At 55.6% G+C, this 60948-nt stretch overlaps 2 protein-coding genes across 6 annotated transcripts in view; one reads left to right on the top strand and one right to left on the bottom strand.

Moving 5' to 3' along the window:
- Window positions 1–304, bottom strand: part of GSE1 (Gse1 coiled-coil protein) — a 400890-nt gene extending 400586 nt beyond the window's left edge. For 2 of the 5 annotated variants that reach the window (XM_036104893.2, XM_036104889.2), the window contains exon 1: window positions 1–300. This exon is cut by the window's left edge and continues 1814 nt beyond it. In XM_036104893.2, coding sequence (XP_035960786.2) covers window positions 1–49 — 49 coding nt within the window. In that variant the 5' untranslated portion in view covers window positions 50–300. The other 3 variants (XM_036104892.2, XM_036104891.2, XM_036104894.2) reach the window with 3 other exon arrangements.
- Window positions 305–48998: 48694 nt separating this feature from the next.
- Window positions 48999–58919, top strand: CIBAR2 (CBY1 interacting BAR domain containing 2). Its single transcript, XM_078063523.1, has 8 exons — window positions 48999–49089; window positions 50053–50287; window positions 51986–52054; window positions 52128–52223; window positions 53175–53291; window positions 56000–56113; window positions 57898–57999; window positions 58800–58919. The coding sequence occupies exons 1-8, from the start codon at window positions 49070–49072 to the stop codon at window positions 58917–58919; spliced, it is 873 nt and encodes a 290-aa protein (XP_077919649.1). The 5' UTR covers window positions 48999–49069.
- The last annotated feature ends 2029 nt before the right edge of the window (window positions 58920–60948 follow it).

The following is a 60948-nucleotide window of genomic DNA, read 5'->3' on the forward strand; positions in this document are numbered from 1 at the left end:
GCCCGCCCGCGCCCGCGTCGCACTGGTGCGGCCGCTTGAGCCAGTACATGCGCTTGTCCACCGGCGTGCGGGCGCGCTCGAACGCGGCCCACTGCTCGCCCAGGAAGCAGCGGCACACGGCGCACACCAGCACGCAGCCGTCGGCCGGGCACAGCTCGCGCGCGCCGGGCGCCGGCTCCTGCTGCTGCAGGAACGGGAAGAAGGGCTGCGCCGCCGTCCCCGCGCCCGCCGCCGCCGCCGCCGGCTGCTTCACCTGCAGCTTCAGCTCCTTGCCGCGTCCGATGCCGCCGCCGCAGATGAAGCAGGAGAGCGGCGCGCCGCCCCCGCCGCCGCCCCCGCCGCCGCCGCCGCCCGCCGCTGCCGCCCGCTCGCCCACGGCTGCCATGAGCCGCTGCTTGCGGGAGAGCGGCGCGGGCCGCCCGCTCATGGCCGCGCCGCGTCCGCCCGGCCCCGCGCCCCGGGGCCCGGGGCCGCCCTCAGCGCCCGCCGCCGCCGCCGCCGCCGCGCCCAACTTGGGGCATGAGCGCGCCGCGAAGTTTGGCGGCGGGCGGCCGGCGCGGGCGCGGGCGCACGGCCGCTCGCAGGGGCGCCCCCCCGGCCTGCCGAGGCCCCGGCGGCGCCGCGGCGAGCGCGCCCGGAACGCAGCGGCGGCGGCGGCGGGCCCCGGGCGGCTGGAGCGGCGGCCGCATGTGCGAGCTCCGGCGCCTGCCAAAGCGTGGGGTCATTTAATTGGGGAGGAGGGGGGCGGGGCGGCGGGCGGCGCGGAGGGAGGCGGGGGAGGGGGCGGAGGGCGGGCGCGCGGCGGGCGGGGAATCCCTCCCTCGCGCTCCCGCCCGGCGCCCGGCGCCCCGCCCCCTCGGCCCTCCCTCCCCCGCGGCCCGAACTGCGCACAATGGCTCGTCGGCTCCTATCTATTTTGTGTCCAGCCGGGAGCCGCGCGCGGTGATTCATGGCCCCAATTAGGGGCTCTCGCCAGCGCGCCGGGCTCGGGCCGTCCGACGGGTCTCCTCGGGGACCCGTGGAAACCCATCAGCAGCTGGAGCTGCTCTTTAAGTAAAGGGCAAGCAGGACGGGGGGTGGGGGTGGGCGGGAGCCTGGTGAGGACGCGGCCGGCGCCCGAGAGAGACCGAAGAGCCCTGGAGGGACTCTCGGGAGGGGCAGCGCCCTGCCGACTCGGCTCGGGGCGCCCCGGCCCCCCTCCTCGTTTGAAAGGAGGGACCAAATGGGGGTCATTTACGGCCTTGCGCAGCCCCGGATTGGGGCACCTTTCAAGGTCCAGTGTGCTAATTTTGGAGACAGACGGAAGAGGAGCTGCGCCCTGCCTCCTGGAACACGTTAGTGAAGGTACCATCAGGGGGACAGGGGTCCTCAACTTGCCACGCCTTTCCCCACCGCTCTCCGGGGGCTACCGAGCCCTCACCAGCAGCACAGGAAGGGTCCCGTGTGTCTCGGGGCTGTGTGTTCCAGAGCAAGTGACTCAACAACTCTGGGCCTTTTTTCCTCTTAATAAATAGGAGCTCTGGCAGGGGATGAATTGTGCCAGGTGCTAGTCTAAGCATTTTATATACATCAGCTCAGTTCCTGCTCCTTAATTCTGGGTTAAGTGCTGTGATCAGCCCATTTTACAGATGAGAACGAAGAGCCACTGAGGGTCAAATTACTTTTCAGGCGTGGTGGGCTGGGATTCAGCTCCAAAAGCCCCTGCTCTCAAGCCCCTCACTAGGCAGACATCTGGTCCATGTCACCCATCTGCTGATGAAAACTGTCCATGACAGGGGACATGGCCAGGACCCGTCAGTCCTCCCCACTGCTATGGCTCAGGCTGGGAGGCCTTGTGCAAATCCAGGCCTCTCTGGGCCTCCATTTCCCATCTGTGAGAGGACACCTCTTCCAGCTTCTAAAGTCCGTGAGTCTGACTTCTGAGCAGTTGACAGCTATCCCAGCCTGCCCACTGGAACCCAGAGTGAGCCTGGGGACAAAGGTGCCAGGTGGGCCCCTCTGCCCTCTGGGGCATTGACATGTAAATAAAACGGCTTCCCCTGGGCACGGAGGAGGGCCATGCATTATAAATAAACAGAACAAGAGAAAAGGACCACCTCTTGGGAACCCTTGGGGCATATTCCAGGGCTCACAGTCTAGGACTTAAAAAAAAATCATCATCATCATCATCACCGCCACCAGAAATTCAGTACTGCAGGTCCTTATCCAGGCCCAGAAAAAAAGTTATGTCAGCAAAACTGTCCGGAAGGAGTGCTGGGGGGGGGGGGTGGTGGTCCTCGGCTTCTGGCATTTTTCATATCTGGTGGTAGGAGGGGCCTGATCAGGAAACTTAAAGGGCTGGGGTCTGTTCATGGTGCCCTAGCACAACCCTCAAGCCCCGTACAGACAAGAGGTTGCTGGTAAAACAAGGCCGGCTTAGGAAATGCAGGTCCCGGGGTGGGGAGTTTGACGTGAACCCCTGGAGGCCTGGCCCATCCTTACTCCCACCTCGAATGCCTCTGCAGACTCTCTGCACACCGACTCCGGTCCACCTCCAGGGTCTCAGCTGCAGTGCCCTCCCCGAAAGGTTTCCCTGACTTCTCTACCTCAGATGGGTTCCCCTCACCATTCTCTGACTCAGCTCGTCGGCTTAGGAATTTGCCGTTGATTTTATTTATTTTTCTGTCAGCTGTTCGAGAAGCCTGGGGACTCCCGTCCCCGGCAGGAACCAGGTCTGTTTCGCTCACTGTGTATATCCAGGGCCCATCTCAGGGCCTGGGTCCCGTGCATTTGGGTCCCCATCCTGCCCCATCCCTATCTGTGGGAGTCTTGGGCAAACCTCTTAGCTCCTTACGCCTCAGTTTCCTGTTCTGTACAATGGGTTGGTGATCCTCACCAGATGTTTCTGTGCCAGTTGAGGTCCTGGGTACAGGGTAGGTGACGGGGTGTGTGTGTGTGTGTGTGTGTGTGTGTGTGTGTGTGTGTGTTGACTCTACCCAGTGGTTGACGAGGTTCTGGTACTGCCTGTTTGTACTTCAATGTGGGGCACTGTGTGAGGGAGGAGGGCCACAGGGGTCAACGGGACAAGATGAGGGAGGCGGAGTTTTCTTGACTAAGCTGGTCTTTCAGCAGAGCTTCCTGAGTATGTGCACGTGTGTATGCAGCTGTTAGTGTGTGTCTGCGTGTCCTGATGTGTACACGTGTGCGTGCATATGGGACCAGGAAGCAAGTGATCACAGATCAGAGCAGGAGGAAGGCAGGTGATGCTGGTTGGTCTTCTGCGGGTGGGGGCCACGGGGGTGGGGCTGCCAGCACCACATGACATTTACTAGCTGTGTGGCCCCGGTCTGCTCCTTAACCTCTCTGAGCCTCGGTTTCCCTATCTGCCAAGCAGGGATAACAAAATGACCCATCCCATAGGGCCGGGAGGAGGATGAGCTGAGACCGTCCACGTGAAGCACATGCTCTGGACCCAGAAATAATAGGGAGTGTTTGTGCCCATTGGTTGAATGTTAATCACACGTAAGGACCTGTGCCTTACAGACGGCAACTCACCCAGTTTTTGCAACAAGCCCGTGAGGGAGGTTCTCATATACCCCAGTTGACAGGTGGGCAGGCAGGGGCAGCCGGCAGGGACATAAAGGCCCCAAGTGGTGCAGCTAGGTGGATCTGAGCTGGAACCCAGCCAGTGTGTCCCTGTAACGCCTGGGTGGCCCTGGGGCATGAGATGCCCGTGCGTTAAGGCGCCTCGGCCTCCCGCTCCTCACACGTATTCCGAGCCCCGGACAGGGTCCTGGGTAGACACAGAACAGACAACACATGGGCAAGACGATGAGGCTCGATTGTATTAACTTCACTTGGGGAGCGCGCCTCCCCACCCCTGCAGAGCCATCTCCCTGCGTCCGCTCTGAGCGCTCTGAGCACAGGGCCCCCTGCAGCTGGAGAGAGGGTGCCGGTTTCCCCCCAGCACCCCCGCCTGCTCTCCCCATCTTCCTTCCTCGGGTTGGGAGTGGGGGGCTCGCAAGCAATGACACGTGCTCAGGGGCAGACGCGGTGCTGCAGACGGACGGACGGACGGTGAGAAAGCGCCCCACCTCGGTTCTGCAGGAGACCAGAAGGCTGTCAGCACGGAACATCTGGGCACATCTCAGATCCGCGGCTTCCTGTGGGGTTGTCTTGGCCCAGAAACCGCAGGAATCTGCCCTCACCCTGCTGGGGAGGCTGGTTTCCAGGCTCTGAGCACTTATCACACGTTATTTTGTGCATCTGCCTCTGGACCTGTCTCTCCCCCTGGGGCAGAGCCCGACTGGCTACCCCGGTGCTGTCCCACGGTGTCACAAGGCCAGGGATGTGGTTGGGGCTCAATCTGTGCTTGAACTTGGGATGCCAACACCTCACCGGGCCTTCCAAGTTCCAGAATTGCCCAGCCACTCCGGCCGGCTTCCAGTCTCCTGCTCCCCCTCCAAGGGCCAGCGATGGAGGCCAAGTCCATCCTGGTGCCCTTGGCCTCCTCCCTTCCCACTGGGTCTTTGCTCTGTCCCTCCTCCCTTGAAACTGCACGTGTGCCTCGAGCTCCCCTTCCTGGACCGTTTACCTCTGCAGGCTGGTCTGTCCTCCCTCTTGCAGAGGCTGCGGGTGCTATGTGTTTGGCCTCTGGCTCGCCGGGGACCAGAAAAACAAAATTTATCATTTGACTGCCCTATTTTTTTTTCTTTTTTTTTTTCCCCTAAGAACGAAGCAAGCACTTCTCTGCCATCCTCAGAAAGAGCTTTAAACATGGCAGGCCACCGGCAAAAATATGTCCTCCTTCTCAGAGGGAAGGAATGCAACCGTTAACAATAAAAAAAAATCCCTGGGATTTATGGGGGCCTCGGGCTTATGAGCCGTTTCACACCCCTTAGCTCGCATGACAGAGCAATCCAGGGGGGGCAAAGCAGGAATCATCGGCTCCATTTGAGAGACAGGGAAACCAAGGCCAAAAGGCACAGCTCCTGAGACTGGGAAAAGCTCCCGGCTGCCGAGGTTGATGAAATTTCCTTGCATTTTCTATGTGTAAACCGGGCTAATCTGTTCAGTGTAAACATGAAAAATGCACAGCGTGTTTGGTGACCTTGTCTAAGCGTCCCTTCTTTTTCTCATGCAGGAGAGTGGACGTGGGAGGAGGGCACGCTTTCCATCTCGGGGGCCTGAGACCCTGATGCAGAAGCATTCTGTGCGCTGCAAAGTGCTTCATTAAAAACAAAACAGTGCTTGCATTACGCATTTAAGGATCAGAGCGTGAGGTACAGACCCTAAGAGCTGAATCAGGTGCCCCTCAAACCTTGCCTGGCTCCCATGAACCTGGAAAAAGAACCTAGAAGCAAACAGCACAGTGTCCCCTCCGGGTGACACCATTCCCTCGACCTCCTCCGCCTCGAAACCCGAGGCTACTGCCAGCAACTTCAGGGGCCTCGTAAAACCCCTCTGATGAATGACCGCCAGGGTGGACCTGCCACTGGGGATGAGGGGACAAACATTCCACATAAATCTTGAGTGAACTCAAAGGCTCCCTGGCTGCTCGTTTCCCAACAGACCCTGATCTGCGGCACGAAATCACAGCGATCATTTACGCGCTTAGCTGCCGGGCTCCGAAGCCAGGGAGGTGTCCTGAGAACGCAGGGCGTTGGGGGGAGGAAGCGGGGTGGTGGAAACCGGAGTAGAGGGTAGCTGCCTTAAGGGTACCCGGCATGCAGTAGGCACTCAATAGCCGACCCAGCTCGCATCCTCCGGCGTGCAATGGTAGTAAGCTAAGGTTTGCTGGATGCTGAAACGAAACGCCCGGTGCTCTGTTCAGAGCTGACGGCCCGATCTCGTTTAGACTCCGTGACCGCCTAGAAGACAGGCACTCTTGTAACCCGATTTTACGGACACTCAGGAACCGGGACCGCGCGTCCCCAAGGTCACAGAGCTGGGAAGTGGCAGAGCTGGATTCAGAACCAGGCCGTCTGTCCTGGTCTAATCCAGCCTGCTGTGTACTCAGCTCCTGGCCTGCCAGCCAGCTTTTGCAATAAAGGCACCCTTGTCCCTCGCGGGGTCCTGCCAGGGGGGCTACTGGCCAGGGCTTGCTGGATGCCTTCGAGTCCTGCCTCTGGCTCCGCCAGGGGCCCCGCCCCAGCTCCCTCACCCTCAGGCCCTGGAACAGTCGGGGGGCTGCGGCAGGTCCCCGGCACTGGCGAACGGGGGGCGAGGGCTGGCAGCCAGCAGCAACGGATCCTTTCCAGCCCTTCTCTGAGTCACGGAAGGGTATTCCAAGCCTGCCGGCCAGCCCGCCCGCCCTGGTCTTTCACTTCTGCCATTGCTTGGTGCCGGACTCATGATGGGGACGAAAAAATGGGACTGAAGCGTGCGTCTAGTACTAAACTGGGGTGTTGTTTTTCAAAACCTCTCCCTGATGTGTGACCCCCATGCTGAAAAGTGTGCCTCCCCGTGTGGGGACAGCCTGTGGGACTTTCACAAATTGAGCACATCTGTGTTACTGGCACCCAGAAATAAGGATGTCCAGCCTTCCAGAAGTCCCCCTTCTGGGGTCCCTTCTGGGCACTGCCCCCCCCCCACCAAGGGTAACGCCTTCCAGCCAGGGCTCCGGGTGCCCCGGCTTCTAACACCAAACTGGTGTTTTCCTTTTCAGCAGCTTTGTTGAGAGGTCATTCACGTGCCACACAATCTACCAATTCAGGGGTGGACATGCAGTGGCTTCTAGTGTCTCTGCAGGTGGACATCACCACCCCCAAAGGGAACTCAGGGCCCTTTATCTATCACCTCCCACCTCCCGCCCCCAAACCCCGGCAACCCCTTGTCTGCTGGATCTCTGTGGGTTTTGCCGGTTCTGAATGTTTTGTGGAAATGGACTGAGAGACTACGGGGTCCTTTGTGCCTGGCTTCTTTCTCTCAGCCTCAGGTTGTCAGGGTTCACCCATGTGGTGGCATGTGTCAGCACACGCTGTCTTTGTACTTTATATAAATAGAAGTATGTCATATGTCCTCTTTGAGTCTGGCTTTTGGCTCTATATTATGTCTGTGAAGTTCTTGCCTGTTTTTCCCCGTAGGAATACTCGATTCTCCTTCTTCTTCTTCTCCTTCCTTCTTCCTTCTTCTTCTTCCTCCTCCTCCTTCTTCTCCTTCTCCTTCTTCTTTCCTTTTGCTATATAGTATTCCACTGGTGACTATGCCATAACTTATTCATCCAGTCCACTATTGATGAGTTTGGGGTAGGTCCTATTTCAGGCTGACGCGAACAGTGTTCTCTGAACATTCTAGTCCGCATCTTTTGTTGGAAACACAGAATGTGTCTCTGTTGGGCAGAGCCGAGGAGTGGAATTGCTGGTCCTCAGGTAGGTGTAGGGTAGGTGTAGGGTCGGCGTCCGTAGGTACTGAGACGTTGGAAACCACGTTTGTGGGGGCTCATAGAATACACAGGGCTCCCTGGTTCCCGGCCGCTGCTCTCAGCCGCCCGCTCGCCAGCCCGGCCCCGGGTGCCGTCTCCCTGCAGGGCCCCCCTCCCTGCCCAGCAGCCCCCATGAAGCCCACACGGGCCGCAGAGGAAAAGGGCCCAGTGGCGGGTGTTTTCCTTGGGTTGTGCGAGCACGCGTGGTTTCTCTGCCCTGGCTCTGAAACTGTATTCCTTTCACAGGCCAGAAATACTTAGGCATGGTTTGCTCTAAAAGGGGAAACACATTTTAAAATTCCAATCTGCCCAGGTCTTAGAATGATTTAGAACATTCCAGCTGTCGAGAGGATGGCGCTCACCAGGAACAGTGACTTACAGTCCCTAGTTCCCACTTTTGAGTCCTGACTCCACTCCCTCCTGGATTCAAAGCATATTTCCGGGGTGGGGGCGGGGAGGGCTGTGTTCGACGCTGTGCAGGGTCCAAGCCTACAGACTGCGGGATGGTGCACGCACGACCTGCACACGCCTGGGGTGAGGAGATCTCAGATCCTAAACTAGCCACCCTCCGTTCTAAATCTGTGTCCGTCATCCCATTAAATCCTTTCAATTGACTCCATGAGGTAGGGACACAAGTGTCATTTCCACTTCATAGATGAGAAGCATGAGGCACAGAGAGGCTAAGCTACTTGCCCAAGATCACACAGCTTCCAAGGGACAGAGCTGAAGTTCAAACCCGGGCTGGCTGGCTCCAGAGCCCACGCGCTTGAGCACTGCCCTATGTTGCCATCGGATTTCAACATCTGGATGGAAATGTCCTCTCCGCCTGGCCCTGCGCAGGTGGCTGAACCCCTGAGCCGTATTTCCTGAGCGCACCTGCGTGTGGGGAATAACCAGGCCTGCCGCCCCGCATCGCCACAGGGCAATGGGGACCCCACTGATGACACAAGTGCCCCCCCCCCGCCCCGTGGGGCATCTATTCCTCCCCAGACGCGGCTCCCTGCAACGGCTCCTGCCTTGAAGAAGTGGATGCCTTCTAGAGTGTGTTTTTGGAAAGTTGAGACTTTGAACCTTCTCCAGCCCATCCCCTTTATTTAACAGGTGGAGGGGCCAAGGCCCCGGGGCAGCCCTGGCTTGTCCCAGGTCCCGGGCACGCAGAGTTGTGAGGGGAACTCCCAGCTGATCACGCTTCCACTCCTTCGGGAGATGGGGGTTTCTGGCTTTGAGGACAAGATGCCCTCGTCCTGTCGTTCAAGTACGTCTTCCTGACTCCATGTCTTCCTCAGGACCCCAAGACTTGGCTCCCGGGATGCCCAGTTCCGGCCTTTAGAAGGGAAGCAGACAGAGCAGGTCTGACACTCTGGGTGGTCTCCTGGGGCACCAGGCTCGCCCCCCGACGGCTGTGGGGTGAGGGAGCCAGCAGGAGGTCGGGGTGTCCCATTGCAACTCTGGCTGGGCACCCTGCCGTGCCTTCCAGAAAGACTATCTCCCGGCGGGGCCACCCGGGACCCTGCACGGCCATTAATATTTATCAGACCTGAAAGCTGATCCCCTGGAGAAGAGAGAGGAGCCATGAACAGGTGCCGTGGTGGCTGGCACCCCAGCCCGGGCTGCAGGCAGCTGGGGGGGCTTCGTGGAGGGTGAGGGGGCAGACGAGGCAGGCTGAGCGGGAGGCCCCTTCCGGGGGCATAGATCTCAAAGGATGTCAAGTGCATGATCAAGGAAGCAGACACATCATATGAGAAGCTGGAGCTTTCCGGCTACTGTGGGTGTGGGAGGCCAGAGGGTGGGGAGGAGTCTGAGGGCCCCTGGCTTGGAGTGTGAGCCGTGGCAGGGGGATAGGTGGGGCGGATAGTGGCCTCCTGCCTGCTTCCCCCCTGAGGGCGCCTCACATCTGCTCTCCATGTAGGAGCTCACGTAGTCTTTTCAAAAGTGCAAATCTTGTGGCCTCCCTCCTACTTAAAATCCTCCTCCGGTTTCATAGCTCTCCAGGGGGAAAAGATCAAACCCCCTGTTGGCTGTGCCCTGCCCACGTCTCCGGGAGCCCCCAGGACTCCACTTGGCCCCTTCTGCCCTCCGGGTACTTTGGCCTTTCTAAGAGGCACCATGCAGTTTGCTTCATGGGGCCTTTGCACGTGCTTCTTGGTAGCCTGGAACTTGCTTCCCTCCCCACTGTACCCATTAATTCCTGCCTGTGCCAGACATAAGCCATTCCTCACCCTTCCGCTCTGCAGGCAGGCCCTGCAGACTCCATGTCCCAGTGTCCCTTGCCTTGTGACCACCCCCTAGGTTCAGCCAATAGAAGCACGGAGGGAGATGGAAGGGCGGGCAGAGGGAGAAGCCAGGGAATTTCTTCCTTTCTCCTCTTCTCTGCTCTCTCCCCTCTCTGTCTCTCCTCTCTGCTTCAGGCAGTGTCTCCAGAAATGGCCTTATTTCCTCCATGGCCCCAGCAACAGCTCTACTAACACTCCTCTTTGTCCCTCCGGCCTGGGTGGGGGGTTTGTCAGCAGCTTTCCGCAGCTCCTAATGTCCTGTTGTTCTTGCAACTGTGTTATCACTTCTGTAACCAGGTTCCTTTATTTAATTCCCTCTCTTGAGCCACCTGAGGCAGATGTCCTCGTGGCATATGGTTCATCTTTGGGCTCCTGAGGGAGGGTCTAGACCTCCCTGGCACCCTCACTTGTCCCCAGGCCTGGCTCAGGAACCGCTGGGATATGCTGGGTGATTTCTTTTCCTTCTGGGCACTTACTGCTGTTTGCAATTATGAATTCATGAGCGTGGTTATTTGATTAACAGCTGTCTCCCCCCAAATTTAGAAGTTCCATGAGGGTAAGGGCCAGACATCTGTTTGTGCTCAACACTATCTCCAGCTCCAGAACCTAGCCTAGTGCCCAGCACTCAGGGGGCACTCAATAAGCATCTGCTGAAGAATGAATGAGCGAGGAGAGGTGTGAGCCACTCATTCAGTCAGAATTACTTATTCTAGGTGGATCTCCCCCCCATCCCCACAAGGTTCTAGATAGATTGCTTGGAGAAACCTATCATTCATTCAACTACGATTTATTGAGCACCTACTGGATGCCAGGTTGAATGAATGGATGGGTGCATGGGTGGGTGGATAGATGGATGGATGGAAGGAAGGAAAGAAAGAAGAGGAATAATGGAAAGAACAGGAGGCTGACTGGCTGGCGGATGGATGGATGGAAGGAGAGAGGAAGGATGATGGATAGATGAGTTGATAGTGGGAGGAAGGAAGAATTTAGTCCTAGAAAACAAAGGAAAGAGGACAGGCAGATGGACAGGCTGAATTAAGATAAAAGATACAGCTAGTCTTTTGAGGAGAAGCACAGGGAGGGGGCAAGGCAGTGCTCACGTGGGAACTTTGTTCTGTGTCCTTGAAACATGCAAGAAGGTCAGGCTCTGAGAAGGTAGCAGGCAGGGAAGGTAGTTTCTGAACTGAGCTGCAATTCCCTTGTGTTAACCAAAATTATGACTTGGGTTTGGAGAGCCCATTCCGGGCCATGACTTCGAGGCCAACAGGGTGTGGCGGGTCGTCCCTGGGCTGCTGCAGAGACGCAGGGCTCCCGAATTGGCAGGGCTGACATGCCTCTGGCAGCAGGGTGTAGAGGCAAAAACTGAGACAAAAACGGAGACCCTGGAGTCCCCGAGCCCACGTTACAGTTGTCTAAATAATAGGAGTTGGACAGCATTTCCCTCGACCTCAAGTCTCCGGGGCCCAGGGTAGACGGTCTCAAACTCGATGGGCCCCAGAATCGCCACAAGCCCGCTTGGCAAGCTGATGCCTGGGTCAGGAGCTGGAGCGGGACCTGGAGATCTGCACTGTTCTAACGAGTATCCAGGGGGCATGGATCACAGTTCGAAAAACACTGATCTCGGTGGCGTCTCAAGGTGTATCAGGAAAGAACAGGGAGGGAGGCAGGGAGGCAGTAGGCGCTTGAACTCGGCAGCCAAGGATCTGGGTTCAATCCCAGCCCCCTGAGCCTCCACGTTTCCACCTGCTAACGGGATACAGTGCCTTCTCTCTCTGTCTCTCTCGCTCTCGGTGTTGACGTGAGTACGAAATACAAAAGACCAGCAGAGAGTGCACAGCCAGCAAATGTAAGCTCCCGATGCATCCGCTCCGTTAAAATCTAGCACATCCCCGTGACACCAGAGGAGTTCCAGAATTCAGAATTCTGAGACTTTGAGAAATAGCAAGGACCATACTAGGCACAGTATTACCGTACCCGTCCGTGGGGTCTGACGCAGCCCCTCTAGCCACGCTCGTTGTTATTTCTACAGCAAAATCAACAAATCTTCATGCTGAGGCGGGGAATGGAGGCTATAAATAGCCTCGTCGTGTCAGCTCAGGGCAGATTTCTGGGACCAAATGAGTTCCACACAAACTTGGATTTTTGAGCCTTTGCGATTTTGGAGTTTCAGCTAAGGGACGGAGCCCGGTATAAAGATGCGGGCATTCCAAATGATGCTACGGAAAAGACCATGCCAGCGTTGACGTAGATCAGTCCTATATCGTGAAAGCAGAAGGTCAGAGAACCTTCGATATGTGTCCACGGGCAAACAGCAGGAACAATGACACTGGGTCTCCCTGCCAGGCAGGACTTCAGGTGATTTTCCCCTTTCTGTTTATAGGTGTTCCGTATTTTCAAACGTTCCTCCTGAGAACCATGCATACATATTGCTTCGGGATTTTTTTATTATTTTTTTTTTTTTAAAGGTTTTTATTTATTTGACAGAGAGAAAGATAGCCAGAGAGGGAATACAAGCAGGGCAGGTGGGAGAGGGAGAAGCAGGCTTCCCGTGGAGCAGGGAGCCTGATGCGGGGCTCGATCCCAGGACCCTGGGATCATGACCTGAGCCGAAGGCAGACGCTTAACGACTGAGCCACCCAGGCGCCCCTATTATTATTATTAATAGGAGCTTCAAATCTTTAAATGCCCAAAGACTTGGTGAGATGACCCCTCGGCGGGGGGGCGGGGAGTGACAGGGAGACGCGGGAGGCAGACCCTGCTCGGGGTCTTCTCTGAGGGCTGAACGAAGCCCCCTTGCCTTAGTCCGCTCAGGTTCTCGCCTTCCCCCCAGCCTCTGGGGAGGAACAGGCTCTAAGGAAACGCTTGCCTCCCCACCCCCAGCCTCCACGGGTCCCCTTCTCTGTGAGAGTCCCAGGCCTGGAGTCCCCACCGCGGATGCACAGAGTCGGGGGAGGAGGCGGGAGGCAGACTCAGAGGCAGCAGGAGGGAGGGGAGCAGGCGGCAGAGGGGTGGCTGGGTGGGAGCCGCTGATTCGCGGGTCCCCCTTCAACAGGTGGCCTGCCATCTGCTGTGGCTCCCCACCCAAGCCACGTGTCTAGCCCTCTTGAGTTTAACTTGGGCTGCGCACGCGGCCTGAGTTCATACAGCCAGAAAAAGAACTCCCTGAGAGCGGGCCGGGCCGAGGACACATCGCGGGTCGCTTGTCCCCTAGGAGTGAGGCTAAAAATGACCAGGGACTTTGGAAAGTCCCCGTGCTCCGGCCCTGACCTGCAGTTCTCTCCGCTGGGTTCCTGGAGTTTGGCCTAAAAGCTTTTTAGAGCTGGGTGTGCCCATCCTTTACCTGACGGATATTGAAACCCAGGACGCAGGCCCAGAGAGGACGCTCTCTGAGCCTTGGTGTCCTCATCCGTACAAGCCCAGACCTCTCAGAGCTGCGGTGTCAAAGCTCACTGCACGACGTGCTACGGGCTGATCCTTTTCTTCAGCCCTGGCATCACATACTTTTATTTTATTCTTGGAACAACCTTGTGCGGTCAATCCAGCCCTTTGCAGACGAGGGAAGGGACGTGTCGAGTGTCTTGCCAGCATGCACGGGGCAAGCCCAGACGCGGACCCAAGTCACTAGGACCCCAGGTGCCCCCCCCTCCGCGGACCCCTCCTCCCTCCTCTCTGAATCTGCTTCTACTCTGGAAGGGAACGTGTTGGAACCTGTTCCCAGGGCAGAGCTCAGCTGTCACCCTCCCAGCTGCCGGGACCCTGGCGTGTGGCATCCAGTGCCAGCCGGCCGGCCGAGGCTGGGGAGCTACATACAGCTTCTGAGCCATGGGAGGCAGGGAGGGGGGCCGGGCAGGAGCCACAGTTCACGTGTGTTCCAGCCTGTGCTACCTCCAGCCCCCTAACGGGCCCTTCCTCCAGGCAGCCAGCCCTGCCTGACCCCTTTCTCCCCACCGGGCCATGTAACCCCCCCATACTGGCCTAAGGAGCGCGTGGAGAGGCCGTTCTGGGGGGCATGGGTTCTGGGATGGGAACTGCCTGCCCTGATGGCATCTCAGGAGTCCGGGCTGCACAGCGGCTCATCAGTACGTGCTGGTTCTTACAAGTACCCGTTGGAAGAACACGCTGTGAAGAACCCCTGACAGCCTAGAGCATGTGCTCGTCCTCTCCTCCAGGGGCAGACGCTCCAGGCAGCACGGCCCGTGCCAGGCAGGGTGGTCGCTGGGGAACGGCGGGTCGATGTTTGCTGCAGACGTCTGTGGGGCCATGGGCCCTAGTCTGTGGTCTCAGCCTTCCCGGGAAATGATGACCTTGAACTTGGAGACAAGCAGTCACTGACATGGGGGAGCCCAGCCGTGAACTCAGATTGGCCAACTCCAAAGCCATGCTTGGCCCACTGGGCTCTGTCTTTTTGAACAGATAGCTATTCTGGGCGGGCTGGTGGCTCTGGAGTCCGGCTTGGCCAGCCTTGCCCGGGGGCCTCTGATGTCTGGGGTCTGGCCAATGACCTTGATGCTCAAAGCTGGGGGGGGGGGCTCCCCAGCAACTCATCCAAACAGGGGCCAAAAAGTGCAGATACCAAGGGGGGAGGATGGTGACTGGGAGGGTCCCAGGAGGGGCAAGGGAGGCCAGAGGCAGCCCCAAGGGGTGGGGCCCAGTCCTCGACACCTCCCAGCCCCCCCCCCCACAGGACCCCAGGACATGCAGAGTGGGGGCCCTTGAGAGGGAGGCAGGCCTTCTCCCCAGTGCTCAGGGCCCTGGAGACCCAGGGAGAGGGAGTTTATCCTAAAGGCGTAAAGGAAGAAAGCCAGCCAGCTGCAGGGGGCGGGAGCTGGAGGGCCTGTCCCGGGAAAGGCCTGCCTGCCAGGCCCTGGCCTTCCTGGGCTGACTGCCTCTTCCCACCAGCCCCCAGGCGCCAGAGCCGGCCTGGGAAGGAGCCCTGCGCCAGGACAGGGCAGGCCTGTCCCCTCCTCGGGTCCCTGCCCTGAGAAGGGTTTTCTTCCCACCAGCGCCCAAGGCAGACAGAGACACGGAGTGACAGAGACACCAGAGATAGACAGAGACAGAGAGATAGAGAGAGACAGGGACAGAGAGACACTGAGAGATACAGGGACAGAGATACAGAGAGACAAAGGGAGAGAGACAGAAATACAGAGTGACAGAGACACCAGAGAGAGATAGAGACAAGAGAGTCAGAGAGACAGAGACAGATACGAGAGAGAGACAGAGTCAGGGAGATACAGATACTCAGGGAGAGACAGAGGCAGAGAGAGAGAGAGAAGCAGAGATAAGAGACAGTAGGAGACACAGAGACAAAAGAGAGACAGACACAGACACACGGGTACATAGGCAGAGACGTACAGTACGCATAGATAAACAGAGAGACAGAGACACACACGCAGACTCTTGCATGGTGGTCCCGCATCACCCCCACAGTGACCCTCCAGACACAAGACCCTCCCAAGCCCACCCTCATCAACCCCAATCGGCCACCTCTTGGGGGAGCAGTTGGAGCAGACCCTGGGGCGGTCCGTGACCCCGAGCCTCCCAGATGCCTGGTGCCTGCCATCCCAGACTTCCTCGGGGCTGGTGCTTTGTGCAGTGCAGGAGCCCATGTGGTAGACACACTCTCGGGCCGGCTGCCCGCGGCCTGCGTTGCAATCCCGGGCCTGCCACCCGCCCGCCGAGATGCCCAGGTCAAGAGTCAGCCCCTCCCTCCGCCTGTCTCCTCATCTTCCAAGTAGAGAGGGGGTGGCTGTGCACCTGCCAGAGGGAAGTGATGAACCTCAGCAGGGGCCACCAGGCTGACCACCCCCCTCTGTCGACGTGTCCACACTGCCAGGGTGAAGGATGCCAGTGGTCAGAACCCTAGCGTTCAGATGGAGGCCTGGCCTCCAGTCCCAGGGAGGGTGGTAAGTAGCGGTGTGGCCTTGGGCCTGGGTTCCAGATGGAGTCCTCCCAGGGACGCCTGGGTGGCTCAGTCGTTAAGCGTCTGCCTTCCACTCAAGTCATGATCCCAGCGTCCTGGGATCAAGCCCTGCATGGGGGCTGAGCAGGGAGCCTGCTTCTCCCTCTCCATCTGCCGCCCCCTCCCCCCCCCCGCTTATGCTCTCTCTCTCTCTCTGTCAAATAAATAAATAAAATCTTTAAAATAAATAAATAAATGGAGTCCTCCCGATCCGGGCTCTACCCTCCATCAGGGGGAGTCTACAGACCTCGGTCAGCCTGACAAGCAGGTTTTCCAGCAGGCCTACTACAAGCCAGGCCCTGGCAGCCTCAAACAGGCTGCAAACTCAGGGACCTGGCAGAAAAAGGGGCCCAGCCTGCGTGGTCCAGAGAATGGGGGCCAGAGTGGAGGCCAGGAGGACCGTGGGTGTGCGAGGCTGGGATGTACAACTCCTTTCCTTAAGCCAACTAACAGAGGCACAGTTTATACAATAAAGTGCATCCATTTAAACTAAGTCCGACACATGCATACACCCGCGTGGCCACCGCCCCCGTCACAATAATCAACATTTCCATCACCCCCAAAGCTTCCCTTGTGCCCCTCGCCGGCCAGCCCCGCCCCTGAAAAGCATTGCTCTGTCCTCTGTCACCGGAGGTTCAACTTTTCTAAAATTTCATATAAATGGAGTCATACCACATGTGTCTGGGTCCTTTCACCCTGCATCAGGTTTTTGAGATTCTTCCAAGTGACTGTGTGAATCGGTCATTCCTCCCTTCCTATGGATGAGCAGTATTCCAGCAGATGATGACTGCAGTGTGTTTATCCATCCCCCGTTGATGGATATTTGGACCGTTTCCAGTGTGGGGTTACTATGAATAAAGCCACTGTGGACATTCACGTACAGCCCCTGGTGTGGACGTGTGCTCTCATTCTCTTGGGTAAATGCCTCAAAGTGGAATTTCTGGGTCATAGGCAGGTGTTGACCTTGGGCCAGTGTCTGGTTTGGCTCTGGTTTCCTTGTCTTTAAAATGGGGATAAAAAAGTGGAAATAGCTCAGATGTCCATCAACAGATGAATGATAAGCAAAATGTAGTCTATCCACATGGTGGAACATTATTTGCCTATAAAAAGTGAAGTCTTTTTTTTTTGAGAGAGAGAGAAAGAGAGATGGTGCGTGCGTGCATGCGGTGGGGGAGGGCGGGAGGGACAGAGGGAGGGAGAGAATCTTCAAGCAGACACCCTGCTCGGCACAGAGTCCACACAAGACTTGATCTCATGACCCTGAGATCATGAACCATGAACACACCATGCTAAGTGATGGGAGCCAGACACACGTGAAACAGGCAATCCTTGGAGACAGAGAGCAGATGCGTGGTGGCCAGGAGCAGGGGAAGGGATGGGGAGTGAGTGCTCGCGGGCACAGGGTCCCCTCCCCAGGTAATGAAATGTTGCGCAATTAGGGAGAGGTGGTGGTTGCACAACCCTGTAAATGAACTACATGCCGTAGGAATCGTGCACATTAAAATGGTTAAAATGGTGAATTTTATGTGATGTGTATTTTGCCCCAATTTTAAAGGGGAGGGATAATCTAGCAGGAATAATGCCTTCTTCATAGCACTGCTGGGGAAGGGTCAACAAGACAGACCCCAGAATGAAGGTTTGAGATGTTCAGGGGTTTTGTCTGCTTATTCCCCTATGCCTGGACTACAGCGGGCACATAGTAGGTGCTCAACAAACATTTGTTAAGCCACGAGTAGCTAGCTCTATAATTGTGACCTCCTCAGGCCCTGAGGCCAAACCCTGCCAGGAAAACCTGGTGACGAGCTTGTTTGCCATGCTATTCTGACCTTCACATTCATTATCTTCAAGAAATCTTCAAAACAACCCCATCAGAAGGGAATCTTTTAACATTTATTATTATTAATCTCCCTGTGTTTACTGAGAAGGAAACTAAGAGAGGTGAAAGAACCCGCCCAAGGTCAGCAACCAGCGCGCCGGGCAGACTGCTGAGGCTGTGGGGCGAGGTGAGCAGGCCCCGGCCCGCGAGGTCGGCCAGCCCCGCGCCCCCACGGTACACATGGTGGGGCTCCCTGCAAGGGCAGATGTGCCCTGGGCCATCTTTGTGGGGTGAGGTCCTCTCCCCTCGGGAATTTAATAGATCTGAGCAGAGGGGACACCAAGCTGTGTCCCCATGAGCTTGCCCTGAGAGCCTGGGCCCCCAGGGGGTGGCAGGATATGGCCTGATTGGGGCCCCCTGGCTGAGCCAGGAGGGAGGGCCTGGAGGAGGCCTGGCTAGCAGGGAGTTCCCAGGGACTCCAAGTCTGTTCTGGGTAGCAGGCAAAACATAGCAAAAAATATGCCAGGGAAACCTGCTCAAAGCTGCCTGGGAGGACCTCTGTCTCCAAGTGGCCAAACCTCTCCCATGGACTCAGCCATCGGCCTCTTGTGCCCAGCCCGAGGCAGCCATGGGCAGATCTCATCCTCCTTGCAATTCTCCAGAAACTCACTCTTGGTTGCGTCTCAGCCTTGTGGTCCCCTCCCCACGCAGTCCCACCACTTGCTGCCTGGGATGGAGGACAGTCTCCAATAGAGGCCCCCACCTCCACTCCCCCAACCCCGTCTCCCAGTCTACTCCCCACACAAACACAGGCTTCCCCCAGCCAACCCACACCCCGCCTTCTAAAACTCCATCTTGCTTACATGGCTCCCCTGCCCTCTGACATGCTGGGGCTCTCTAGTGCTACAGAGGGGCATGTGGAGATGGGCTCAAAGGACTTCCGCCAGGATTTCTGGATTTGAGTCCTGGCAACCACATACACGTTGAGAGATGTCAGGCAAGTCTCTCCACTTTCCTCTCCCTCGCTTTGTCCATCTGTAGAATGGACAAATGATCGCCCCTCCGGCACCATGTTATCAGCGTGAACGAGCTGATACGTGGCAAGTGTTTAGAACGTGCCGGTTGGTCGCTCTAAGTATTATATATATTGAGGACAGAGGCGGTCCATCTTATTCTGACCCAGGCCACGGTGTCCTGGGTCCACCCCGGCCACCATGCACAGCGCCCCCACCCCGGCTATCCCTGCTGCTGCCCCATCACTGTGATGTCTGCCTCCTGCCTTTCACTCCTCCAGAGGCACACCGCCTTCTACAGCTCGGCTTGCCCACACCCCAGGCCCGCTGGGTCACCCTGCTTCGCCTCCTGCTTCCATTGTCCAGACCTGCGTTTCTCAGACAGGCATGCACACACAGAGCCCTCGGAAACCTTGTTCAAATGCAGATTCTGACTCGGTGGGTCGGGGGGCGGGGTGGCCCGAGATCGTGCAGTCCCTTCTCTCCAAACAAACTCTGAGGCCAAGGGTCATGTCTTACTGGCCTTTGCATCCCTCCCATCACCCAGTTCTGGGCGTCCTGACTCAAGAGGCATGGGTCCGACTGCACGGCGCTGCGTTCGTGGGCCGGGACGCAGAGGGCGGACAGGCTCAGCAAGCCACTGGGTCTGCTGCTGAGGGCACGGCCCCTCCATCAGTGGGTGAGGAACCAGTAAGGTCCTGCTTAGCTATGCGTCCTGCTTAACCAGGCCCACAGCTGCACGTGGCAAGAATCAGCCCTGGGGCCACGCTAGGTGGCTGGTGAGCCTCCCTATGGGGGCTGCTTTGTCCAGGGGGCAGGGGGCCCCAGAGGTCCCAAGCAGAAGGGCAGGCGCCCTCTGCACATCGTCCCTCGCCGCACCCACTGTCTCCGCACTTAGTCACACAACTCCTGGGGCTTCGGGGCCTCCGTGGCGCTGGACCTGTGGCCGCCCACCATGAGCCATCCCTCGGAGAGCGGCCTCTGGGCAGGAGACACCGCCCTGGCCTCTGGGCTCTGCAGCCACCTCTTCCCAGAGCAGACCCAGGCTGGCGCGTAGCCGGCTCGAGGCCACTGGTCAGATTAAAGGACCTTTACTGCGGAAGGGGCGCCTCTGGGAGAGGGGACGCCTCTGTCCACCCCCAACCCCGGCCAGTAGCTCTGTCCCTGGGCACAGCCGTCCCTACTTCTCCCCTGTGCGGGATCCAGGGCCTTCCACTCTCCCCGCCGCACCCCCTTCCCCGATTTGTTCATTCATTCTACATACATCCATTAAGCACCTACTGTGTGCTACAGTGAGGTCTCTGGTCTCTGTTGTCATCACAGCTGTTCTTGGAACATCCTTTACTTGCTCACCTTTTGAGAAGGTCCTGGGATGGACCCTCTCACCCTAAATGTGACATGATCTGGTCTGGTTCTCTGGGTGGCCCCAACGTAATCACAAGGCTTAGAAGAGGGAGGCTGCAGAGTCAGACCCAGACACAGAGAGAAAACGAGGTTGCCGGGATGCTGGCCTGAAGGCTGGAGGGAGGGGCACGAGCCAAGGAACACAGCGACATCTAGAAGCTGGAAGAAGAAGGGAACCAGATTTCCCCCGGAGCCCCCAGAAGGAGCCAGCTCTGCTTGCTCTGGCCAGTGAGACCGGGTCAGGCCCCTGACCTGCAGCGCTCTAAGAGAAGAAGCTGGTGATGGTATAAGCCACGGTTGTTGTCATTTGTCACAGCTGCCGCAGGGCACTCATACAGCGCCCTGGACATGCCCTCCTGTTGTTGGGGTCCCGGCCACACCTTCCCTCCCTTCCCCACCCCGCCCTGCCCAGACCCGAGGCCCGAGGAGGTCCTGGCCGTCACAGCCCCTGCAGGGCCCCAGCCGCCTCTGGGTTGTGCGCCCTCACCGGCTGGTCCTGCTCACCTTCTTCCCCTGCCTGCCATTGTTAGCCACTTATCACGCCCCTGCATCTCATCTCACATTTAATTGGAATTTCCTCAAATGCAGGAAACCTGATTTAGGGCTCTTTGTCTCTCCCACAGCACCCAGTGCAGTGTGGGCTTACGCGAACACAGGCAGCCTTCCCGCCCCCTCGGCCCCGGGGTCGCCCGGCCTCACTTGCTGCACGCCGGGGGGCGGGCCGGGTCAGCCTCCCGGCAGAGCCTTTGCCCAAGCAGCTCCTGGAGCGCTCACCGCCCCCGGATTCAAAGCTCTTACTCTCAAAGCTCAGCACAGCATACATGAGAATGTCACCTCTTCTGAGAGGGACTCTCCGATTACCTATTGGAGATGCCCCACGTGGCATACTCACAACTGGAAATCATTTCATTTACGGCTTAGCTTTATTTTCTAGAACCTTCTTGAGGGCAGCATTGTGGCTACGCTGGGGAGGGGAATCCACAGAGCCCTCACAGGGCTGACCCGTGGGGGACGCTGGCTGAGCCGCGTGACCCCTCCCTGAGTCTAGGTGCTTCGTCTGTCACATGGCCGTGGTGGCACCTGCCCGCCAGGGTGGTGAGGGCCAAACAGGACGCCCAGGCTGGTGGCCTGACACACCACACAAGCGCTCAGTCAACAGCAGCTCGCTTCCACCACGGTGACCCCTGACCCACGGGCCGGGAGGTGGTTGCTTTCCTCGGCCACAGAAAGTACAGACCTCAGGGGTGTCCTCCCCTCCCTCCAGCTGGGCCGAGGGTGAGGGGAGACCCCTAGCGATCCGGCACCCCCTTCGGGGGGGTCTCTCCAGGGGCAGCAATGGAGCTCAGAGCACGGAAGGGCCTTGTTCAAAGTCACGGTCACGCAGCCCGATTCCCAGCCTGCTCTGGTCTCCCCTAGGGCGTGTCCCTGCGGGTCATGGCGGAGGCCAGCAGGGCTCCGAGGCATTTTGTAGGTGGACGAAAACACCCGTCTGTCCTCTGCTCTGCAGGAACGGGACTCGGATGGGCAGCTTGTGTCACTCGCGCGTGGGCCGCACGGGGGACGAGGTGCCCCAGGTGGTGGGAGGCTTGGGGGCTGAGAAGGTGTTTCCTCCAGTCACGCTGGGGCAGAAGTCAGTGCCGACACGCACCTCAGCCCCCGACCCTGCCCTAACTCCTTGGCCAGCTTCTCACTGGACCCGGGCCACAGGGAACACATATTAGCCTCGGAAGTTTGGTGACAGGAAATGTTCTGCGGCCTTGGCTGGGTTCTGGAGGCTGCAGTGAGGCAGACGGTGCCCCTGGGGTGTCGTAGCCTTGAGCCCCAGAGCCTGTCGGGGAGGCGGCAGGTCATGGTTGGAGTGTGTGGGGGCCCCCTCATCCCTGGCGTGGGAGGGCAGCAGGATGTCTTCCCTCCCCCCACTGTCCTCCCTGGTCCTCTGACACCCATTTATTGAGCCCCTTCTGGCTGCCAGGCGCGGGGTGGACGCTGCTTATATAAATACAATTCCGTTTTGGCCAGTGTGTGTTCCTGCCCGCAGCCAAAACCGGTTGGAAGACCAGGAGCGACAAGCCTCCCACGTTCTCAGTGCAGGGGGTCACTCCCCGCCAGCCTGTGGGAGGCGGGCAGGGGGCGGAGGTCAAAAGGGCCCTCCTGATGAGGGGGGGGACACATCCTAAGGTCCCTGATGTCTCAGATGTCATTTCTGCTGGACACAAAGAGCAGAGGAGCCGACAGCCTGCCGAGATCAGGAGACCATGGCCTGCTGCGGGGTCAGAGCCAAGAGCACCCACTGCAAAGGATGCTGGGAGGTCACCCACACCCAGAGCCTGGAAGCTGGAGGTCTCGTGGCCCAAGAGCAGTGAGCATCCACTTCCTGCAAGGCCCCTCTCCTCAAGGTCTCCTTGGCTTTGAGCAAACCCCCCTCCTGCCGCCTCCTGGGCCTGACCCTGGCCAGGCCGCACAGGGCTCTCTGGGGAGGGTTTCCACAAAGACCCGTCCGGGCCCTGGGCTGCTGCAGGAAATCCTGGAGGCCAGCATTACAATGCATTGCTTCCGGCTGCTGAGTAGTCCCCAGGCGCAGGAAAGAGGTGCCAGGTGGCCCCCAGGAACGCCATGGGCCCTGAGCACAGGGATAGAAAGGCTGCTCTGGGGAAGGGGATGGGCATTGAAGCTCTTGAGGGGCAGCCTTCCTAACATCCCCTTTCTCATATTACTCCTCTGCTCACACACTTTCTGTGGCTCCCCATTGATCCTACAGGATCAAGTCTAGACCCCGAGGCTCGGCATTCAACGCTTTCTCAGGCCTCCCCACCAATGGGAGCCTTGTCTCCAGCCAGGCCCCTCTCTGACTCGAAATGTCCCAGGCCTGACTGAGGCCTCGGTCCGCACCATCCCACCTACGTGGAAGACCCTGATCTTTCTTGGCTATCTCAGCTGACTGCTGGCCCAACTCATTTCATGCTAATCATGATAGATTCTGATTGCCCCTCCAACTCAAATGTTGAGTTGCTGCCCCACCTGTTCCCACAGGGACAATGTGCACGGCGCGGTAAGATAGCCAGGCCTGCCTTGGTCCTGGTCCCGCTTCTGCTGTTACGACCTGGGGCCTCTGAGGCCCCACTGATGAAATAGGAACTCCACCCCCACCTCCCTGAGAGGGGCCTCGTGGGTTGGCTCAGAGGGCACAGCGCCTGGCAGGTCAGAAGGGACCAGTAACGGTTCACCATCATCATTGTGGTCGGCAGAATAACGGCTCCAAAGATACCCACAACCTCATCCCTGGAACCTGTGAATATGGGAACTTACCTGGCAAGGGGACTCTGCAGATGTGAGCCCAGGCAGGATCTTTCAAGATGGAGAGTTCGTCCTGGCTTGGGTGGGGGTGAGGGGCAAAGTCATCCGAAGGGTCCTCGCAAGAGGGAGGCAGGAGAGCCCTTGTCAGAGCGGATGCATGACGGAAGCAGAGTCAGAGAGAGAGGAAGACATCGGCAGATGCCTCATCGCTGGCTTCGAAGAAGGGGGAAGAGGCCGCGTGCCAAGGAACACAGGCAGCCCGGAGAAAGGCAGAAAGGCAGAAAAACAGTCTCCCCCAGAGCCTCCAGAAGGAACGCAGTCCTGCCAACACGTCCATGTTAGGGCTTCTGACTTCCAGAACTGGAAGATAACAAATCTGGGTGGTGGCAAGCCACAATATTTGTAGCAATTTGTTATGGCAGCTGCATCCACACCGATGTCCTCGCGTAGCCCTCAGGGCGACCTGTGAGGGAGACGAGGGGACGGCCACGGGGCACCAGCCCACCAGGCTGGACTCCACACCCGGTGGTCTCAGCGCGCTGTCCATCCCCTGGGGGCTCGCTGTGCTCCTGAACATTTCCTGATGAGACTATTTCATTTCACATCCTCACATTTTGTGTTGTGCCCATAACTTGCCATTTAACCACACTGGACGTCTTCGCTGGCACGTCTCTTCGCCCGCTGGCTGAGTTGTCAAGTCCTTGAGGTCAGGGGATGTGTCCCCTCTGGGTCCACAGGCGTGGCCGTGCTCTGGGCCCACAGGTGCCTCACCACGTGGAGAAGAGTGTGTCATCCTGAGCACGCTTTCCTGTTAAAGAACAAAAACGAAGGGACGCCTGGGTGGTTCAGTCGATTAAACTTCTGCCTTCAGCTCTGGTCATGATCTCAGGGTCCTGGGATCGAGTCCCGCTGTGGGCTCCCTGCTCGGCGGGGAGTCTGCTTCTCCCTCTCCTTCTGTCCCTCCCCACCCCAGCTAGTGCACTCTCTGTCTCTGTCTCAAATAAATAAATAAAATCTTAAAAAAAACAACAACAACAACAACACTTTTCCCAGGCTGTACCCTGAACCTATCAAATCAGCACTTTGGGGGACAGGCACCTGGTGAGTGCACCTTTTAAAGCTCCCAAAGGGCCATCTTGTGTCCTGGCAATGTGTTATATGCAATGAAGTCCCAGCCCCCGTACTGGCTTATTTCATCTTCAGGACAACCCCTGAGGTAGGTACACTCAATATCCACATTCTACACCTGAGATGGATGAGGCACAGAGAGGCCCATTAACTTGCTCAAGGTTACACAGCTAGTAAGTAGTGGGACCAATGGCATCAGCTCCGGGACTTAGGCTCTTCAGTCCCATTCTTTTTTCTTTTAAAGTAGGTTCCATGCCCAGCATGGAGCCCAGTGCAGGGCTTGAACTCCTGACCCTGAGATCAAGACCTGAGCCGATATCAAGAGTCAGATGCTTAACCAACTGAGCCACCGAAGCATCCCAGTCCCACTCTTAATCAGAGAATCCCAGGAGGTATGGTAGGAGAGAGGAAGGATTTTATCACTGATATTATTTAGTTTAGTTTTTTGTTTGTTTTTTTATAAGTAGATTCCACGCCCAAGAAGGAGCCCAGCGCAGGGCTTGAACTCATGACCCTGAGATCAAGACCTGAATCAAGATTAAGAGTCAAATGCTTAACCAACTGAGCCACTTAGACACTCCAATATTATTTAGAATAAAAAACAGCCTGGAAAAGGTGATCCTAAAATTCATATGGAAATACAAAATTCATATGGAAAATTCCAAAACAATCTTGAAAAAGAAGAACAAAATTGAAGAGGGACACTTTCCTGATTTCAAAACTTACTGCACACCTATAGTCATTCAGACTGTGTGGTTCCAGCATAAGGGTAGACATATAGATCAATGGAAGAGAATTGAGAGTCCAGAAAAAAGCCCTCACCTTTATAGTCAACTGATTTTCAACAAGGGTTCCAGGATCATTTAGTGGGGAAAGAATAGTCTTTTTTTTTTTTAAAGATTTATTTATTTGAGAGAGAGAGGGGGAGAGAGCACAAGCAGGAGGGGTAGAGGAAGAGGGAGAGAGAATTTCAAGCAGACTCTATGCTGAGCACAGAGCCTGACTCAGGGATCGATCTCACAACCCTAAGATCATAAGCCGAAATGAAGAGTTGGACACTCAACCGACTGTGTCACCCAGGTGCCCCAAGAATAGTCTTTTCAACAAATGGGGCTGGGACAACTAGACAGCCACATGCAAATGAATGAAGTTGGACCCCTACCTCACACCATATACTTAAACTTAAAAATGTATCAAAGACTAACATGCAGGAACTAAAACGATAAAACTCTTAGAAGAAAACTTAGGGGGAAATCTTCATAAACTTGGTGAGGCAATGGCTGTTAGAAATGACACCGAAAGGACAAACAACAAAAGAAAAAACAGGGATATTGGAACTTCATCAAAATTAATAACATTTGCACTCCAAAGGAGACCATCAAGAGAGTGAAAAGACAACTCACAGAATGGGAGAAAATATGTGCAAATCATAAATCTGATAAGGGACCTCTATTCAGAACATAGAAAGAATACTCACAACTCAACAATTAGGAGACAAATAACCTAAATTATTTACCTAAATGGGCAAACAGCATGAATAGACATCTCTCCAAAGAAGACGCACAAATGGCCAATAAGAACATGAAAAGTTGTTCAACATTATGAGTCATTAGGAATGCAAATCAGAACCACAGTGAGATACGACTTTCCACCCGCCAGGACGGTTATCATCAAAAAGACAGACAGGAACAAGTGTTGGCGAGGACGTAGAGAAAGCAGAGCCCTCACAGGTGGCTGAGAAGGATGTAACATGGGGCAGCTGCTCTGGAGGGCAGTCTGGCAGCTCCTCAAAAGGTTAAACGTAGATACCATATGACCTTGCCATTCTGCTTTCAGATCTTTGCCCAAGAGAATTGGAAACATGGATCCACACAAAGTCCTGTACGCAAAGGGTCCCACAGCATTATCCATCACAGCCCAAATGGGAAACCACCCAAATGTCCATCCGTGGATGACTGGATCAACCAGTATTGTCCAGTCCTGCACCGGAATATTATTCAGCCACAAAAAGGAGTAAAGCACAACATGGATGACCCTTGACAAGAGCACGCAGCGTGAAAGGAGCCAGTCACGAAAGATCACACAGTGTATGATTCTCTCTGTGTGAAATATCCGGAATAGGCAGATCCCTAGAGATTGAAAGCAGCTTCCTGGTGGCTTAGGGCTAGGGAGCTGGGGCGAAATGGGGAAAGAGTGCAAGAACGGAATATAGAGTTTCTTTTCAGGTTGACAAAAATGTTCTTGGAATTAGGTAGCGGTGAAGGTTGCACACTCTGTGAATATACTAGAAAACCCTAATTGTACACTTTACAGGGATGGAGTGTGTGCCCCTTGATTTATGTCTCAATGACACTGTTACAAATGAAAAAGCAGACCGACTTCTAGCTGGCTCCATCATTAGGAACTTCTTGACAGCCGGTGCCCCTCACTGCCCGCCCTGCTCACACTGACACGCTGTCAGCCACTGGGCCACGTCACCTTGCACACGCACGAAGGCTCTGTGCAAGCCTGACCTCAGGAGGTGCTCAGAGAAAGGGAACTGGAACTCTCTCCCCCATGCTCCTCCTGCAGGCAGAACTCAGGGCCCTGGGGTCTGCCCCCGCACTTTAGACACCCCCCAACCATTCACACACATGCTCTTCCACTCTGGTGACACAGTGCAGCCACCCGACCCCACTGACAGTGCTGTCCATCAATGGCACTCAGCTGTCACCCCTGAGGGTCGGCCGCACCCAAGGTCAGGCCCTTCCCACGCAGTCCGTGCTCGGTGACCCATGGACGCTGGTGCATAAAGGCCTGGCCGTCTCAGCCCAGCTGGGGACAACTCCGGGGGCCACCCTGCCTCCACGGCTCCCAGGGGGCCGGCCAAGTCCATATGGCAGTTCTAGGCCCCCTGCCCCGCCGGCTCCCCTCCCCCCACAGTGCTGATCCCAGGGCACCTCAACAAATGAGTGCACGTCAGCTCCCTCCAGAGGTGGCTTCTGAGCGCCACGGGCATCTAGTGAGGAGGGAGGTCAGGGATGCTGCTCAATGTCCCACAGGGCATAGGACGGCCCCACCCCCATGGATGACGTGGCCTCCATGTCCACAGCGCTGAGCTTGAGAGCTCTGACATAGTGCATGGTTTTTAAACACACACACACACACACACACACATGAATTACTACTTAGGGACCATGTTAAAATAGACTCTCAGGACTGTGGGAATCTCTCCAAGACAAACAACCCTGTTTCGTCAATAAATACACTGTAAGGACAGAGAGGGAGGGGGACAGAGAGACAGACAGAGATGAAGAGGGAGACAGAGAGAGAAATAGAGACAGGGACAGACAGGGAGAGAGGATGAGAGAAAGAGACAGATGGAAAGGCACAAAGGAGAAACCTATATTTTAAAGAGTCTCTATATTAAACTTACATATGAAATTAACCCTTCCCAGTGTGGACCTTAGTTGGATCCTGATTCAAATTGGGAGGGAGGTCAGGACTGGGAGGGAGGCAGTGTTAAGAGGGAAGTAAGTGGTGTACGTCTTTGTTCCCTGAATGGAGCGTCTTCATAGAATCTTTGTAGGACTCGCTTTCTCTGGACGAGGCCCACGGGGGATGACAGGCCAAGGCTTAGTTAAATGGGCTCATTAATGCTTAAGTTATAGTCACAGGGTGACAGCGATGAGCCTCATAAATATCTGTGGGCTTCATTCCCATATTCTGTGTTTCTCCTTCCATTTGGTCCACTTCTCCAAACACTGCTTTTTATGACTGAGAGGCTATGTCATGGACCAGCCTCTACAGCTGCCTGAAAGCACCTCACAGGGAGGCATTAGATTGTCAAAAATATTTTAAAGTTTTTTTAAAGCTAGGTTATTCATGCAATAGCTTTATTTATTTTTAGTTTTCTTTTTTTATTTTAAAGCTTTTATTTATTTATTAGAGAGCAAGCGAGAGCATGCACGAGTTGGGGGGGAGGGGCAGAAGGAGGAGAAGCAGACTCCCCGCTGAGCAGGGAGCCCAACACGGGGCTCCATCCCAGGACCCTGAGATCATGACCTGAGCCCGAGGCAGACGCTTAACCGACGGAGCCACCCAGGCGCTCCCATGCAATAGCTTTCATAGTCAAATATATTATACATTTTCTTCTTTTAATTCAAAAAAATCCTATACATCCAAAACAGAAAAAGATGCCGACGCCTGATTTCAGGGATGCTCCTTCCCGAGGTCGGAGGTGGGGCTCGTGAGCTGGATGCAGGTAACAGACCGGCCCCAGGCCAGCACGAAGCACCAGACCCAGGAGGAGACGATGAGCCGTCGGGGCTCCTGGACCCACAAGGTGGAAATACCCTCCCCGAAGCCTTGCCTCTGTCGGCCCACCTGTCTGTCTCAGAGCCAGACAGGCCCAGAGCTGGCACGGGAAGACCCATCTTCCTAACCCAGGAGCCCACTGCACCACACCACCTGCTACCCCCAGGTGAGGCCTGGCTTCTTCCTGCTGCTCAGGAAGAAGCTGCCGAGTCAGAACCAGACATGTCTCCCCGACATCCATGCCACCAGCAGCACGGGGATAAATTGCAATCGGACTGTGACCCTGAGGCTTAAATCCCCCCGTGGCCCCCAGGTCCCCAGCCTCACTTCCTCACCTTGGCCATGGACGCACTGGCCTTCTGGAGCCCTCAAATGTGTATGCTGTCTCTTGTCTCCAGCCCTGGCATGGGTTTTTCCCAGCCCCTGGAACCCATTCTCCTGCTGCGCCAACCCCCTTTCTCCTGGCTCTCACTCATCTTTCCAATATCGGCTTAGATGTCTCCTCCTCCAGGAAGCCCTCCTGATTGTTCTAAGAGTAGGTTAGGTACCCCTCATTAAGGACTCCTGCAGCCCCCAGAGTTGCCCCTGTATTTGATATTTAAGTATCTGTTTCATTGTTCCCCTTGCTAACTAGGCCCCAGTGAGGGTGGAGACTCTGATTCTGCTGATTTAACCTGTTGTCCTACTTCCAGGGCTCTACCTGTCCAGGTCACCAACACCTCTGCTTAAATGATTATAATTGGCTCCTCCCCACCTCTCTTCTCTGTCTCCCCTTATGTTCTCCTACCACCTGGTGAGTAGTCTTCCTAAAATGTAAGCCACATCATGATGCTCCCTTGCTTAAGCCCATGGAGTGACTTCCCCATTGCTCTTACAACAAAGTTCAAAGTCCTGGCCAAGGTCCCCAGAACCCCCGTGATCAGATCCTATCCTGCCCCCAACCTCCTCTCCTTCCTCCCTCCATAAAAGCCCCCAGCTTCCGTTCAGATCCTAGAACCCACCAAGCTCTTCCTACCTCAGGGCCTTTGCACCTGCTCTTCCCACTGCCTGGGGTATCCTTTCCACTCCTCACAAGACTGGACCTCTCTCCTTGCCCCGCCCAGGTTGAAGGAGCCTCACCCCTCTGAAGCAGCTTGACCTCTGCCTCATGGATTCTGGTGCCTAGTTTACTTATAGACCCACCCTAATTATAATTGCTTGCATTTACTTACTGGATTTGTTTTATTCCTAACATTCTGTCTTGCATACTGTTATAAACCAGATACCCGGCACGTGTCTTAAGCCCAGACGGTTTGGTCACTCTCTGTGAAAAAAATGAAGAAGTGACCAGAGGGGACGTTTCTGGCTGTGGCGGGGAGGTGCAGAGAGCCTCAGCAGCACCTGAGGACTTCCCTGCTGTTCTGGCTTTGAGGAGACCAGGGATTAGCAGCCCCTGCCCTGCCACCCTGGGGCCACCTGGCTTCCCTGGTGGGGTTCTTCATTTGCAGAAGAGATGACCACCTGGTCATCTTTAGAAGCAGAAAGACTAGGTTTGTCTCAAATAATGTTTGTTCCGGGGTGCCTGGGTGGCTCAGTCAGTTAGGCATCCCACTCTTGATCTCAGCTCAGGTCTTGATTTCAAGGAGGCGGGTTTGAGCCCCACATTGGGCGCTGCCTTGGTGTGGAGCCTACTTAAAAAAAACTTAAGAAAATAAAAAAATTTTAAAAATAATGTTTGTTCAGGATCTTGCCTCCTGCTCAATTTCAAAGGTGAATCTTAAGGATGTGCTCTTTAAGTGAGAAGATGCAAAGTTTCGGGGAGGAGAGGAGAGAAAAGGAGAGAGGGAGGGAAGGAGGAAGAGAAGGAAGATAAGAAAGAAGAAAGGAAAGAAAGAAGGAAGGAAGGAAATGGGGGAGTAACTGCTCCTGAGCCCTAATCAGAGAAGCCCCAGCACCACCCCCATCACGTCCCCATCCTGAAACCACCCCCAAAGGCCCCTCTCCGGACTTGGCAGGCCAGGCTGGCTGGTGGGACCCCACCCTGGGCCAGGCCGTCCCCTCCCTCCTGGACAAGGCTGGTTACACAACCGCCCCTGTGGCAGCCGGCCAGGAGCGGTCACACGGGGCAGCTTTGTGGGAGGGGTGGGGTGGGGGCGGCGCTTCCCAGACCCAGGCTGTCGCCACCGCCGCCCCGCCCCCCCGTAAGCTTGGCCGGGAGTCAGCTCTTCAGCCCACTGGCTCGACCAGACTGATCCAGAGTGTTCCCAGATGTGCGCTGCGGGTAATAAAAAGGCGAGCTGGTTCCTGTCAGCAGCGGGGAACTCCAGGAGGCGACCCCCAGCAGCCGCCCTGCCGGGCAGATGTCTGCAACATGTGCTCTAGCGGCAGGGAGGGGAGGCCCGGGGCACCAGGACAGCCTGGCCACCGCTCGGGGACCGCACAGGAGGTGTCACCACACCCCTTCTCTTTGGACACATGGCAGAAGGGGCGGGGGTCCCCCTGCCTGACCCCACACGGCCCACTCAAGTCACCCCACCTTGGACTTAGCCTGAGTGTGGACATCTGGTTGGGTCTGCCCTGAACCCCCACTCCGTGCCCGTGGCACTGCGCCCTGACCTTGGGGAATGGGGCTCGTCTGGCCCGACCCTGAGGTTCTGGGGGCAGGTGCCATTCACAGCAGTTTGCCCTTGCCCCTAGGCAACACGGGAGCGCATGTGACCCAGTTCTGGCCAATCACAATTTGCCATTCTCCTAGCCACTGTGATTGGTGCAGGGATGGGCATGTGACTTGAGCAGGGCCAATCAGAAGTCCTTCCCTGAGATTTTTCTAGGTGGACGGAGTTGGAGGGAAGTCCCTGGGGGGAGTTCGCACCTCGTGGGATGCGCTGCTGGCAGAATGTTCCCGATCCCCTAAGTCGCCCCACGTGCAAGGACAGGGGTCCAGAGCTCGCACAGCGAGCTGGTGGCAGAGCGTGCTGGCCAGCCAGGCGGAGCTCCGAGGGGCCGGACCAGGGCTCCGTGCTGGCTCCGTGGCCAGGCTTGTGGGCACAGGAACCACACTGCGTGACCCACTGACCCTGAGCATCAGAGCAAGCGGAAGGGGTTGGTGCACGGGTAGCTGCGGCCGGTGCCGGAGTGAGGAGGGGGACTGTTCCGGAGGGTCCTGCAGGGAGAGGCCTCATTTTGCCTTAAAACGCAGGCTGAGGACAATTAAACCAACCTGGCCAGGTTGGGCCCTGGCGAAGCAGCGGAACAGTGGAGGAGTTAAATGAGCTGCATTTTGGAGCAGGAAGTGGGCCAAACTAAGGCCAAGCCCCGGAGGAAATGGAAGATTCTTTTCCTCAACCCTCAAACTGACCTCCTGGGATGGCCTGAACCTTCTTCCTTTCTTTCCAACTTGTAGGAACACCAAGAAGCACTTGGATTTTATCACGATGGCTTGTCTGCTCCTCACAACCACCGCCCCTCCCCACCAGTGAGGTAGGAACTGTGCTTCGCTCACTTTCCAGATGAAGATACTGAGGGTCAGAGTGGTGATGTATCTGCCCAGGAATACAGCTGCTAAGAAGTGACAGGACTGGGCTGGGACCCAGCTCTCCTGACCCCCAGACAGGGCTCTTGCCTCAGCAGCACAGTGGCTCCTCCTGATAAGGTTTTGCTGGGGGGTTGGGGGGAACAGACACACCTCCAGGCCCTGGGGGCCCACTCCCCCAGGAGTTGCCCCTTCTTCTCTTCCTTTGCCCTTCACTCGGGTGACGCACAGCCGCCTGGTCTTGTGGCTTGACTTCGGTCCTTGCCTCCCTTCCTTTTGCTTCTTCCGCCCCTCCTGCCCTCTGCTTCCCCCTTCTCCCTGACAGCCTGGCTCCCGGGAGACATCTGTCCACCAGGTGTATGTGGTAACACACCCACACCCCAGGGTCTGTCCTCGAGAAACTTCAATTGCTCTGGCTTCCCCCTAAGAACTGCTCTTTGGGCAAAGGCCACTTGGCTTTCCGGCCCATTCAGGCTGTTTTGTTGGATGGGACTGGAGCTAGGAGTTGGGCAGGTGGTGGGCGGGGGGGAGGGGGGGGTGTTCTCTCTGATTCCAACAAGGCCCCGGCATCTCTACAAGGCACGAGAAGCACAGACACAGCCGAAGGGAACTGAAGCCTGCTGAGTCCTGGGGTCTGTGGAGCCTCTGCAAGGCAGGACGGTGGAGTGCTCAGTCATGCCCAGTTTGGAGGCAGATATGCCTGAGTTTAAGCCTTGCCCTCTGCTGGGAGCCTCAGTTAGTGTCCCCTCGTCAAGTCGCTCAAGCCCTGAAGCCTCAGTTTTCCCATCTGTCAAGGGAGGGTGACACCTGCATGCGGACTGCTGAGAGAAGCCCAAGTGAGGCCGTGTGGAGGACGCCCATGTGCCGGCTGTCACACAGACGGGTGCCCAGTCTCAGAACCCCTCACCCCCCACCCACCAAGTGTGACAAGCCAGTCACCACCCCTGCTCTCCCCTCATCACGCTGTCACCTCCTTTCAGGGGAGCAGCCCCAAAAGCCTGGGGGGGTGGCGGGCAGAAAATGGAGCCGCCTGGCCAGCAGGGTGGGGGCCGGGAAGAGAAGGGGCGGCCACAGGAAAGGTGTGGCCGGAACCCCCGGAGCCAGCAGCTGGAAGGAAGGAGTCGCCAGGTGGGTCCCACCCTCGGAAAGCAGTGCCGGGCGGGCAGAAGGCCAGGGCACTTGGCAGGACCACTCTCGTCTCCGGAGACCCCGGGATGTCCTTCGGGACTGAGGGCCAAGCATTGTCCCTGATTACAAGAGGTTCTGGCTGGTGGCTTTCACACGGTTCACTGTGTCCCGGGGCCTGTGGGAACTGGCTTCTGTTCCCCTGGCTCAGGGGGGCTTCAGCCTGCGGCCCCTCCATCTGCCACCATCCCTGGGCTCCATGCTATACGGGCTGCAGACGAGGAGGGAGCTGAGGGCAGGTGGACTGTTCCCATTCATACGTACGGTTGCTCATTCTGTCTGCATTCATGAGTACCCACTGTGTGACAGGCCCTGTACAAGCCCCAGGGAGAGAGTGATCGCACCTGGATACAGCTGGGGGGGCCAGGGATGCCGACTACCCCCCACGCAGTAGGAAATCCATGTATAAGTTTTGACCCCCCAAACTTAATTACTAATAGCCTATTGTTGACCAGAAGCCTCACTGATAACATGGACAGTCAACTAACAATTATTTTGGATGTTGTATGCTTCATGTACTGTATTCTTACAATAAAGTAACCTAGAGAGAAGAAAATCATAAGGAAAAGAAACTTACGGTGCCATACCGTATTTGTCGGAAAAAATCCACAAGTAAGTGGACCCATGCTGTTCAACGGCCAGCTGCGTAATCCCTGCACCCTCTGTTCCTTCTATTCTTTTCTGACCTGTCAGTTCTCTTTGTCTTAGTGGTTAGAAGCTGGGGTGCAGCCATATCCCAAGCCAGTTAAATCATGGGATGAGCCTGGCCGGAAGGCCACCCCAAGTTCAAATCTGCTTATGCATCAGGGGTGCTGTGGACAGTTGTTTAGGTTGCACATTGCACGAGGTGCCACATCTAAAGGGATGCTGTTCGAGTTGTGGACATCTTTATTTGTTAAAAAATCTTCTTGTATTTTTATTATAGCTTGATTGATGTGAAATTTGGGCTGTTTGCACATCAAATATGTCAGTTTTTGTCAAATGGCAATAGAGGGACTTGACCTAACGAAATCCACGTAATGCCATTGTCTTAATTATTCCTAATGGTTGTTATGGAAATTTTGAATTCTCCATTATCTTACGTTCAACAGCTTATACAGAATGCCTTTACGTTTGGTATACTGTTGTTGTTGAGAATATAAGAGTACAACTTAAACTCTTTCTAAGGAGCCTGGGCCAGACTGTTCGCCTGAGCCTCAGTTTCCCTGTCTCATGGGCCTCAGGGCCTGTCCCTTGCAGGGTGTGCTAAGGATTCAGGGAGTGTACTAGAAGTCTGTGGTGCACAGTTGGTGCTCAGCGAGCGGTACTGGTGCTTATTCTCCTTAGACACGCAGCCCTCCTGGCAATTTGCTCTGCAGTGTGGAGGCATCTTTGTGCCTCAGTTTACCCCCCCAAGAAGAAGACACAGCTCTCCCCAGCGTCATGGTTGCAGGAGGATGCTCTGCTCCTACACAGTCCTGTTCTGCCTGGGCTGAAATTCTTGCCCCTGAGTATCTCCAAATTTGGTCCTGCCCAGACTCTTGACCCCGTTTCCTGTCCCCCGCCCCCACCCCCCTCCCCTCTCATGCGGGCGGCCAGAGGGGCCGCCATTGATGGGGGCCCTCCCCCGGAGCCCCCAGAAGCTGCCCAAAGAGGAAATCCTCTTCCTCCTCTTACAGGCTGGAAGCTACAGAATGTTTCTTTCGGGATTTTTTGGCTTCCACGTTGCAGAATGTTCTAGCCTCGTCAGCCACAGGTCAGCCACAGGCTCCCCCACCCCACCCCTTCCCTCTGGGCTGGCAATTCTTTGGCCAAAGATGTGTTTGGCCCTTACCTCCCCTCTTCTACCCCCCCCCACCCGCCTACGCCACCCCTTCTCCTATGTTTGTTGCAACCAAAACAAAATATGCCAAGGAGCCCAGAAGAACCGACCGGAAATTACCCGAACTCGCCCACAGCTGATCCTTTCCAAAACTAGAGACGCCGGAGTAGCAGCAACATGACAGCTTGTGGCCCCCAACATAACGAAGGGGGTGGGGAGGACGGGGTAAAATCCGAAGGGCTCGATCGGATCCTGCCTTGGCCTTTGAAAAGAAAAATCCAGTGCTTTATTCATTTAGCTTCTAACCCTCCCCTTTTGGCAGCAGAATAATTAAATATTCATGCATTTTCTCCTTCCCCTAAGAAAGTGATAAGTCAGATTTCTGCACACACATAGAAAAAGTGCCCTGAGGCGAGGGGTTGGAGCCAAATTTCAGTCGAAGACAAAGCCTCCACTTCAATTTACGAATGAAAACACCCTTCACCTTTACTGCTGTGAATTTCCCAGATACACACGGTCAAGACAATCGGAGAATTATGAGGCTCCAGGACCAATTACGGCTGTTTGTGTTGACGTAAAGTCTGGGGGAATTTTTTCTTCCCCTTGCAAGTATTTATGATACTGACAGATGCAACAGGGGAAAAAAAAATCCCAGAGCAGGAATAAGCTTGTGGGGCCACGTGGATAAGAATTCGATGTGAAAAGCAGTCTCTGGTTCTGTGCAAGCCACCAGATCTGTCTGCACCCCAGTCCTGCCACTGCCGGGGTCTCCAGCCCGGGAAAGGAAAAGCCGTGATCGCATGCCTACTGTGTGCTGACCCATTCCCAGGCACGGGGCGGGGCATAGGCCGTGGAAGCCACCAACAGATCTGAGGGCAAGATGTTCACCCCATTTTACAGGTGGGGGGACCGAGATCTCGGGCAGTGAAATACCTTCTTCAAGGTGGCACGACTGGGGAGTGCGGAGACTCCTGCGCTGCCTGGAATTCCACTCCATTTAGGTCCTACTACGTGCATTTAGGTCCTACTACGTGCAGGGCTTGGTGGGGGGAAGGGACGTGCAGGCAAGGCTCCCACTCCTACGTGGGGCCATCCAGCAGGACTCTGCCCTGTAACAAGCCTCTCCTGGGCACGAGGAACGTCAGGGGAGCCAGGGAAGAGAGGAAGAGCCCCCCCCCCCCCAGCAGGCTCAGAGCTGCCTGGAGAGGCGCTTGACCACTGGTGTGCCTTCCTGCACCCACCACCCTTGAGCAGGCATTTATTCAGCACCTACTGTGTGCACAGGGACAGTGCAATGGTATAAGCATGGCCTCCTCCACACTGGGCCCGGAGCCCTGGACAAACGCCTAATTCCTCTGACCTCAGGGTCCCATCTGGAAAATGGGCACAATGAGAGAAGCCCCTGGAGGGTTGTTGCGAGGACTCCCTGAGATGAAGCAGCCCACGGGATTCCCATGTGGTTATGTAGCCAGACACCTGGGTTCAAATCCTGCCCCTACCACTGAGTGGATGATCTCAGGCCTGCAATTTACCCTCTCTCTGTCTCAGTCTTCACATCTGGAAAACGGGATGGTAACAGTGGCGACCTCACAGGGCTGCTGTGAGGTTGAAAAGTATAATTTGTTAAACAGTATATACACGTTTTCTATCATTTTCTGTATACGTGTTATGCTTTGTAATATAAAGATTGTGTGTGATGGTGGGGAAGGAACACTATATACAAACTCCCTTAGCACAGTCTGGCACATAGTGAGTGGTCAGGAAATATGTTATTGTTATCGTCCTGTAGGTCAGCGAGAGCTATGGGGAGTATTAGAGTGAGGGGGTCACCCTTAGTTGAGTTCTGTTTTAAGCATATTAGAAGGAAAGAGACAGGGGCCAGGATCACTAGCCCATGCAGTACCTTTGTATGTGAGAGAAAGATGCTCCAGCTGGGTAACAGAGCCCCATGCCAGGGCACATGGTTTGTTGGAGAGAGCCAGGTACTCTCACAGAGTGAACAACCTGCCCAACTGTACTCGGCAACCGTGGCCAAGAAGAAAGGACAGAATGATGGTTGATTAGGGCCTCCACCTCTGAATTTCTTGGCCTCCCTGGCTCAGCCCCCACAACCCCCTCCATAGAGCGAGCAGCTCTGAGACTAGAAGCCCACGCAGCAGATGGAAAGGCTCCCCAGCTGGCATGTGTGTGTGGGTGGGTGGAAAGGGGGAGGGCGTAGCGATTTCCTGTGCCCCAATCCCAGCTCACTCGCTCTCTGACCACATTTTTCCACCTCGCTTTTTTTCCCCATAATGCGCTCACACGTCTTAAGATCTAGATTGTTTTTTGTGAATGGAATGTAATTTGAGAGCCTGAGAGGCAAGTCCCCGTGAGGCAGGACAGATGGAGAAGGTGCCCTTCTCCATGTGAAAGGCAAGCCGGGCGGCCCCACAGGGTCCCTGGTGGCCAGGGCAGCCGGTGAGACAGACAGGGCCAGGTGGGGAAGGTCACGGCGCTGGCAAGGCCGGAACAGGAGAGGCCAGGGCGCCCCCTCCAGCTCCCCCACAGCGCGGTGGCCCCTCCAGCCACATTTTCTAGGCTTTGTGCTGATCAAACTCCAGTGCAGGACCACCCACGGAGAGCCCGACCTCTGCCCAGGCGGGGGCTACTGGGGGCTACGGCCTCTTCTACCAGGGGCCTGGTGATTCCAGAGGCCCATCCCGCAGTCTCGGCTCGGCCCCTGCACTAAGGAGAACTCACTCATTCATCTGTTCAAACACTATTCATTTCCCATGCGCCAGGAACTGCACGGGGCACTGGGTACCCCTGTGAATGGGACCGCTGAGCCCCCTGCCCTCAGGGACTGGTGAGGAAAGCAGCCAACGCGTGACTCTGAACATTACCACGGACCGCAGTTTCTCCGCCTGTGTTAAATCGTTCAATCCTTCCAGCAACTCTAGAAAGATATTATCACTGCCTACTGTACAGATGAGGAGATTGAGGCCCAGAGAGATTAAAGAGCTTCCACAAGAACAGAGCCAGCAAGGTTGGACCAGGTCCTGTTGTCCTGTTGATGCCTGCCCTGAGCGCTTCACCACTGCCCTTCCCAGCCACAGGCAGGCTTCAGGCTCCCTGGGTGACCTGGGGTGGTCAGGCAGGACCTGCTCTGCAGGAAGGCCAGGCTCCTGTCGGAGTTGCATCCCTCCCAAAGCCACTGTGAAAGGCGAATTTGGGGGAAATCATGAAACTTCCCAAGGTTCCTGTCTTCATAAACTGAGGATAATAACTCTCGCTGAAGGGTGAATGGGAGGATTAAGCAAAGTTCATCATAGGTAAAGTGCTCGGTACCGTTTCTCATATATAGCAATGTTCAGTAAATGTTGTTGCACAGTAGACAACCTGCCCAACAGTACCTGGCAGTACTCTCTCGATTCTCTTTCATGAAAAGGCTATACATTTAAACTGAGAGGAGCCAGCAAGGGTCAGCTTTGAAGGGCAAAAGGCTTTGGCTGGCGTTTAGACCTCCAGAGAGAAAGAAAGAGGTGGCCATCTCAGACTTCCCTGCTGTTCCTCACATGCCTGTCTTTGTGGATGACTTAACTGTGCTCAAAATGTACCAGCCCCTTCCCTGGACAGTCCAGGCCATAGAAAGAGCCCCCAGCAAGAAGACCTTGAAGAAGAGGTTGCAGTCATTGGCTTTGAAGGCCTGGGAAGTTTCAAAGGCACGAATATTGTATATACTTTCCAGGACTTATGAGAGGAAGAGAGCCGTGAAGAGATTGAAAGCCCCCATTTCCCAGCTGTTTCCTCTGCCTTGTTTTTAATATTAAAGTATAATTCACATATTATAAAATTCTCCATTTTAAAGGGTACAATTCAGCAGTTTTCAAAAAAGATTTTATTTATTTGATGGAGTGTGCGCATGTGTGGGGGGAGGGAGAGGGAAAGAGAGAGAATCTCTCAAGCGGACTCTGAGCTGAGCACCTAGGCTGACCCTGAGATCATGACCCGAGCTGAAATCAAGAGTCAGACGCTTAACCCACTGAGCGCCCCCCAGCAGTTTTCAATATATTCACAAGGGTGTGCAACCATCACCACTGTGTAGCTGAGAGCATTCTCTTCACCCTCCAAAAGAAACCCCGTGTCCTTCAGGGTCACCCCACTTTCCCTCCCCCAGCCCTGGCAACCATTAATCTACTTCTCTGTCTCTCTGATGTCCCTATTCTTGACATTTCACATAAATGGAATAGGTCTTTAAAAACTGGCTTCTTTCACTTAGTAGGTGTTTTTAGGGTCCGTCCATGTCATAGCCCGCGTCAGAACTCCGTTCCTTGTGACAGCTGAACAACATCCCACGGCGAGGTCAGGCCACACTTGCTTATCCGTTCAACCACTGATGGACGTGTGGCTTGTTGGCACTTTCTGGCTAATGTGAACAGCGCTGCTGTGAAGGTTCACGAAGGCGTTTCTGCGGCCGTTTTCATTCATTTAACCCCTGCAGGAAGGGCCAGGGTGGCTGCTCCCATTTCCACATCCTCGGGCAGTGCACCTGCATTCTGGTCTCTCTGCGAACCTGCCCACCTGGGTTATTGTCCGTCTTTCTGATTCCAACCATGGTAGTGGGGGTGACTCCTCTCTGCTCTTAACTCCCTCACCTACCAGATCTTGCCTCCCAGAACTAACCGTGGTGCTCTGGTTAGGGGCGCTCCCGCCAGCCTGAGACTCCAGGAAGTCGGGGTGCGCACCTGTCCTGTCCACTGCGGTCCCCAGGGCCCAGCTGAGAGCAGCTGCTCCCAACAAAGATAGTGTCGAATGAATCCTGAGTGCTTGCTGCTTTGATCTAAAGACTTTTTTTTTTTTTTTTTTTTATCAGTGAGACGTCCGAAAGCCACAGCAACGTTGGTGTTGTGTGGAAATTTCCAAGTCCTCGGCAAGCTCTGCTCTGATAACTTGTGGCTTCAGCCCGGCCGGGGCGGACCCCAGCCGAGTGACCGCCCAGGGAGGGACTTGGTGTCGGGGTGAGGGTGACAGCCAGGGCCCAGGGCTGCAGTTCTGCTCCTGGATGGCGCCCTGGCCTGGCTGGGGCCCAGCCCCCGCGACTTGGCCTCGGAGGTGGTCATCTCGGCCAAATGTGGCGGGACGTCAATTCATCGGGGCGGATGTGCCGAGGCCGCCCTGGGAGAGAGGAAACGCAAGCGCTCAGCACTTACTGTTTCGAGAAAGAAGTTCTGTCCAGCGACGCTGAGTCGTTCCCATGGGATCGGGGAGCCTGCGGGGAGGTCACCCTTGTTCCCTCGGACAGAGGCAGCTTGGATGGTGGCCGCGGGCTTCAGTGGAGCCCTGAAGTCAGCAGAGTTGCTCTTGGGTGCCTTCCCACTTTCCTGGCTCACACTCCCTGTTCTCCCCGCTCCGCCAGGCAGCTCCTACCCCAGGCCCCACTCGTCCCCCTGCTCCGGGACACTAAGGAGCCCTTACTCCGTGCCAGACCCCATCAGAGTGCGGCGGTGGTGTTCACCCTCCCACAAGGAATGGGGCTGTCTCACTATTCCCATTTTACAGGCGAGGACACTGAGGCCCGGAGCAGGTCAGAACCGGTGCACCGTCGCCTGACTAGGAGGCGGAGGAGCTGGGATTCGAACCAAGCACTTTGGCCATGGCAGTCCCCAAAAGGTGGGCTGGGGGTCGGTGAGGAATAGGCAGAAGTTACCAGGAGCTCAAAACAGAAGCACAAAGTAAGGACCCTGTGTACTTAGAACACATCAGTGGGAGGGGACGCTGTCTTCTGAGCTCATAGTTGTTTTGTGTTTGTTTGTTGTTTTTGTTTTTTGATGTTACGGAATCCTTTATTTGAATAAAATGCTGTGATAGGAAGACCTCCATTTGGGGGAGCTTTTAACAAATATTCTGACGTGGCCAAATAGCGAGCTGTCGAGTCTGCATGGGTTCCCCCCCATATTATTATTTTTGTATTTTCCTGACTGGTGGAATGAGGACACAGTGGGGAGGGGAGACTCGGGTTTTGGTGCCGGCTCCAGTCTTCTCAGGCACAGAACAGACCAGTCCCGACTCAGTTTCCTCATTTGGAGAATGGGCATCAATGTGCCACATCGCCCGTCCCATGCAGCCGGATCCCTGGCACCGAGTGGGGTTTTCCCCTCCCCCTCAAAGACCTCCGAGGCTCACCTGTGTCCCAGGTGGTCCTGCCCCCACCCCCACCTCCCAGAGGCCTGAGGCCAGTGGACCCTGGGACAGGCTGGGTGGTAAGAGAGAGACCAACGAGATACACCAGATGGCAGTCCCCAGCCTTTAAATGCCATAAGTTAGTGATTCTTCTCCTCAGTTTTGGGAACCAACAGAGGGTAGCCAACTTTGTGTTCTGCCAAAGGAGGACGTTTTTCAAAATACCACTTTCAGCCACTACCATTTTGCACCGAACAGGAGACACGTGACCCCCCCCAAAGCAAAGGAAATCAGCAGTTTGGGAATTTTTTTTAAAAACTGGGATCAGCCCCATTTTGTGAGTACATTGTTACATTTTCCATGTTTTCCCCATTTGTTTGCTTTGGACTGTGGAAACGCCAACCAGGCCCGCTTTGGCATGTGGCCGGCCACTGAGGCCCATGGGTGCCGCCCCCCCCAGCGGTGGCATCCTACCCACGGCCAGCAGCCGTCGTGGAGATGTGGCTGAGGAAAGCGTGGGAGCACTCGGCACTGGATTCCCACTGGTGGGGGGGAGGGAGACGCCCTGGCGATTCCCTCCCACTGAGGAAAGGGTCCCAAACTGATGGGCCACAGGCTCCTGGAGACCCTCCTCCACCCTAGAGGTGCCCTGAGTGCCCAGCAAGGCTGCTGGGCTAGTTTTTGCACTGTTAGAAATCTGACCTCTCCTAAACCTCGATGACGGGTAGACAAATTGCAGCGTCCTACTGTTACCCATTGTCCTATATACTCGAAATCTTTCTTAATAAAAAGGTGGAAAATAACAAAAATCACACCAACACAGAGTTTGTACAGAACAGCCCAGGAATGCCTGTGACATGCAGAGAGTAGGAGATTGTAGGCTATTTACCAAAGAGATAGTAAAGAAATGTTTCCACAGGTTACTAATGGACACCTCTGGATGGGGAATTATGGGCTTTTCTCTCTACCTATGTTTCTGGATCTTCTATAATTAGGGGAAAATGCTTGGTAAAAAACATGAGTAAGATGTGTCTCAGGGTTTTATGCTCCGCATCACCCTTCCCTGTCTCTCTTCCCAAGCAGGGAGCTGCTTAATTGCTCCTATATCGTCTTCCCTTTGCCTAGGAGGGATAAGTCTGCCCCGTTCTACAGAAACGTCCATGCATCCAGAAGTCCAGCAGAAGAAGGAAGGAGAGGAACTGGGGCCCGGCTCCCAAGAGCCAGGGGTTCCAGGGATGGCGCTGAGCTAGGAGCTGAGGGCTTTCTGCTCATCAGAAGGCTATGTGGGGGGCTGTGGGGTGTGGGACAGATCTCCAGGGTGGCAGAGATGGGAGGACACATGGTCCCGCCCTCATACAGATCAGAACATGAGATTCAGAGAGGGAAAATGACCTGCCCCAGGTCACACAGTGCAGTCTCCCCAAGACAAGACTTGACGACTCCTGAGCCCTCCCCTCCAGGGCCCTTCCCCCATAGCACTCTGGACTTTTCTATCTGGTGGACCCAGATAGCAGCGACTCCAACCCCTTCCCGACTTGTGCATCATCAGGTTTTGAAATCATCCCTGGGTTTTCCAAGGGAAACATATTTTGGGTTTTCTTTCTTTTCTTCTGCTCATTTGAAGAAATCCGAGAGTCCTTTCTAATTGTTTGGTCAAGACTACAGACAGGGAGTGAGGCACGCCACAAATATGATCTTGAGCCCAGGGAACCCACTAGCCTGGAGAGACAGGACATCAGGCCTGTCACTGGTGCTTGGTCAGCACATGAGCTCTGAGTTCTAGAGAGTACAGGGTGTTTGCCAAGTTCCCCAGATCCCTGACATTGGGTCCCCATCGGGAAAGACCGAAGGAGTCTACATCAAGCTTCCTGAGCCTGGGGCTTTTGTGGATGGGAGTGCCAACTGAGTCCATGGGGAGTTGGTAGATGGGGGCCCTGCCAAAATTGGGACCCTGCATCCTAGACTACATTCCCTAGCCTCCTTTGGAGCTACATGTGGCTGTGTAACTTGGTTCTGGCCAATGGAATATGAGCACAAAGTGATGTGTACAACTTAAGTAAAGAAAGGGACATGGTCTTCTTACTGACTAGATGGTGGATGTGATGACTGGAGTTCCAGCAGCCATTTTGGACTATGAGGCAACTCTAAGAATAGAAGCCAATAGAAGAATAAAATAGGAGAAATCTGGACTCTGACATCATGACATCACACAAGTGAGAAATAAATGTCCATGTTCTTAAAGCCATGATTATTTGGGGTTTCCTTTTACTTGTGGCCAGTACTCTTTCTAAATGATGTACCATTTTTTGGTTGAGGGGTGGAGTTGCAGTCACGTGCAGAGGGGCTGAAGGGACCTAGTATGTGTGAGAGGCTGGGGCACACTCTGAGACTGATAATTAATATGCATAATAGTAATTGTGACATGTATCAGTGTGTATGTGTTAAACATTTAGCCTAGTGCCTGGCCCAGGGTAAGAGCCCCCTAAATTTTAGCAACTGTATTGTCATTATAGGTGACTAAACCCCGTATCCTGGTACATGGGATGCAAAGGGCTGTCTATGGTCAGAGGGAAGAACCCGGGAGCGGGAGGCATTTGAACATGGCCTTAAAGATGGAATAAGAAGAGCAAGTGACATCATCAGGCACGGTGACAAAGAGCTTCATGGATATTATTTCACATGACGCCCTGGGAACCCAGTAGAACAGATGCATTCCATCCTTATTATACTGGTGAGGGAACTGAGCCTCAGAGAGAGTAAGTACCTCCCCAAGGCACTCAGCAGGGCTGGATTTGGACTTGGACACTCTGGCTCCACAGTCCTCCTGCCTGCGGGTCTGTGGGCTGAGAACCAGGGCTCAGGCAATGGGAAGAGCAGGAGCAAAGTGCCAGGGGTCCAGTCTGGAGCTTAGGGCCCACGTCCAGGAGTGGGGAGCATGTTAAAGCCCATGAGGGCAGTGGGGGCTTCACGATCAGCGCCCCCTGGACAGGCACCCCACCAGTTCTCTGGTCCTTCAGGGTTTGTATTACTTCTGTGTGCTCTGTGGCCAGCCCCAGAGAAGGGATAAACGGTCAGGCTTGGAATTTAGAGGGAGTTTCCTGTGGCTATTGTAGCAAATGACCACAAACTTAGTGGCTTGACACAACACACGTTTATTATCTCATGTCCTGGAGGTCAGGAGTCAGAGCAGGAGGCAGGGTCTGGGGGTATAAAGGGTAGGCAGGATGAGAACCCCACCCCCGCCCCTTCCAGGGGCTGCCCACCACGTGGAACTGAGACACTCTGCTCCGTTCTTTATTGCTCTTTGCCAATTCAGGGCCCAGCGCCTGGGGAAGCATACTCTACCACCTGCTTCTCCAACACCCCTCCCAGCCATACCCCTCCTGGGCTGGCCTGATGCTCCCCCAGTGCATCCCCATTTGGGATGGAGCCATTTCCCAGGGGTCTGGACCACCCTGCTGCTTTCACCAACCAGGACCCAGCTGGGGGGCTCCACAACCCCATTCCCCCTGGGGCCTCTTAGCATGACCCCCAAGATCTCTGCACACATCCCCCAAACCAGACTCAGAATCGGAAGAAATGCTGGGCCCTGGCAGGGTCACAAACACGCTGCCAAGTGTGGGGTCTGCAGCAGCCCCGAACTGAGCCCCCATCTGAGTCCATGCATTAGCCGGCTGGCTTTGCAGTCTGAGAAATGTCAGTACAGTGTAATGTCGCTGCTGGAAAAAAAAACTAATTTGATCTTTGGCTGCACTGACAATGTCTGAGGCTTGGATCTGGGAGGGAAGAGCTCCCTGAGCCCAGTTAGGTCGGACTACATGTGGGGACGGGGCTCCTGCGGGCTCTGGCAAGCCCTCTGCCCATCTGGACCTGGCACTTCCATCCTGCCCTGGGTTACTACGGCCAGACACTGAGGGTCCTTCCCAACATCTCCCCAAAGTGACCTGATGAGGGCGGACGATTACTATTCCTACTTCACCGAGCCTCAGTGAGGAGTCCTGGCCTGTCCTGGGACCAGCTCTGAGCCCTCCTCCCAAGTGTGCAACCCAATCTTCCAGGAAACATCAATGACCCCAAATGGAGCAACGTTCTCCAAAACAACTGGCCCAGAGTCCACAAAAATGTCAGAATCAGGCCAGCTAAAGACAGCAGGTGAGCCTGGATCAGATCCTAGAACAGGAGAAAATTATGTTTGCTTATTGACTAAAATGACATCATTAGGACAAGTATGAATTCTGAACAAAGTCGGTAGATGAGATAATAGAATAAAATAATATGTGTTAGTTTCCTGGTTTCACCATTTGTACTGTGGCTGCCTAAAAGACCTGCCCTGCTCTTAGGAAGCACCCGTGAAGTGTCTGGGTAAAGGGGTATCGGGTCTGCAGCTTGCTCTCAAGTGGATCAGAGAATAACATACACACACAGAAAGAGAGTGAGTGAGAATGGTAAGACAAACTCAGTAAAATGTTCCCAATTGGGGAATTTGGGTGAAAGCGTTCTTGCATGATTTGTGTACAACTGAAACGATTTCAAAATAAAAAGTTGCAAAATAGAAAAGTCAGTATCTTGAAAGAAAACAAGGTTGAGGAGCAGTTCCCAATTTAAGGAGACCAAGTAGACTCAGGCAGGAATTGCAACGCCTCCCGAATCAGCAGGAAAGCCAGCTCTCAGGGACACGCATGGGACGGTGGGGGACGCGGGGATTTCGAGAGGGGGTATTGCGTCCGTGTTAATTTCCTGGGTGTGACAGTCCCATGAGGGCTCGTAGGAGAATGCCCTGGCTCCTTGTAGGTGCACGCTGGGGTCTGGGCAAAGGGTCAGGATGTCTGCATCCCTTGCGGGGTTCGGCAGAAATATGTTTACAGGAAAGAGAGAGTCCATGGGCTCCACACCCACTGGTTCCAGCGGCTGTGTTTTCAGTTGTTCTCAAGGACTCAGACCAGCCCGCCCTGAGAAGGGGTGTGGGGTGGAGAGAGGGCAGGAGGTGGCGGGAGGGGGGCCCCTGCAGGCGAGGTGCTCCCTGTGCCCCCGCTGTTCTCTCTCTGGCCGCAAGAGGTCTCCATGTGGCCCTGCGGGAAGGTGGTTTTCCTTTTGGAAAGTTCCTTAAAATCTCTAAGACGTGAATTAAAACGTCGCCCTTTCTCTCCGACTCCCCCGTCCCCGCTGCTCTTTCTGCCCTCTGTGTTAAGGTGGTGTCTTCTGGGCTGTGCTCCCCGCGCTGGGTTTCCAGGTCCCCAGCCACGCTGCCCCGCACGCTGGAGGACCTCATAAGGGGGTCTCTGCTGCCCTCCTGTGGCCATTGCCGACAACACAGACCCCCTCCTGGAGGGCAGAAGCCTGCAGAGCTTCGCAGCTTCTCCTCCTGGTCCTACAAGAGCGGGGTGTCTCCAGAGAAACGGAACCAGTCCCTCAGGGAGGAGGGACGTATTCTAAGGAGCTGGCTCGTGGGACTGTGGGGGCTGGCAAGTCCAAAATCCATCGAATGGGCTGCAGGCCTGGATGTTGCTGGCAGGGGACGTGGCCGAGGAAGGGCACTGGATTTAGTGACAATGAAGAACGACTGCAAAGGCAAGAGGGAGTGAAGGGAACCGAGAGCAAGGAAAGGCCACTTGTCTGCAAAGCTGCACGAAGCGGGGAGTAGTAGAGGAGGGCTGGGGGGGTCAGTTGGGGAGCAATTTCTCCATCAGGAGGAGAGGCTTGCTCCTGCTGAAGCTGGCAGGAAGGAGCGTGGAGGGACAGGGACACAGAGCAGGGATGCTTGTTGGACCAGGGACCAGATCCAGAACCCAGGGCAAAGGCGCCTCCTCCATGTGGGCGCCTCTCAACATGGACGAGACTCTCCACCAGGCTTGCTCAGGAGGGGATTCATCAACCAAAGGGATCATCAAAAGTATAGGGCGCAGGTGAGAAGTCAGAGGACCCGGAGAAACCAGGCAGGCCACCAGCCCCTGTGGGGAGAGGCTGACCACGTGGGAACACAGCAGCGCTGTGGGGAGGGAGTGGGGTGTGCGAGTGTCCTGGGGCCACCATACCAAAATGGCATTAACACGACAGAGGTTTATGCTACAGTCTGGAGGCCAGAGGTCCAAAATCAAGGTATGGGCAGGGCTGAGCTCCCTCTGAAGGCTTCAGGGGAAGAGCCTTCGTGCCTCTCCCTGGGGAAGATCCTCTTCGTGCTCCTGGTGTTGCCGGCCATCCTTGGCCAGTGGCCACGTCCCTCCAGTCTTAGCTCCTGTGTCAGACGGCCGTCTCCCTGGGTCTCTGCTTTCTCTTCTTATAAGAACACCAGTCGTTGGACTAGACCTCTTCCTACTCCAGCATGACTCATCTCAGCTAGTTATATCTGCAAAAAACCCCTTTCCAAAAGAGGTCACTTCCGGAGGTTCTAGGGGACATTTTGGGGAGACACTTTTCAACTCAGCACAGCCTCCAAGAGTGAAGGGGGCCAAGAATGTGAGGGGGATGGGACCCGGTGCGCTGCACAAAGTGGGGGCACAGGAGCTCCGGCCCCAGCCCGCCCAGCGTCCTGCAGGGGAGAGCCTCAGGGCACCGGTCAGGGGAAGTGGCGTGCCCCACACGGAGCTGCCGCACAGGACGACGCTGAGTTATGTTTACGTGCTGCCCCTGGCACACAGGGCACAGCCAAGTGTAGGGAGCAGGCAGGCAGCAGCACAGGGAGACGGGGCACCCAGGACCCGCCGCGGGGGAACGGTCACCACCCTGGGCCGATGTGCAGGGAACCGCAGTGCAAGTCTGGCCCTGCCCTGTCCCTTTACCCTCACACCAGAGACTTCTTTCTCCCAACGAGGACAAGGCAAGGATATATTGTCCCATTTTATAGGGGAGGTGACTTGCCCGAGGTCCCACAGCAGGGCTGGAGTCTGGGATTTAAACCTGTGTTTAGCTGATTCTAAAGTCCTTGCTTTTATCTGTGCTTAAAAAAAAAAAAAAAAAAAAAAAAAAAAAAGCCTCTCCACTCTGAAAACCTGCAGACACACCAAATGAACGGCCGCATCCAGGGAGTCCCAGCCCAGAGGGTTGCCAACGTTCTGCTATGGGTTCGGTCCACACCTGCCCCTCCTCCCGCCGCATCTCTTAGTGTTGCGACCTTCATGCTGCTTTAGGTAAAATGTACATACAGTGAAAGATACACAGCTTCCACTTAGTAAAATGTGTTATACCTTAGTACAGTTTCATCGTGTGGTCTTGGATTTTCTTTCTGTGTCCTCTTTACTTTCTTACTTTTCTAACAATGAGCAAGAACTGTTTTTATAAATGAGGGGAAAAATAAGATGATGATTGAAATGTTAAAGAAGTCCCTTTGGGCTGGGGGCTCCGTCCCCTCCACTCAGCTACAAGGCTTCAGGACCCCCCAGATTCACTCTGTGCTTTCCCATACAGCCCCTCCCCAGTAACCAGGTATCCTAGGACCCTGCTTGCTGCTCCCAGACTTTTGGGGAAGGCTGGGCGGCAGCCCCTCATGGCTGAGCCCCAAGCAAGCTCCCCTAAATCTGACCTCTGTCCAGTCCTAGGGAACCTCCACACTGCCTGGTTCCGCAGAACCTCCACCCTCAAACGAAGGGTACGGGGCTCTCTGGGACCCCTCCCCCCAGCCAATGCGAGGCTGGGCAAGGCTGGCCTCGGGAGAGGTTGCCAGGCAACCAGCTGGGGCTCCTCCCAGGGTGGCTGTGGGTGGCCATGTTGCCTGGCAACCAGGTGGCAGCGTCCCTTGAGCCCAGCCGACACAGCTGCGCCCAGCCCTGCGGGACCCCTGGGGCCCTGGCCTTATTCCCCTAGCCTAGGACAGCTGGTGCCTCCTGTCACAATGAGCATTGTTCTCTCCAGGTGAGTGGCCCTGTGCTGGCCTTGGCTGGGAGGGAAGGGGAAGCAGGGTTTGGGGGCCTGATGTACCAAGAGAGATGGGTAAAGGGTGCTCACCCCCACCTCAAGGTCAAGGGAAGCCCAGGGAAGCATCCAAAGTCTGACCTCTGCTTCCCCAGCATTATTGCCCACAGCTCTGGGGTGGCCAAATTCAAAGGATCCATCCCCTCTCTCCCTCATCTGCTCACCTGGGAAAGTTCTCTTTGTGCCTCCAAGCCCACCAGACACCGCGCCCCTGTGGCACCGTCCCTGATCCTATCAATGCGGTCTTACAGCTTTGCCTGCCCCTTACCCATTTGTTTTGGCGCCTGGTTCCTCTGAGCTTTGCAAACTCGAGGGTGCCTCTGAACCACTCCATGTGCTTCTATAAAAATGCAGCCCCTGTTGATAATAACAGGGAAACCATGTTTGCCCCGAGGGGAGGGCCTATGGGAACTCTCTGTACTTTCCCCTTAGTTTTTCTGTAAACCTAAAACTGGCCCCCCAAAAAAGTTTATTAATTTTTTAAAAACCTTCAGGGTTCAGAGAAGGGAGAGAATCTCAACAGCTTGGGGGGGTGGTGGCGTGGAGCAGAATCGGCGGATTTTGGAGGGAGGGGGCCATTGCAGCCAGGGATGGTTGGAAGACAGAATAACTCCCCCAGGAAGATCAAAGCCCCAGGAAGGGTCCCAGGGAGGGTCAGGCTGGATTTGGAGCCAAAGCACCCTTTGCATTCCTTCCAGCCATTTGATCAGCCTTCAGGTCCAGCTGGTCTCCCAAATCTGCCTTGACAGAACTGTGAGCATTACTGGGGGAGCGGGGAGCAGGTACCTGGCAGGGTGCTCGACAGCTAGGTGGCAGGTGATGTGTAGGTGACCCCTGTGTCGCTGTCCTGACCTACCTGGATGTCACGGCCCAGAACAGCCTCTCAGGCCCCCTCCTCCCCAGGGACAGCCAGGTGAGGGTGATGGAGAACACCGTGACCAATGCCGAGAAGTACTTTGGCCAGTTCTGCTCGCTGCTGGCTGCCTACACCCGCAGGACGGCTCGGCTGCGGGACAAGGCTGACCAGCTTGTCAAGCAGCTCACCGACTTCGCCAACACCGAGAACCCAGAGCTGCGGGCCACCGTGAGGAGCTTTGCCGAGGACCTGGCCAAGGTGCAGGATTACCGGCAGGCCGAGGTAGGCGGGTCGCCCAGGAGGACGAGGGTGGGGGTCTGAGGGTGGGAGCCGCCCTGTTGGGGCCACAGCTAACAAACACCTCTTCCAAAGGCGTCCCTGAAGGGTGGACACTCACACCACTCCCTCCCTGGGGTCGCGCCGCCCTTTATGGGACTGAGAGCCTGGAGGCTCTGCAGTGTTGGACACAGGCCGGACAAGTCAGGGGGCCCAGGAAGCCAGGGGGCCCAGGAAGCCAGGCCTGAGGGCTGCAGCTGTGGGCTCTGCGAGTCCCAGGCAGGAGGCACATTCCGGGGCCCAGGACCCCCAGAAATCCTGGCGGGGGAGGGCGAGGAGGCAGCGGGGTGTTAGATGACTAAAAATACACACCTGCCAGCCCAGGAAAGCCCTGTGTGACGGCAGACAAGATCCAACCAGCTTTTCTTTTGAATAAGCACGAAACGAGACCCACTGCGGGCAATACATAGGTGTCTGCATTCAGAAACCTCACTCCCCGACGCAGTCGTGCAGAAACCACCCCTCGCGCACCGTCTCAGGAGAGGCGACCAGACGGCACCGTTGGTCCCACGGGACTGCTGTCGGCAGGGCAGCCGCCTGTGTCAGCGAATCGCCTCTCTCCCAAGGAAAAGTAAAACTTCTCCTATCTCTGGGACCAGCAGGTCGTCAGAGCTTGGAGCCAGGCCCCAGAGCAAACTCCCCGGAGACCTGCCGTCCTCCATGTTTATGTTTCAAAGAGATACCTGCCATGCCTGGCTTGTAAACCATCAAGAATCTTATTTAGCTTTTAAAAAGATTTACATAAGCCCCAAAGGCACAGAGAAAGGGATTTACAACTGCAGGTTTTCTAAAAGAAAATGCTGTAAGGAAAGCAAGGGGAAAAGTCTCTTTTCCTTTTGACTCCTGGGAAAATTGTTATTATTTAAGATTTGTGTTTACCCCAGCAGGGTCATAAGCCTTGACAAGGAGAAGGAAGGGGCTTGGTGGGGATTCCAGATCCCCTGGCCCATCTGGCAAGCCAAGATTTCAGGGGATCCCCCTGCCACTGGTCCTCAAGGCATTAGCCTCACCTGCGAACTTGTTAGAAATGCAGAATCTTGGGTCACGCTGAGGACGTGCTGATTCAGAACCCCTGGGGGTGGTGGCGGGCAATCAGGGTCTTAAGGGGCCCAGGGGAAAGGTATGGGAGGGCTCCTATGTCTGGCTCAGTTAGGGACCAACTCAGGGGTGTGAGGCATCCCCCTCACAGATCCTGCTGTGCCCTCGGGGGGTGGGGGGGCCTGCACAGCGCGCTCAGCTCAGGCAGCTCTGAATCCCAGGCTGTATTGTGTTCCAAGTGAGTCTCTCTAGTCCCTGCAGCGAGGTCATAAGGCAGTCTGGGGAACTGGAATTGCAGTGACTCCCAGTGAACTGTCATGACACCCTCGGTGGGCACAGTAGTTATACCCATTTGATGGGAGAGGTAACAAGGCTCATGAGATGAAATGTATCACCCCAGCCTTTGGGAAGCAGAGCCCTGAGCGGAGGCGGGGGCTCACAACCCTCTAAGGGGCGAGGGAGGGTGTCTCGTGCTTCCGCAGCGCCTCACGGGCTCCTGTCATGCAGCACGTGGCACTCTCTAAATGCAGGCCGGAGGCCCCACAGGCTGCACGCACCTCCCTGGTCCTGTCTGCTCTGACTCTCTGTGTGTCCATGCTCCCCCAGGTCGAGAGGCTGGAGACCAAGGTCGTCAGCCCCCTGAAACTGTACGGGGCGCACATCAAGCAGACACGGGTGAGCAGGGGACACTGCCCGACGGGGTCTGGCCCACCAGACATCCAGGAAACAGCCCTCCTCTGTCCTCTAGGCCGAGATCAAGAAATTCAAACAAGTCCAGAAGAACGAGATCAAACAACTGGAAAAACTGGAGAAACTGAGGCAGAAGTCCCCTTTGGACAGGCAAATGATCGTATCCTTCCCCGGAGGTCGGGCCTGAGGCTGCTGGGCCAGGGTGGCCATTTCTCACAGCAGTCCTCTGGGTCAGGGCTGCTGGTTAACCTGGCTCCTTAACAGCACCTTTCTCAGTCCCAGGTGAGTGCCCTAGGGCTGTGCGGGAAGGCAGAATCTCATGCAGGTGACGAATGACCTCACAAAACAGCCAGGTGAGCTTTTACCTGGGCAGGTGTGTGCAGAGCCTGGCGCTCAGGATGCAGGTCAAAGGTGCAGGGCAAGCAGTGGGCTGGGGGCTCTGGAGACCTGGGTTCTGTCCCCTCGTTCACACTGATCAGTAAGCCAGCAAGTCACCACCCTTCATGCCCCCACCTCCTTATCAGGGCTACTTACTGAATGCTCGCTGGATGTGGGCACCTCTAGCCTCATGCCCATTGTCTAGATGGGGAAACCAAGACCAAGAAAGGGGAGCTGCCCAAGGTCACAAAAGGGAGGCCAGGGGCGAACCTGGAACTCCACTCTGAGGGTGTCTGACTCTAAAATCCAGGTTCTTCGTGTGCCTGGTGAGGAGTCGGGTCAGATGAATTACTTAATTACCTAAAAACGTTCCACATGCAGGAATTAATTATTATTGAAAGTGGAGCACCTGTTATAATAGCTCAGCAGGTGCCCACTGTTTAATTCCTACGACAACCCTGCAAAGCAGGTGTTATTACTGCCCCCTGCTTACAGGGAAGAGGAACTGAGGCTCAGAGAGGTTTAGTGACTTGCCCAGGGTCACACAGCCAGGAAGCAGGTCCATCCAAGCAGTGCCTGGCCCTTTCACCATGGTCCTATTTGGTCTTTCCTTCGATGACCAAATTGGCAAGAGATGTCCATGAGGCAGGAGAGAGGACCCAAAAGAAGAACGGAAAGTGACCCAGAATAGTGTCTAAAGGCCAGAACCACCCCATGACACTTCTACCCCTGGAGTCAGGCAGAGACCAGTGTGCAGAGGGCCTCAGCGGATGCCAGCCGCACCACCCGCCAGCTGGAGGAGATGATCGACACCTTCCAGAAGCAGAAGCTGAAGGACCTACAGGTAGGTGGGGTCGGCCCTGTGTTAGAAGTACTCTGGCCTCACGTATGAGTGTTTTCATACATGTGCGTGTGTGTGCATCTGTGTATGTGTGTGAGTGTGCACGCACGTGTGTGCATGGCATATGTGTGAGCACATACGTGTGTACGTGAGCAGGTGTGTCCTGGGCTCCCAGGACAGTTCATCTTGGCCTAATCCCGGCTGCAGGGGGAAGGCCCTGCCTCTGAGCACCCAGGCCCAGCTCCCCACTGGGAGAATTTGGCAGACTTTGTCCCCCACCAAGTCCCCCACTTTCCGCACAAGGACCCACAGCATTTGTTCTGACCTCCTCCTCCTTTCCTTGCCCTTCACTGAGCCAGCCATGTTTAGGTCAGCCCGGGGGGACAGGTGATGCCTCCCTCCACACCCCCGCCCCCTGCGGCGCAACCCAGAATCCTGGGCCCAGAGCCCCAGCTGGTCACAGGGATCCCTGCACCCACTCTCGACACCTGCCCCCCACTCTCAGTTGCAGCCCCAGGATCTCACAAAAGGCGGCTGCAATTCGTCACTCCTGGGTTAAATGCCCTCCCATGACTTCTCTTACTCTAAGGATAAAGGTAGAAATCCTCCCCAAGCCTCTGGAAGCCCCAGCCCAGCCTTATCCTGAACGCATCAATCAAGCTCAGGTGCACAGAACCCCGAGACACACCTCAGTCCCTTTGCACAGGCTGTGCCCTCTGCCAAGAAGGCTTTGCCGTCACTCTGCATAAGTTAACACCTCCTCATCTTCAGGGAAACTCACCCGGACCCCCAGTTCAGTCCAGCCCTGATGTTAATTCACTACTCTGCTCCCTCTTGGTGCAGTTATCCCAAGGGGATGAGTTAATTGTATCTTTAATTCACTCATTAATCCAACAAATGTAGCACACACCTACGATGTGCCAGGCACTGTGCCTGGAGCTGGGACATCACAGCCAGAAGAGCAAGGCCCCTGTCCTCATGGAGTTGACACCCTGGGGAAGACCCATGACGCATGCAAATCATTACGGAGTGAAGAGTTTTGGGGGGGCACCTTGCTGTTCCATGCCTGCCCCCCACACTGCATGTCCGTGCCACGGGGCATGAACACATGGGGCACGACGTGGCGCCTGCCTGCCGTGTGCCCGCTGGGTCCCTGCACTGGGTCCAGGGCCTGGCACTTTGCAGTACTCAGGCAATATCTGGGAACTGAATGCACAAGGAGAGAACCCGTGGTGAGGAGTGCTCAAGCATCTGTGTTGCAGGCAGGACCTAAAACTACAGCAGGCCATTATTAAGGACCTGATGTTTATGAAGGCCTGAAAGCAGGGCTCTGTGGAGTGCCAGCAAGAGTTGGGGATGAGATTCTTGGCTTCCACAGTTAGGGACCAACAGATGAATGCAGTTTAAAATAGGCATCCTTTAAACTTTGGGGATTAAATTTGTAAGAGGCACTTATCCAAGCCATCCCCGAGAGAGCCCTCCCAGTTCTGAAAGAGCAGAAACTCAGAACTGGAGGTAATGTTTATCACCGTATCGGGTCTAGGTCCCATGTCTAATAAAGTGATCATATTTACAAAAGAGCTCTCTGGCTTCTGTGAAAGCGTGTAAGTGATGCTTTCATACGGGGGTTCGCAGAGCTGAGCGTGCGGCAGGAATCTCCTGGAGGGCTGCTTAAAACACAGATCCCCCAGCGATGGGTCCACCCGGGAGTCCCATTCCATGGGGCTGGGTGGGGTTGGAGAATGTGCATTTCTGACAAACTCCCAGGTAGGGCTGGGGCTGATTTGGGGAGCCCAGACAGAACTGCTGTGCTAAGAGATTCTTGTAGGGCTTTGTAAACTCGGGCCACCCTTGTCCCCGCTGTACAGATGAAGACGCTGGGGCTCAGAGAGGATCGGTCATTTCCTCGGGCCATATGCCAGTGAGTGGCAGGAGAAGGCCTGGGCCCTGCCTCTTGATCTGCAGAGGTGACCACGAGGCCAGCCTCCCAGGGGTGGCCGGGGAGGAGCCAGGAGGCACGTGTTGCCATCCGTCTTGGCCCCTCTCCCCTCTCCTCTCCTACGCTGGCTTGGGGACTTCCTCTGAGCCCGCCCCTCCACCAGGGACTTCCAATGTTTGTGTGAAGTGGGGTGTTTCCAAACTGCAAGCTCCCCCCGCCCCAGCACCAAGCCTGTGTCCTGCCGGGGCCCAAAGCAAAGTGGGAGCCTCTGCGAAGGCCTGGCACGCAGTGGGGGCCCTCCCTGGGGCCGGGCACGCAGGAGGAGCTCTGTAAGAGCTCACTGAGCTGAGCAGAACCATCTGATCAAGAGAAGCCAATACTACGTTTTGACGAACTGGCTCGTCAGGTTGTGAGATCCACTCATAGCCCAGGGGGGACAGAGGCCGGAGGTTTTGTAGCCATCCCCCTGCAGACACCTGTCCTCAGAGTGAGAGAAGCAAAGCCTGTGCAGATGAGCCCAGGTGACAGAGCAGCGCAAAGGACGTCCCTCAGAAAGCCCTCTGCGTTTCCAGAACAATTCCCGTGCAAGACAGCTTTTGAATGGGAATGTATTGTCTGTTTAAACAAAATAAATTAAAAGTAACATGGGCCTATGACCTGTCCCCATAAGAACAGCTAACACCCTCCACCCCCATTTGTCCATATTCACAATGACCCCACGAATCCCCTTGTGACAGTGTTGCTTATGTTATTTGGGCTTCTCTCCCCATAGAAAATTTTTTCAGACTTTGTCACCATCGAGATGGTCTTCCATGCCAAAGCGGTGGAGGTATATTCCAGCGCCTTCCAGATCCTGGAGAGCTATGACCTGGAGAGAGACCTGGAGGTATACCCCTCAAATGCCCCATTTTCCACTTGATGGTGTGGGGTTCAATTTGAGTTTAGGTATCTTGATAGAAGCCATTTTATTGGCAACATTTTGCAATTGTTAGAATTTTGAAGACTCGTTCTGATGAATTCTTTTAAATATCTGCCCCTGGCTACCAAAACTAGAGGTGGGGGATTTTCCCAAGTCTATCATTCTGGAATATCAACCTGTTCAGCATCACTCAGGTGTTTAAAAACAAACAAATGAGTCACCAGTGACAAAAGGCATCCCAGGCCGATGCTTGCTACAGTTTAGATGCAGACAAAGTGCTTATCATCCCCACCTCGTCTGATGAATATCAAGCACGAGCTGATGTATCCGTAACACATTGTGCCAAACCCAGTGCCCTCAAACAGCTATCGCTCACTGTGATTATCTTCTGCGGTTCTGGGGTAGGTGGGCTCAGCTGGATGCTCTTATGTGGGTCTTTCCTGGGTTTTCATCAGTTGGTAGCTGGGGCTGGAGTCACGTTAAAGGCTCCCTCCCCCATATCTGATAGATGATGGCTGTTATCTGGATAGAGGACAGGCTTCTTGGTTTGCAGTGTTCGGTGCAAAGTGAAAATGTGGGCCCTTCGTGCAATGATTATTAAGAGTTTCAAGAGAGTGACAGCAGAGTATTAGACGAAACACAGGGCGCCTCTGAGCTCGGGGTCCTGGGTCACTTCCTGCAGGAGCTGCACCCCCACACAGGCCCACCTGCTTGGGTCCGCAGGGGTCTGCAGCCCTGAGGCCTCTCCAGCTGGTGTGGGCTTCCTCATAGCATGACAGCTGGTCTACAGCGAGCATCCTGGGGCGGCCGGGTGCCTCAGTGGGTTAAGTGTCTGACTTGATTTCAGCTCAGGACATGATCTCAGGGTCGTGAGATTGAGCCCCGCATCTGGCTCCGTACTGGGCATGGAGCCTGCTTCAGATTCTCTCTCCCCCTCTGCCCCGCCCCAACCTCTAAAAAAAATTTAAAAAATAAAAAAATAAAGCATGCATCCCATGACAGAGGCAGGTAGAAAATGTATCACCTTTTATGACCTAGCCTTAGAGGTAACTTAGTGTTGCTTCTGCCACAGTCTATGGTTTAGAAGTGAGTCAGTCACTAAGGACATATTCAAGGGGAGAATTATATTCCAGCTTCTGATGGGCAAAGTCTCAAAGAATTTGTGGGTAGGCTTTAAAACCACCACATGAGATTAAATGCAGACCAAATAGGCTCTGGTGTGCTCACTCATCTCTACAATATTTTTTTTAATATTTTATTTTTATTTATTTGAGAGAGAGTGAGAGAGAAAGAGAGAGATATTGAGAGAATGAGTGGGGAGAGAGGCAGAGGAAGAAGGAGACCTCCTGCTGAGCAGGGAGCCCGATGTGGGGCTCAATCCCAGGACCCCGGGATCATGACCTGAGCTGAAGGCAGACGCTTCACTGACTGAGCCACCCAGGCGCCCCACTCTCTACAATATTCTTTTAGGGGCAAGAGCAATCTCTAATTTTTCTGTGTGACTATAGATGCTCCCTAGACTCTCTGGGCCTGTTTCCCCGTCTGTAACATGGGATGATGACGCCCACTTACCGGGCTACTGTAGATTACCTGGAGGAACGCACAGGAAGCCCCCAGACAGGACCTAGTCCAGGTGGGGTTCTGGTAGTACCAGCCGTGCATTACCTTCTTCCCCTTCCCCTGCCCCCCTCCCCCTGCCCCTTCCTTCATTTCCTGATTGGAAATAATCCATCCTGGTCTCTCCTGGGCAGGATTTTAGAGCCAAGATGCATGGGGTTTACGGACATTACAATGCTCGGCCACTCAAGGATACCACGCCTTCCCCAGCTGTCCCGTGGGCTCTTACTGGCCAGGTGAGCACTGGGGGTGGGAGTGTGAATCCTGTGACGAGGGAGAGGCCATCTGAGGACAGGGATTTGCATGAGGTCCTGAGGAGGAGGCACTGCTTAGAGAGTGTGTAGACCTGCCCTAGGGTCTGACCTGGGCTCGCCCGAAAGTGAAATACAAGTAACACGCATCACCAGGCAGGTGCAGCCACCGTGTGTCCTGAGCGCCCCCTAGAGGCATCCTGAAGTGTGTCCACTTGAGAAGCAAGGGCTCTCTGGACAGGTCACTCCTGTTTCCCAGCCCTTGGGCCCATGGGTTTCAGAAGTCCAAATTTCTCAGATTTTCAGAAAGTCAGATGGTACACATACTCCATGTTCTCCTACAAGCTCCGCAAAGCACATTTCTATTTCTGCAGGAAGACCTCTGATGGCTCAACCAAGTACGACAGACTCTAAGCAGCCTCATGCCAATCAGGGGAGGTTTAGTCACTCAGTGAGTGGGGGGCCAGGGGGAGCCTTGCCCCACAGTGGAGGCGGCAGGCTTCCTGAATAATTCTCTCTAAAGGCAGTGAAGCAAGTACGGCCCCCAGCTAGACCACCTGGGTCCAAACCCACTGCTCCCAAGCTGTGTGACCTCAGGAAAGTACCTTAACTTTTCTGTGCCTCAGATTCCTCCCCTGCAAAGTAGGGCTAATAACAGGGCCCCCTTCATAGGGTTGTGGTGAGTACCAGGTGAACAAATCTACAAGAAGCTCTTAGAAAGTGCTCGATACTTGTCGCTGCCTTTAATATTACTGATGCTGTGCTGATGACCGTTAACCATTCAGAGCACTCAGACCACCATACGGAGCCAGAGGAGAGATGAGGAGGAGGAGAGCACAGAGCACTCTGCCGAGGAGGACCCCGTGGAGGACCTCAGGGGACAGGGGCAGGCACCCCAGCAATAGGACCAGAGCTCCCCAGCTGGAAAGATGGGGGCTCACCCCAGATGCTCTGGGCTGGGGGCACAGCCCCCCGGGTGAGTGTCGTGTCCTCCGAGCCTCTGTTTCCTCATCTGTGCAATCTCGCTCACCTGACAGGTCACTCTGGGGATCCACAGGCTTAGCATGGTGCCTGGTACACCATAGGTGCTCAATAAATGCGGGGTGCATCTTAACCTGAATCGTGCTGGGTCTCACTTCCCACCCTATGACCTGCGGACTCGGATGTTTACACCCTTGCTGATGTTGAGAACAGGGTGGCTTCGTCTCCCAGGGCTGCTGTAACAGAGCACCGCGACCTGGGGGCTCCAACAGCAGGAGTTTACTCTCTCACAGCTCCGGAGGCCTGACGTCTGAGATCAAGATGTGGGCAGGGTGGGCTGCTGCTGAGGCCGTGGGGGAGAATGTGCTCCAGGCCTCTCCCCGAGCCTGCTGGCCATCTTTGGCATCCCTTGGCGTAGAGACGCGGCATCCTGATCTGTGTCCTCATCCTCACGTGGCATTCTCCCCGTGTGTCTGTGTCCAAATTCCCTCTTTTTATAAAGACACCAGTCTTATGGGAGTAGTAGGCCCAGTGTGACCTCATCCTAACTAATTATATCTACAAAGACTCTATTTCCAAATAAGGCCACATTGTGAGGCACTGGGAGTTATGATTTCAACATAGAAGTTTTGGGGGGACATGAGTCACCCCTAACACATGGCCATGATATGCGGGGATAATCTTGGGACCAGGGACACATCACAGAAGTCTAGGGAGGTGGAGGGTTGACGAAGGTGAAGGAAGGAGGTGAGAACCACGATTTTCTTATCAACAAAGTGGGGAACACAAAGCCTTCATGGGATCACTGCAGGATTAACATCCTCACCACAATGACTTTTATTATCCCAAATCCAGCTCCATGGCACCTCCTCAGGGAAGCCCACCCTGATTCTACCAGGGAGAACACTCATTCCAAACATAACTAAAACATTCTATATTTTCTATATAGTAATTTGTAAAACAACAAATAGATTACATCTTACACGTAGTCATGTTTTATACTATACATTGTATCTCATACTTTTATATGCATACGTATGCACGCGCACACACGCACGTACACACAAATGTACATCTTCAATCTCAGCTGTGTCCCAACCCCACTAACAGTTTCTACAGAAAAATGGCCTTGCTTATTCACCCGGTGGTGCCTGGCACACAGTAGGTGCTTGTCCGTCCCTGCTCTGACCCCAGTGCCCCCAACAGACCAATGGTTCCTAATTCCAGAGCCGGACTCAGGCAGAGCCTTCCTCGACACCATCTCTGTGGATGGTCACTTGGGAAGCGGCAGAACAACTCAGAGCTTCTCCCTTTGGGGGCCCCAGAGGCAGAGGTGGGAGGTGGGGTGGACAGGCGTGGAAGGAGCGTGACTTCGGGGGCTCTCTGCACCGCTGGCCCCCCTGTGCATGTTTCGCCTCCTCTCCCCTCCTCACTGGAGGCGAGCTCGCCCACTGCTCGCCAGAGCAGTTTGTGCAGGTGTCGCCCGGGAGAGAGAAGGCGCGGGCACTGCGCGGCTGGACGGGCTGACCTGGCCAGTGGGAGCCTCGTCCAGGCACGGGAGACAGGAGCGCTGCTGCAGGGGCGTGCGGTTCTGGGGACAGGGGCATCTCTGGCCCCGGGGTGGCAGGGCCCTGAGGCCCACTGCAGACAGCGCTCAGGCGGTTCAAGGGGAAGCCCACCTCGGGGCCGTCCAGGAGCCCGAAGGCACTTGCTCCGGAATTTAGGCACGGACGGGAAGAGCCGCGCTCCGCCACGGCCAGACCCTGCCAAGCACGCAGCACACGGTGCTCAGGGACCGCAGGAGTCCACACCCGCGGCGTCCGCACTGCCCACAGCCAGCCGCACTCGGCGTGGCCCCGATCAACGTCCAAGGCGGCTTCCAGAACAACGCACAACCCAGACGCGGGTGGAGCCCGCGGAGCCCGAGCAGCCAGAGCGGGGGAAAGACCAGCC

The sequence above is a fragment of the Halichoerus grypus genome, chromosome 15, assembly GCF_964656455.1.
Source record: "Halichoerus grypus chromosome 15, mHalGry1.hap1.1, whole genome shotgun sequence".
In the NCBI taxonomy this organism is placed as follows: Eukaryota; Metazoa; Chordata; class Mammalia; order Carnivora; family Phocidae; genus Halichoerus; species Halichoerus grypus.

Coding starts and splice junctions, on each gene's coding strand:
- CIBAR2 (XM_078063523.1), top strand. CDS start 49,070: ATGAGCATTGTTCTCTCCAG. Junction 50,288..51,985: donor AGGATTACCGGCAGGCCGAG/GTAGGCGGGTCG, acceptor ATGCTCCCCCAG/GTCGAGAGGCTGGAGACCAA. Junction 53,292..55,999: donor AGAAGCTGAAGGACCTACAG/GTAGGTGGGGTC, acceptor CTCTCCCCATAG/AAAATTTTTTCAGACTTTGT.